The sequence below is a fragment of the Triticum urartu genome, chromosome 3 (genome assembly GCF_003073215.2).
Source record: "Triticum urartu cultivar G1812 chromosome 3, Tu2.1, whole genome shotgun sequence".
Classification (NCBI taxonomy): domain Eukaryota; kingdom Viridiplantae; phylum Streptophyta; class Magnoliopsida; order Poales; family Poaceae; genus Triticum; species Triticum urartu.
Window position 1 is genome coordinate 29,048,668 of NC_053024.1, and position 72,089 is coordinate 29,120,756.

Here is a 72,089-nt window from a genome sequence, read left to right on the forward strand (position 1 = left end):
TCTTTAGGGTATCCTATGAAGACGCATTTTTCCGACTTGGGTTCAAGCTTTTCAGGTTGAAGTTTCTTGACATAAGCATCGCATCCCCAAACTTTTAGAAATGACAGCTTAGGCTTCTTCCCAAACCATAATTCATACGGTGTCGTCTCAACGGATTTCGACGGAGCCCTATTTAAAGTGAATGCGGCAGTCTCTAAAGCATAGCCCCAAAATGACAGCGGTAAATCGGTAAGAGACATCATAGATCGCACCATATCCAATAGAGTGCGATTACGACGTTCGGACACACCATTACGCTGAGGTGTTCCAGGCGGCGTGAGTTGTGAAACTATTCCACATTTTCTTAAGTGTGTGCCAAATTCGTGACTCGAGTATTCTCCTCCACGGTCTAATCGCAAAAACTTGATTTTTCTGTCACGTTAATTCTGAACCTCACTCTGAAATTCCTTGAACTTTTCAAAGGTTTCAGACTTGTGTTTCATTAAGTAGATATACCCATATCTACTCAAGTCATCAGTGAGGGTGAAAACATAACGATAGCCACCACGAGCCTCAACACTCATTGGACCGCACACATCAGTATGTATGATTTCCAATAGGTTGGTTGCTCGCTCCATTGTTCCTGAGAACGGAGTCTTGGTCATCTTACCCATGAGGCATGGTTCGCACGTGTCAAATGATTCATAATCAAGAGACTCTAAAAGTCCATCTGCATGGAGCTTCTTCATGCGTTTGACAACTATGTGACCAAGGCGGCAGTGCCACAAGTATGTGGGACTATCATTATCAACCTTACATCTTTTGGTATTCACACTATGACTATGTGTAGCATTACGCTCGAGATTCATTATGAATAAACCATGCACCATAGGAGCATGACCATAAAACATAGGACAACCATTATTCTCAGATTTAAATGAGTAGCCATCTCGAGTTAAACGAGATCCTGATACAATGTTCATGCTCAAACTTGGCACTAAATAACAATTATTGAGGTTCAAAACTAATCCCGTAGGTAAATGTAGAGGTAGCGTGCCGACGGCGATTACATCGACCTTGGAACCATTCCCGACGCGCATCGTCACCTCGTCCTTCGCCAGTCTCCGTTTATTCCGCAGCTCCTGCTTTGAGTTACAAATGTGAGCAACTGCACCGGTATCAAATACCCAGGAGATACTACGAGTACTGGTAAGGTACACATCAATTACATGTATGCCACATATACCTTTCGTTTTGCCGGCCTTCTTGTCCGCTAAGTATTTGGGGCAGTTCCGCTTCCAATGACCACTTCCCTTGCAATAAAAACACTCAGTCTTGGGCTTGGGTCCATTCTTTGGCTTCTTCCCGGCAGCTTGCTTATCGGGCGCGGCAACTCCCTTGCCGTCCTTCTTGAAGTTCTTTTTACCCTTGCCTTTCTTGAACTTAGTGGTTTTATTCACCATCAACACTTGATGGTCCTTTTTGACTTCTACCTCTGCTGATTTCAGCATTGCAAATACTTCAGGAATGGTCTTTTCCATCCCCTGCATATTGAAGTTCATCACAAAGCTCTTGTAGCTCAGTGGAAGCGACTGAAGGATTCTGTCAATGACCGCGTCATCCGGGAGATTAACTCCCAGCTGAGTCAAGCGGTTATGTAACCCAGACATAGTGAGTATGTGCTCACTGACAGAACTGTTTTCCTCCATCTTACAGCTGAAGAACTTGTCGGAGACTTCATATCTCTCGACCCGGGCATGAGCTTGAAAAACTATTTTCAGCTCTTCGAACATCTCATGTGCTCCATGTCTCTCAAAACGCTTTTGGAGCCCCGGTTCTAAGCTGTAAAGCATGCCGCACTGAACGAGGGAGTAATCATCGGTACGTGTCTGCCAAGCGTTCATAACGTCTTGTTCTGCAGGGAGAACAGGTGCTTCACCTAGCGGTGCTTGTAGGACGTAATCTTTCTTGGTGCACGGGAATTCTATCGCAAACAAACAATAGCATACATAAGCACTCAAGCATAGATGCACCGGTAAAACTCAAATAAGAAGATCGAATCTGAAAACTCAACTAAAGAGATTCGATCTGCAAAAAGAATCAATCGAATCGGAGCTACGGAACTAAAACTATGGTCAACCTTGTTCAAGTTGATTAAACAGAAAGAGGGGCTTGAGACGAAGATTTTGGCGTTGGTTTCAATGAATTTGGACAAACGGTTGAGAAACGGCGAGGGTTTGAAGATCAGGGGTAATCTGCGATAATAATCGTGGATAGGTCCCTAGCCGAAAATAAAATAAAAAGAAAAGACTATCGAATGAACATTCGCTGGTCTGAACCGAACCGGTGAACAGCATTCGTTAAAACGAATGGATGGACGGACGTCCGCTAAACAAATAAACCAATGAAATGAACCAAACTGATGTAACTAAAAAAACCGGTCTAGGGTTTTAAAAAAACCGAGGTTTTTACCTACCGGCGGGCGAGATCCGAAAAATGGTGGCTCGATCCGGCGAACGGGCGGCTCCGGCGGGGCTGGCGATGGCGCGGTGCAGCGGCGGCGAGCGGCGGCACGGCGCGGGGCGGAGCGGCGGCGGCGGCGAGCGGCGGCGGTGCGGGCGGCGGCTCAGCTCGGCGGCGGGGCTGGCGATGGCAGGCGGCGGCGCGGGGGATGTGCGGCTCTAGGGGGCGGGTCTGCTTATAAAAGGGGGGGCGCGAGGTGGCGTGCGGGAGGGGGTGGCAAAGCGCGGCGGCGTCGGACTCCCTCGAGGAGTCCAACTCGGGGACGACGATGGCAGCGTCGCCGTAGTGGACCGGCTGGGCTTCCGAATTTTTTTAAAACGGATTCTGCCGAGAAAAATCCTAATATAATAAAAACAAAAATCTAAAAATGGCAAAACAAATTTTCACAGTCTAAATGAAATATTTAGAACATGATGAACATTTTCTTGGCCTAAAAATGCAATTTTTAAAAATGCATATTAATCTAATTCAAATAAAATAGCAATAAAAATCCAAATAGAATATTTATTTGATTTTAACATTTTTCCTCGAGTAATTCATTTATTTTGGAGAAGTCATATTATGTCCTCTCATATATTTTAATTAGAAATATTTTTGGAGAGAAAAATAATAAAATCAAAATGATCCTTGTTTCGATATTTGAGAAAATTCAAATACAAAAACGGTGAAATCCCCAACTCTCTCCGTGGGTCCTTGAGTTGCTTAGAATTTCGAGGATCGCAAAACAAAATGCAATAAAATATGATATGCATATGATGACCTCTGTATAACATTCCAAATTGAAAATTTGGGATGCTACAATATCATTGCAAATGGCAGACAAATCAACTACCATACCTATCGATGTCTATGAGGATATGCCCGTTGTGGTTGCAAATGTTACTATCTTAACATACTTTGTTATACTTGATATCCCGAGGATGACACCATGTCGATTATCCTTAGTAAACCCTTTTTGAATACTGCAGGGGCTATTATTGATTGCAACAAAATCAAGGTCACTTTTCATATCAATGGTAATGAGCATACGATGCACTTTCCGAAGAAACAATTTCAAGTGAATGGTATTAATGTTATTGAAAAGACTCCAACAATTGCTATTAGAAGTTTTCAACTCCCTCTTTCTACTGCCAAAAAGAAATATGAAATACTTATTGTAGGGCACATGTATATTACCGTAGAGGTAACCTAGTGTTATACAAAGATTCTGTGGTTTCATGTTAATCGAATGTAGTTTGTTAATAAGACTTGATCAACCTTATTAATAGATTCTTTTTTAGAGACATGTGATCGATGAATTTAGTAAGCACAACCTTCTGTTCTTATCTTTTGTTTTCTGTTATGTTTAGTTAAATACAATAAAATGCCATGATTATCCGGTTTTCTGAATTATACGTGCAGTAAAAATAGCCCAAAAATAAAACTGCTCAGAATGACATGAAATTTTAACACAATTTTTTCTAAACATTTGAGAATTTCTGGCACTGGTAATACCACAGGGGAGTGCCCCAGGTGCCCACTAGGACCTGGGGCGCTTCACACCCCCATGGTGTGCCCTGGTGGGTAATGGGACCCCATGAGGACGACCTCACTTGCTCTCTTAGCTCACATCGTCACTCACCTCTAGAAAGAAAATCCTGTAGCGCGCTCTCTCTCTCTCTCTCCATTTCCAAATCTGTTTTGGGGGATTTCTACTTGGTATGTGACTCCTCCATTTCTCCAATTAGTTTTTGCTTCAGTGGTTTATATTTTGAGTAATTAGCTACTCTTGGTGCTACTAAAAATGAGCTTGCATGTTGAATTCTTTCAGTTCCAAGTAGTTTGAATGCTTGATATAGCCTTTGGACACCCATTTGAGTAGTTTCTATAAGTTTTGGGAAGTTTCATTGATATTATTTTGTGGCCCAAAAATTTCAGAAATTTGTTCGTACAAAAATGAACTTCTTCAAGAGGAGTTCTTCGAGGAGAAGGTCCTCGGAGGCATCGTCGAGTGAGAGCTCGATACGACAAACTTATGTTGAACCAAGGGCAAGCTCGGTACGGGATACCGACAGCAAATCGTGCCTATGGCCATGTGACAAGTTCATGATAGGTGCAGGTATTAAAGAAGAATTTGATCAGTATGTTCATAACACTGAGTTCGCTCCCTTCATCGCAGATAAATGTATTCAGCATCACAATCTTACTCACTCGTTCGCCAAAAAGTTAAGTACCATTCTCTTGATTCTAGAGTCTCGTTTTGCCTTTATGATAGAGCCTATGGTATGCCTTTAGAAGAAATCTTTGGTGCATGCAAAATACCATATTGGAGTTCGCTAGATGAACCACCAAAATCTGATTATCAGATGTTCTTGGGCATCCTCTACTATGGTGAGGATAGAGGAGTTACAAAAGCTAGAATAAAAACTATACAATTTCCCTCTATCCGTTACTTTGCACTTTTTAATGGCAACTGCATCATGGGCAAACAAGATTGTAGTACACTCTATGCCCCGGAATTGAGCCTCTTACATATTGCCTTAATAGGCATTAAACAGTATAATCTTGGAGCAATTGTTGCACGGAGGCTGCAATGTAATGCTGACGGTGGTCATTTTTATGGAGGAATTTATGCTTTGCACGTAGCTGCAAGGCTAGGGGTTTCACCTTTGCCCAATGGTCCTATTTTACCTGAACAATATTTAGACTTTGATGCAATGCAGCATCTTAAGTTTATTAAGTATGGAGCTCAGAATTACAATTACAACTTGATGTTCGATAAAAACACCCTATTGTACCTGTTATTTTCCCTGCACCTACTCTCTTTCATTTCCATAGTACAGGAAGATACTATATTTATGAGAGAGAGGCACACGAGTACAACGCAACGGTAGAGGCTACCCATCTGGCTGAGGAGGCCGCACCTAGAGCCTCCACGAGTTATCACTTTGAGTATTACCCTAACCACGGATGGTGACTGCCAAGCTAGCTAAAGCCTAAGCTTGGGGGAGTACGTATTTCTCATTGACATTACAATTGGGGAACGCAGTAATTTCAAAAAAAATCCTACGCACACGCAAGATCATGGTGATGCATAGCAACGAGAGGGGAGAGTGTTGTCTACGTACCCTCGTAGACCATAAGCGGAAGCGTTATGACAACGCGGTTGATGTAGTCATACGTCTTCACGATCGACCGATCCTAGTATCGAAAGTATGGCACCTCCGCGATCTGCACACGTTCGGCTCGGTGACGTCCCACGAACTCACGATCCAGCAGAGTGTCGAGGGAGAGCTTCGTTAGCACGACGGCGTGATGATGGTGATGATGATGCTACTGGAACAGGGCTTCACCTAAGCACCACTACGATATGACCGAGATGGATTATGGTGGAGGGGGGCACCGCACACTGCTAAGAGATCAATGATCAACTTGTGTGTCTATGGGGTGCCCCCCTCCCCCATATATAAAGGAGTGGAGGAGGGGGAGGGCCGGCCCTCTATGGCGCGCCCTGGAGGAGTCCTACTCCCTTCGCACCCCTTCCCTAGTTGGACTAGGAGAGAAGGAAGGGGGAGAGAGGGCGGAACGAAAGTGGGGCGCCCCCTTCCTAGTCCAATTCGGACCAGAGGGGGAGGGCGTGCGCGGCCTGCCCTGGCTGCCTCTCTCTCTCTCTCCAGTAAAGCCCATTAGGGCCCATATACTTCCCGGGGGGTTCCGGTAACCCCCCCCCCCCGGTACTCCGGTATATGCCCGAACTCACTCGGAACCTTTCCGATGTCCAAACATAGGTGTCGGTTCTATATCCGACGTATCTCGTAGTAGGGGTCCTAAGCTAGGCGTCTTGGAGCGATGGTAACATGGACACATGATTTTAGCCAGGTTCGGGCTCTCTTGAAGAGATAATACCTTACGTCCTGCTTTTGATTGTATTGATATGAGGATAGTACATAGTACATTTATCTACCACGAGATTGATCTAATGAATATGAGATGCCTATTGACTAGCCTGGCCTCGGTTTATATAAGACACCGGAGGCCTAGGGTTTTATGAGAGTCCTTGTCTTGGGCGCCAAGTCTTGTGGAGTCTTCCTTGTATGCGGCATGGGCTGTCCGAACTGGCCCAATAATGAACCACCATGGGGGTCCTCGGCCCGATATAGCTGGTCGGGAGACGACATGGTGAGTCCCCCCTAGTCCAGGACACCGTCAGTAGCCCCCTGAAGCGGTCTTCAAGTTGGCGACGCTCCTCGGTTCTTCTGAACTGTTCTTCATCTTCGGTCGTCGGTCTTGAAAACTGGTTCAACAAATCTTTCCATCTTCGATTTTGAGGATCGCCAAAGTGAATTCGAGGAGCCCCTTTAAGTTTTGGCCTTTATCAATGCCTTGTTATTTTTATGCCACACGTCGGGTTTGAAGCCAGTCCCGAGGTGGCAAAGCGAAGAGCTCGACGCTCTGAAGTGGCGACACAGCACGTCCGATGCAGGCCGGCAATGTGACGCGGAAGTACCTGGCGTGAGTTAATGAAAAGATGACGAAGCCCCCGGTCCAGCCAAGGTGACAGCGCTACCAAATCCGAATCATTTACCTCTGCACAAAAGATAGTGCAAGCCGGAGATTATAGTAATAATAATAAAAATATTAATAAAAGTTGCATGATTAATAATTTATGCAAAGTGAGTAATAAAAGAAATATGGACCGTCGCCGAACATCCGATGAGGTAGAGCTCTCTCAATGATGTCGAAGTCCCCGAGGCAACTGAACGTGCCGGTATGGCCATTCGACCAACAAGGTGATCACGCCAGCCGATTTATGCCGATTGGGACGACGTCGGCTTGCCGAAGTGACCGCGTGACGCAGTCGAAGTCGATTACCTACACATGTAAAATAGTACAGTCCAAAAATAAAAAATCTTATACTTAATTGACATAAGTGAAGTACAAAATTGAATAAAAATGGCCTAGGCGACAAGGTCAGCCCGGCGGAGCAGCAATGCGGAAAAGTTGACACAGGGACACGCGTCAACGCAGGCGGGACGATGACAACGGCTTGCCGAGGTCTTAGCGCGGCCCAACCTAAATAGATTGCCTGCACGTACAAAGTAGTGCAACCAAGAAATAATAATAATAATGAAAAAATGTGCATAATTAATTTATGCGAAGTGAAAAAGTTTGGTAAATATGGCCTGAGCGCTGAGGCTAGCTCGATGGCATGACGGTGTTGTGGCGAGGCGATGTCGACACAGGTCGGCCAACCTCAGTGACGGCGAGACGCCGGCTAGACCGACGTCGTACACAAGTGTCGACAAAATATCCCTACAAAATAATGCATTGCAAAACAACAGAAAATATACTGTATGCAGTAATTTTAGTAGCTAACCGAATAGTTAGGAAAAATAAAACCTGTTTGACGGCGATGACCGGGACTGATTTGAATTACTAGAATTCGCTGACCAAAATCGAGGTGCCATACTGCAAAACTAGTGTAGCCAATTGGGTTATAGATTTATGCAATTTTCAGCAAAAAATAGCAGAAGACCAGCGACCAACTAGGAGTATGAAAAAAAAATCTCCCTGATGTGTGTTCGGAGGTCCTCATCTCCATGTGGTTGCTCGGGACGTGCTGCTGCTCCATGTATCCGGTGCTTTGCGTGCACCCCTAAGAAGCCGATCAAGCCGGAGCTAACGCCTTGCTAGTATATTCATGATTATGCTTTCACTTCGCTAGCTTGGTTATGGGACTTGCGCGAGGATCATCTCCTCATGTGACTTTAGGTTCAGATGCAGCCGTCATGTCGACGAACCGAATTTTAAATCGGTCGCTAAAGGTCTATACAGAAAAAATCATGCAAACCAGCAGAACAAAATCCAGTGCGTATTTAATATATACTATGCATGTAATTGAAAAATAGAACCTGTAATTAGTCTGCACGTCGTGGATCGAAGGGGAATTTTTTCTCCAAGGTCCTAGGTGACCTTCACGTGAATTAGCAAAGCAAAGCTAAGGCACACTATGCATAGATTAAATCTCAAAGATCGAGCTGCACTTAGACTAGTAATATCAATAAACAAATTGATTAACTTCCCTGATTTTCACGTGGAGTAGATTCTTCTCTACAGGAATAGTACTAGTAGGTTCTTCTCCACGGGACTAGTACTGGTAGTAGGGCATCGGCCAAGGGACTTGGCCTGGGACTTCGGCCGGCCGAGGAAAAAGGTGGCAGCGCACCGTCTTGGTTTTGACTAGTTGGACTAGTATTCGGCTGATGCTCTTATATGCTGCGCGGCCAACCAGCGAGGAAAGGTAGCGCGCGTCGCTCGTGGACACGGCCGCCTTAAACTTTCGATCTGCGAAGAATTAATGCAAAAAGGCAGCAGAGTTCTGAATAAATTATTCCTTGAAGAATGATCTAATCAGAAGAATATCACCTGGTTCATGCTGGCGCCGAAGTTTCTTTCGATCTGAGGTCAGTAACCGATGTAGATGAAAGCAATCCATCGAACCGCGACGAACACCTAGCAGGCTTTTACTGAAAGCACCAATGTCGGTTCTATATCCGGCGTATCTCGTAGTAGGGGTCCTAAACTAGGCATTTTGGAGCGATGGTAATATGGACACACGATTTTACCCAGGTTCGGGCTCTCTTGAAGAGATAATACCTTATGTCCTGCTTTTGATTTATTGATATGAGGATAGTATATAGTACATATATCTATCACGAGATTGATCTAATGAATATGAGATGCCTATTGACTAGCGTGGCCTCCGTTTATATAAGACACCGAAGGCCTAGGATTTTAGGAGAGTCCTTGTCTTGGGCGCCAAGTCTTGTGGAGTCTTCCTTGTATGCGGCATGGGCTGTCCGAACTGGCCCAATAATGAACCACCATGGGGGTCCTTGGCCCGATCTAGCTGGTCGGGAGACGACATGATGACTCCCTCTAGTCCAGGACACCGTCAATAGGCTTCCAATATATCGGTCTTTATGTCTCAACCATTTCGAGACTCCTCGTCATGCCCGTGATCACATCCGGGACTCCGAACAACCTTCGGTTCATCAAAATACATAAACTCATAATACCGATCGTCACCGAACGTTAAGCGTGCGGACCCTACGGGTTCGAGAACTATGTAGACATGATCGAGACACGTCTCCAGTCAATAACGAATAGCGGAATCTAGATGTTCATATTGGCTCCCGCATATTCTACGAAGATCTTTATCGGTCAAATCGCATAACGATATATGTTGTTCCCTTTGTCATCGGTATGTTACTTGCTCGAGATTCGATTGTCGGTATCTCAATACCTAGTTCAATCTCGTTACCGGCAAGTCTCTTTACTCGTTCCATAATGCATCATCCCACAACTAACTCGTTAGTCACATTGCTTGCAAGGCTTATATTGATGTGAATTACCGAGAGGGCCTAGAGATACCTCTCCGATAATCGGAGTGACAAATCCTAATCTCGATCTATGCCAACTCAACAAACACCATCGGAGACACCTGTAGAGCACCTTTATAATCACCCAGTTACGTTGTGACGTTTGGTAGCACACAAAGTGTTCCTCTGGTATTCGGGAGTTGCATGATCTCATAGTCATAGGAACATGTATAAGTTATGGAGAAAGGAATAGCAACAAACTAAACGATCATCGTGCTAAGCTAACGGAATGGGTCAAGTCAATCACATCATTCTCTAATGATGTGATCTCGTTAACCATCTTTGATTCAACGAGCTAGTCAAGTAGAGGCATACTAGTGACTCTCTGTTTGTCTATGCATTCACACATGTACTAAGTTTCCGGTTAATACAATTCTAACATGAATAATAAACATTTATCATGATATAAGGAAATATAAATAACAACTTTATTATTGCCTCTAGGGCATATTTCCTTCAGTCTCCCACTTGCACTAGAGTCCATAATCTAGATTACGCAGTAATGATTCTAACACCCATGGAGTCTTGGTGTTGATCATGTTTTGCTCGTGAGAGAGGCTTAGTCAACGGGTCTGCAAAATTCAGATCCGTATGTATCTTGAAAATCTCTATGTGTCCCGCCTTGACTTGATCGCGGATGGAATTGAAGCATCTCTTGATGTGCTCGATTCTCTTGTGAAATCTGGATTCCTTTGCCAAGGCAATTGCACCAGTATTGTCACAAAAGATTTTCATTGGACCCGATGCACTAGGTATAACACCTAGATCGGATATGAACTCATTCATCCAGACTCCTTCATTTGCTGCTTCCGAAGCAGCTATGTATTCCGCTTCACACGTAGATCCCGCCATGACGCTCTGCTTGGAACTGCACCAACTGACAGCTCCACCATTTAATAAAAACATGTATCCGGTTTGTGACTTAGAGTCATCCAGATTAGTGTCAAAGCTTGCATCGACGTAACATGTTTATGACGAGCTCTTTGTCACCTCCAGATACGAGAAACATATCCTTAGTCCTTTTCAGTTATTTCAAGATGTTCTTGACCGCCGCCCATTGATCCACTTCGTGATTACTTTGGTACCTCCCTGCTAGACTGATAGCAAGGCACACATCAAGTCTGGTACACAACATTTCATACATGATAGAGCCTATGGCTGAAGCATAGGGAACACCTTTCATTTTCTCTCTATCTTCTGAAGTGGTCGGGCATTAAGTTTGACTCAACTTCACACCTTATAACACAGGAAAGAACCCTTTCTTTGCTTGATCCATTTTGAACTTCTTCAAAACTTTATCAAGGTATGTGCTTTGTGAAAGTCCAATTAAGCGTCTTGATCTATCTCTATAGATCTTGATGCCCAATATATAAGCAGCTTCATTGAGGTCTTTCATTGAAAAATTCTTATTCAAGTATCCTTTTATGCTCTCCAGAAATTCAGTATCATTTCCGATCAGCAATATGTCATCCATATATAATATCAGAAATGCTACAGAGCTCCCACTCACTTTCTTGTAAATACAGACTTCTCCAAAAGTCTGTATAAAACCATATGCTTTGATCACACTATGAAAGCGTATATTCCAACTCCGAGAGGCTTCCACCAATCCATAAATGGATCGCTGGAGCTTGCACACTTTGTTAGCACCTTTTGGATTGACAAAACCTTCTGGTTGCATCATATACAACTCTTTTTTAAGATATCCAAGAATGCAGTTTTGACATCCATTTGCCAAATTTCATAATCATAAAATGCGGCAGTTTCTAACATGATTCGAACAGACTTAAGCATCGCTACGGGTGAGAAGGTCTCATCGTGGTCAACTCCTTGAACTTGTTGAAAACCTTTCGCAACAAGTCGAGCTTTATAGACAGTAACATTACCGGCAGCGTTAGTCTTATTCTTGAAGATCCATTTATTCTCTATGGTTTGTCGTTCATCGGGTAAGTCAACCAAAGTCCATACTTTGTTCTCATACATGGATCCCATCTCAGATTTCATGGCCTCAAGCCATTTTGCGGAATCTGGGCTCATCTTCGCTTCCTCATAGTTTGTAGGTTCGTCATGGTCAAGTAACATGACTTCCAGAACAGGATTACTGTACCACTCTGGTGCGAATCTTACTCTGGTTGACCTATGAGGTTCAGTAGTAACTTGATCAGAAGTTTCATGATCATCATCATTAGCTTCCTCACTTACTAGTGTAGGAATCACTGCAACTGATTTCAGTGATGAACTACTTTCCAATAAGGGAGAAGGTACAATTACCTCATCAAGTTCTACTTTCCTCCCACTCACTTCTTTCGAGAGAAACTATTTCTCTAGAAAGGATCCATTCTTAGCAACGAATATCTTGTCTTCGGATCTGTGATAGAAGGTGTACCCAACAGTCTCCTTTGGGTATCCTATGAAGACACATTTCTCCGATTTGGGTTGAGCTTATCAGGTTGAAGCTTCTTCACATAAGCATCGCAGCCACAAACTTTAAGAAATGACAACTTGTGTTTCTTGCTAAACCACAGTTCATAAGGTGTCATCTCAACGGATTTAGATGGTGCCCTATTTAACGTGAATGCAGCCGTCTCTAAAGCATAACGCCAAAACGATAGCGGTAAATCAGTAAGAGACATCATAGATTGCACCATATCTAGTAACGTATGATTACGACGTTCGGACACACCATTATGTTCTCGTGTTCCAGGTGGCGTGAGTTGCGAAACTATTCCGCATTGTTTCAAATGAAGACCAAATTCGTAACACAAATATTCCCCTCCACGATCAGATCATAGAAACTTTATTTTCTTGTTATGATGATTTTCCACTTCACTCTAAAATTCTTTGAACTTTTCAAATGTTTCAGACTTATGTTTCATTAAGTAGATATACCCATATCTGCTCAAATCATCTGTGAAGGTGAGAAAACAACGATATCTGCTGTGAGCCTCAATGTTCATTGGACCACATACATCAGTATGTATGATTTCCAATAACTCTGTTGCTCGCTCCATTATTCCGGAGAATGGAGTTTTTAGTCATCTTGCCCATGAGGCATGGTTTGCAAGTACCGAGTGATTCATAATCAAGTGATTCCAGAAGTCCATCAGAATGGAGTTTCTTCATGCACTTTACACCAATATGACCTAAACGGCAGTGCCACAAATAAGTTGCATTATCATTATCAACTCTGCATATTTTGGCTTCAATACTATGAACATGTGTATCACTACTATCAAGATTTAGTAAAAATAGACCACTCATCAAGGGTGCATGACCATAAAAGATATTACTCATATAAATAGAACAACCATTATTCTCTGATTTAAATAAATAACCCTCTCGCATCAAACAAGATCCAGATATAATGTTCATGCTCAACGCTGGCACCAAATAACAATTATTTAGGTCTAAAACTAATCCCGAAGGTAGATATAGAGGTAGCGTGCCGACGACGATCACATCGACTTTGGAACTATTTCTCACGCGCATCGTCACCTCGTCCTTAGCCAATCTTCGCTTAATCCGTAGCCCCCGTTTCAAGTTGCAAATGTTAGCAACTGAACCAGTATCAACTCCCAGGCACTACTGCGAGCATTAGTAAGGTACACATCAATAACATGTATATCAAATATACCTTTCACTTTGCCATCCTTCTTCTCCGCCAAATACTTGGGCCAGTTCCACTTCCAGTGACCAGTCCATTTGAAGTAGATGCACTCAGTCTCAGGCTTAGGTCCAGACTTGGGTTTCTTCACTTGAGCAGCAACTGGCTTGCTGTTCTTCTTGAAGTTCCCTTTCTTCCCTTTACCCTTTTTCTTAAAACTGGTGGTCTTGTTGACCATTAACAGTTGATCCTCCTTCTTGATTTCTACCTCCGCAGCCTTTAGCATTGCGAAGAGCTCAGGAATCGTCTTATCCATCCCTTGCATATTATAGTTCATCACGAAGCTCTTGTAGCTTGGCGGCAGTGATTGAAGAACTCTGTCAATGACACTATCATCAGGAAGATTAACTCCCAGTTGAGTCAAGTGGTTGTGGTACCCAGATATTCTGAGTATATGTTCACTAATAGAACTATTCTCCTCCATTTTGCAGCTGTAGAACTTATTGGAGACTTCATATCTCTCAATCCGGGCATTTGCTTGAAATATTAACTTCAACTCCTAGAACATCTCATATGCTCCATGACGTTCAAAACATCGTTGAAGTCCCGGTTCTAAGCCGTAAAGCATGGCACACTGAACTATCGAGTAGTCATGAACTTTGCTCTGCCAGGTGTTCACAACATCTGGCGTTGCTCCTGCAGCGGGTTTATCACCTAGCGGTATTTCCAGGACGTAATTCTTCTATGCAGCAATGAGGATAATCCTCAAGTTACGGACCCAGCCCGTGTAGTTGCTACCATCATCTTTCAACTTAGCTTTCTCTAGGAACGCATTAAAATTCAACGGAACAACAGCACGGGCCATCTATCTACAACAACATAGACATGCAAAATACTATCAGGTACTAAGTTCATGATAAATTAAGGTTCAATTAATCAAATTACTTAAGAACTCCCACTTAGATAGACATCTCTCTAATCATCTAAGTGATCACCTGATCCATATCAACTAAACCATGTCCGATCATCAAGTGATATGGAGTAGTTTTCAATGGTGAACATCACTATGTTGACCATATCTTCTATCACTATAGGAATCAGCTACTTTGCCATCTGCCATGGTAGACGACAAAGGCGGGAACGACGGACGGCAAAGGTCTCTGCCATCTGCCGCTGACGGCAAAAGACTCCGGCAAAGTAAGGATTGGCAAAGAGCTACTTTGTCGTCTGCTTTCGGCGGCTGGCGGCAAAGGGGCCTTTGCCATCAGCAGCTGACGGCAAAGAAAGCAGACGGCAATAATTACGCTGCTAGTTCATTAGGTGGCTAACGGCAGCCTTTGTCGTCCGCCGTTGACGGCAAAATTTGTTCGGCCTTTGTCGTTTGCCGAATGATGTCAGCTGGACGTCACTACACGGCAGGCCTTTTCCGTTAGCCACTGTAGGCAAAACCTTTACCGTCCGCCGCTGTAGGCAAACTGGCCAAATGGGTCAGTTCCCAGGAGGCACAGGTGGCCGCCATGTGGCTGCTTTACCGTCCGTGGCTGTCGGCAAAGGTGGCTTTGCCATTAGTGGCTGACGGCAAAGATCCTGCTTTGCCTCATTTTTTCTGTTTTTTTGAATGCAACAATTTTGACAGCAAATATATATGACATATATATATATATATATTTCACAGGGCTATTTAATAGCAAACATATGACATATCCAGCACATAAGTTTCATCGTACATACATATATAGTTCCATCCATTCATACATAGCAAGTTCCATCAAGTTGCACATACACATTGTTCCATCCATACATATTACAATGCAAAGTTTCATCAGGATAGCAAGTTCCATCATAGCAAGCTAGAAGAATACTTAAAGAGAATGAAAGAAAAAACAAGCACTCCATCATAGCAAGCTAGCTTCCGTGAAGTGAATGAAATGTGCAAAATGGCAAATAAGAAAGTTAGAAAAAGGTGACTAGAAGAAGAAGACTAGAACAAGAAGAAGACTAGAACAAGAAGTATATGTCATTTATGAGCTAACTAAGTTGAAATGGGTCGTTTATCAGCTAACTAAGGTGAAATGGATCATTTATGAGCTAACTTAGGTGAAATGGATCGTTTATGAGCTAACTTAGTTGAAATGGATCGTTTATGAGCTAACTTAGTTGAAATGGATCGTTTATGAGCTACCTAAGGTGAAATGGATCGTTTATGAGCTAACTTAGGTGAAATGGATCGTTTATGAGCTAACTAAGGTGAAATGGATCCTTTATGAGCTAACTTAGGTGAAATGGATCGTTTATGAGCTAACTTAGTTGAAATGGATCATTTATGAGCTAACTAAGGTGAAATGGATCGTTTATGAGCTAACTAAGGTGAAATGGATCGTTTATGAGCTAACTAAGGTGAAATGGATCGTCTTTGAGCTAACTTAGGTGAAATGGATCATTTATGAGCTAACGTAGGTAAAATGGATCCTTTAGGAGCTAATCTAGGTAAAATGGATCATTTAAGAGCTAATTTAGGAGAAATGGATCGTTTTTGAGCTAACTTAGGTGAAATGGATCGTTTATGAGCTAACTTAGTTGAAATGGATCGTTTATGAGCTAACTTAGTAAAAAGCATCATTTTAGAGCTAACCTAGGTGTGATGGGTCATTTTGGAGCTAACCTAGGTGAAATGGGTCATTTTAAAGCTAACATAGGTATAATGGATCATTTAGGAGCTAATCTAGCTAAAATGGGCAATTTTAGAGCTAACTTGGATAAAATGGATCATTTATAAGCTAACTAAGGTAAAATGGGTCATTTTAGAGCTAACTTAGGTAAAATGGATCGTTTATGAGCTAACTAAGCTAATTATGCAATTTTTGACATAAGTAAGCTAAGTACAGATCGTTTTAGAGCTAACTTAAGTAAAATGGATGGTTTTGGAGGTCAGTAAGCTTATTAAGTCATTTTGGAGGAAAAGAAGCTAACTCTAGGTCATTATGGTAAGCATATTGGAGGAAATAAATCTAAGTCTAGGTCTTTATGCATTTGTTAAGCAAAACACTAGAGAAACTTACCGTGATCATGGAGGTGTAGGAGCGAGCTGGCTCGTGCCGGTAGCTGGAGAAGGATCGTGCGATGCTTGTCTGGAGTTACACTGCACCAAAGATCATTTCCAATGTCTCGTTAGCATGATGACACTCAAATGTTAAGACTAGCAAGTAATGTCCATTCAAATTAAACTCACCGTGGTCCCAGGAGCAATCACTGGCATCGGCGGAGCGGTCTGACCGGACTTCTCACACACAGACTGCACATTTGGTTTTGACAACTCAGTCATACTAGTTAGTAATGAGACAAACACTAGATGAATGTTTTGGCTAATCTGCAGAAGAAACTTACCACAAGGAGCTCGTACATGGCCCTTGCCTGCATGTCATTCCATGCCCTCTCCTCCTCCAACATCTTTGTCGTCCTCTCCTCCAACTCTCGCTGCCTCTCCGCCGCCTCCGCTAGAAGTTTCTCCGTTCTATCTCTCTCACTCTGTATAGCAGCCTGCAACACCACTCACATGACCATTTGTAATCATTGATGGAAGCGCACACAATGTAATGGAGAAAGATAGCTGAGTACGTATAACTAACCTTGAAGGTGAGTTGGACTAGCCGTTCACGAGGCCTTATCTCAGGAGCGGAGCTCGACTGGCGCGCCTTGATCTCCGGGAGAGTGCTAGGACAACGGATAAGTCCATCTCCCATGGCTATGGAGCCATGGGACCTCCCGCGACCAGATATCATCAACAGCTCTGTATCAATGGGACCCTGGCTCGGGTTAAAGTCCTCCCCTTTCCTCGCCTTCCCCTCATCTCTATATTTCATGAGCTTGTCGTGGGAGGAGATGTTGGTGAAGTTCTTTGGATCATCGAGGTCAGACAGAGAGAATGCCTTGGCTTTCTTGTAAGAGGCAGTGTGGGCCATGGCATACAGGTCGTACACCTCTGGCACCTTATCCGCCTTATTGTAGCGTGCCTGAAAGAGAGAAACAAAGTAAATTAGTAATTAACGGGCTAAAGCTAGCATGATGAATGAATTGCATGAATCATGAAGCAAACCACATACCCAGTTCCGCCCGAACTGATATAAGTTGGAGCTGCCTTGATGGTGTGGCACACCTTCCATTTGGGCACGTTTGTCCTTGGCCTCGTTGTGGAGGGCTAGCCATTCTTTTGACCACCACTCATTGACCAACACCTCCCAACAATCCATCCGATCCACACACCATCCGATCCACTTGCCATCACACGAACACCAGAACATAGCAAATAATTAATGGGGGAGGAGGACATGTCATTTGTGCTCACCCACAAACGAAGGGGCAGAGCTCGTCAAACGCACAGCGAGGTCGTCGAACACCAAACCTCGCAGCGATGAAACAACTGCACATTTAAATCTACCCGATCAACACAATTATATATGATGTTTTTCATAACAAAATCGAAAAATATATGACCTAACTCATAATTCACAAATATATGACCCCGTCGGCCTTTGGAAGGCCAAAGAGTCCCTTTTCGGGAGGTGTCGGGGGTCGGGGTGTCGTGTCGGGGTGCCGTGTCATTGTCGGGGTGTCGTGTCAGGGTCGGGGTGCTGTTTCGGGGTCGGGGGTCGGAGTGTGGTGTCGGAGTCGGGGTGTCAGGGTCACGGGGTCAGGGGGCCGGGGTGTGGTGTCGGGGTCGGGGTATCGGGGTCAGGGGGTCAGGGGGCCGGGGTGTGGTGTCGAGGTCGGGGTGTCGGGGTGTGGTGTCGGGGTCGGGGTGTCGGGGTCAGGGGGGTCAGGGGGTCGGGGTGTGGTCTCGGGGTGTTTCCTTCTATCCTTCTTCTTTCTTTCTCTTCTTCTTCTTCTTCTTCTTTACTTTCTTCTTCTTCTTCTTTCATCTTTTTTCTACTTCTTTTACTTCTTTTCGTTTCTTCTTTTCTTCTTCTTCTACTTCTTTTCTTTTTCTTCTTTTTTCATCTTTTTTCTTCTTCTTTTTTTTTCATCTTTTTTCTACTTCTTTTCTTCCTTTCTTCTTGTTCTACTTATTTTCTTCTTCTTTTTCATCTTTTTTCTACTTCTTTTCTTTTCTTCTTCTTCTACTTCTTCTACTTCTACTTCTTCTACTTCTTCTTTTCTTCTACTTCTACTTCTTCTACTTCTAAATCTAACACTAACAACTAAACAGCAAAAAAATATGAAATAACAGGAAAAAAAGAAAAAAAACTCACCGGAGCAATGGGGCGGGTGGCCCGTCGACGTGGCGGCGCGCCGGGGCAGTGGGGCGGGTGGGCCAGCGACGGACGGCAGGGGCGGCTCCGGGCGGCGGGATGGTGGGGCGACGCCGGGGGCAGGGGCGGCGCCGGGGCGTCGGCCGGTGGGGTGGGGGCGGCGGGGTGGTGGGGCGACGGGGCGAGTGGCGGGGGCGGTGGTGGGTGGATCTGGTGGCGGCCGGGCGTCGGGGAGGAGAGAGGGAGAGAAGAGAGAGTAACGGGCGGGGGTGGGGCTCGATCGGCCGGGCGTTAGGTTAGTCAGGCCACTGAACCTTTGCCGTCCGCTTGCTTTTTATCTTTGTCGTCTGCTAGCGGACGGCAAAGAGGGGGGCGTTAAGTATTTCTAATCGGCTCGTTAGTGGGGCCCACCTCCCTCTTTGCCGTCAGCCCGCTGACGGCAAAGATTCTTTATCGTCAGCTGGCTGACGGCAAAGAACTGGCAGATGGCAAAGACCTTCTTTGCCGTCTGCCGGTTGTTTGCCGTCTGCTTTTTGGTAGCTGATGGCATAGACCTTCTTTGCCGTTAGCTAGCAGACGGCAAAGAACTGGCAGACGGCAAAATCCCTGATTCCAGTAGTGTATATGATTCACGCTCGACCTTTCGGTCTCAGTGTTCCGAGGCCATATCTGCATATGCTAGGCTCGTCAAGTTTAACTTGAGTATTCCGCGTGTGCAAAACTGGCTTGCACACGTTGTATGTGAACGTAGAGCTTATCACACCCGATCATCACATGGTGTCTCGGCATGACGAACTATAGAAACGGTGCATACTCAGGGAGAACACTTATACCTTGCAATTTAGTGAGAGATCGTCTTATAATGCTATAGCCGAACTAAGCAAAATAAGATGCATAAAGGATAAACATCACATGCAATCAATATAAGTGATATGATATGGCCATCATCATCTTGTGCCTTTGATCTCCATCTCCAAAGCACCGTCATGATCACCATCGTCACCGGCTTGACACCTTGATCTCCATCGAAGCATCGTTGTCGTCTCGCCAACTATTGCTTCTACGACTATCGCTACCGCTTAGTGGTAAAGTAAAGCAATTACATGGCGATTGCATTTCATACAATAAAGCGACAACCATATGGCTCCTGCCAGTTGCCGATAACTGTGTTACAAAACATGATCATCTCACACAATAATTATTTATCATGTCATGACCATATCACATCACAACATGCCCTGCAAAAACAAGTTAGACGTCCTCTACTTTGTTGTTGCAATTTTTACGTGGTTGCTACGGGCTGAGCAAGAACCGTTCTTACCTACGCATCAAAAACCACAACGTGGTATAGTGATTGCTTTTTGATCTTCAGAAAGAACCCTGTTCATTGAATCCGATTCAACTAAAGTTGGAGAAACTGACACCCACCAGCCACCTGTGTGCGAAGCACGTCGGTAGAACCAGTCAGCGTACGTGTAATGTCGGTGTGGGCCGCTTCATCCAACAATACCACCGAATCAAGAAACAACTATTGACGGCAAGAAATACGTATATACCCACCCCCACAACTCCTTTGTGTTCTACTCATGCATATAACATCTACACATATACCTAGCTCGGATGCCACTGTTGGGGAACGCGGTAATTTCAAAAAAAATCCTACGCACACGCAAGATCATGGTGATGCATAGCAACAAGAGGGGAGAGTGATGTCTACGTACCCTCGTAGACCGTAAGCGGAAGCGTTATGACAACACGGTTGATGTAGTCATACGTCTTCACGATCGACCGATCCTAGTACCAAAAGTACGACACCTCCGCAATCTGCACACGTTCAGCTCGGTGACGTCCCACGAACTCACGATCCAGCAGACTATCGAGGGAGAGCTTCATCAGCATGACGGCGTGATGACGGTGATGATGATGCTACCAGAACAGGGCTTCGCCTAAGCACCGCTACGATATGACCGAGGTGGATTATGGTGGAGGGGGCACCGCACACGGCTAAGAGATCAATGATCAACTTGTGTGTCTATGGGGTGCCCCCTCCCCCATATATAAAGGAGTGGAGGAGGGGGGAGGGCCGGCCCTCTATGGCTCGCCCTGGAGGAGTCTTACTCCCTCCGGGAGTAGGATTCCCCCCCTTCCCTAGTTGGACTAGGAGAGAAGGAAGGGGGAGAGAGGGAGGAAGGAAAGGGGGCGCCCCCCCCCTTTCCTAGTCCAATTGGACCAGAGGGGGAGGGGGCACACGGCCTGCCCTGGGTGCCTCTCTCTCTCCACTAAAGCTCATTAGGGCCCATATACTCCTCGGGGGGTTCCGGTAACCCCCCGGTACTCCGGTATATGCCCGAACTCACTCGGAACCTTTCCGATGTCCGAACATAGGCTTCCAGTATATCGATCTTTATGTCTCGACCATTTCGAGACTCCTCGTCATGCCGGTGATCACATCCAGGACTCCGAACAACCTTCGGTTCATCAAAACACATAAACTCATAATACTGATCGTCACCGAACATTAAGCGTGCGGACCCTACGTGTTCGAGAACTTGTAGACATGACCGAGACACGTCTCCGGTCAATTACCAATAGCGGAACCTGGATGCTCACGTTGGCTCTCACATATTCTACGAAGATCTTTATCGATCAAACTGCATAATGATATATGTTGTTCCCTTTGTCATCGGTATGTTACTTGCCCGAGATTCGATTGTCGGTATCTCAATACCTAGTTCAATCTTGTTACCAACAAGTCTCTTTACTCGTTCTGTAATGCATCATCACGCAACTAACTCATTAGTCACATTGCTTGCAAGGCTTATATTGATGTATATTACCGAGAGGGCCCAGAGATCCCTCTCCGATAATCGGAGTGAAAAATCCTAATCTCGATCTATGCCAACTCAACAAACACCATCGGAGACACCTATAGAGCACCTTTATAATCACCTAGTTACATTGTGACGTTTGGTAGCACACAAAGTGTTCCTCTGGTATTCGGGAGTTGCATGATCTCATAGTCATAGGAACATGTATAAGTTATGGAGAAAGCAATAGCAACAAACTTAACGATCATCGTGCTAAGCTGACGGAATGGGTCAAGTCAATCACATCATTCTCTAATGATGTGATCCCGTTAATCAAATGACAACTCATGCATATGGCTAGGAAACTTAACCATCTTTGATTCAACGAGCTAGTCAAGTAGAGGCATACTAGTGGCACTCTGTTTGTCTATGTATTCACACATGTACTAAGTTTCGGTTAATACAATTCTAGAATGAATAATAAACATTTATCATGATATAAGGAAATATAAATAAGAACTTTATTATTGCCTCTAGGGCATATTTCCTTCAATTAAATTCGTGTTCACACACTTCATTCTAGTCGCCGGTGTTCATACTTTTTCATGGAATAATCCATGTTAGTTTTATTTTCTCACTTTCTTATGTGTTTGAAAAACTTTGAAAAATCCAAAAACGTTTCTCACTTCTTTTTGGTTTTTCTTTCTAGTTTCAATTAGTTGTGGTATTAAAACAAACCCCAAAAAGATTTCTCATTCTTCTTTTGCTTGTTGGGAGCTTTCCCGTGTAAATAGTTTTTCTCGTTTTTATTTTCCTTTATTAATTTGGTTCCTTTAAGAAAACTAAAATCTCCAGAAATATTTCAGTGTGTTTCTCTGAAATTGTTTTCTTTTGTTGAGTCATACTAAGGAGAAGATCATGATGAAAATGTTGAGTGGCTCTCGTATGCATTATTGTTGACCTAACAAAGAGCCCATATTATTTAGTCTTCTCCTCTAAATATTTTTTTGCATATTCCAGCTTAGTCCATGACACGCTTGCACTATTATTATTTTCATACCATTTGGTCGTGCAAGTGAAAGGCAATAATGACAATATTTGATGAAATGACTGAGGCAAGCAAAGGCGGGTATGAACTCAACTTGTTTTTGTTTTTTGTAAATATGTTTAACTCAGTATCCATGATTCAGCATAGTATGATTAAACATGTTTATGATGGCATGCAATTAGAGATTATAGTTCCTCATGCCATGCTTAAGTAGCTAGGAGTGGATAATGATTTATTTTAGATGTCAACATGCATTAAAATGGTTGTGATGTAGTATGATGATATGGTATCCTCCTCTGAATGTTTTGAGTGGCTTGACTTAGCACATTTTCATGCATGTAGTTGATTCAAAACCAACATAGCCTACATGATATTTATGTTCATGCGTGTTTATATCCTACTCATGCTAGTATTCAATGTTAATTATTCATAATGCATGATTATGACCGTTTTCGCTCTCTAGCTGGTCGCTTCTCAACCTATTTGCTAACATTCGCCTATACTTAGCGGTAATACTGCTTGTGCATCCAAATCCTTAAACCAAAGTTGTTCCAGATGAGTCCACTATATCTACCTATATGCGGTATTACTCTGCCATTCCAAGTAAATTTGCATGTGCCACCTCTAAAAATTCAAATGAACATCTATTTTATTTGCTTGTACCGCTCATGGAGCGGCAGGGGGTGGTTAGTATCTTCCATGCTAACCAGGTGATTCTCATGATGAGTGTTTATTCACTTGTCCTTGCATGAGAGGGGCTGGTAATCGGGATGCCCAATCCCATGATCAAAATCACAATAATAATAAAACAAACTCCCCAGGACTGTTGTTGGTATGGAGCGCACCCGAGGATTCAGCTAGCCATGACTTGTGTTTATTGGTGGAGGGGGAGTAAACTTTACTTTTACCGCTTGGGAACCGATGCTAATTTCTTTAGCATGGAAGATATTGAAAACCCTTGGTCGTAACATTGACAGGAAAGGTATACCTCCCAAAATTATATTTATCTCTAACTTAAACTTCGATCTCCGACACCTCTGCAAATCCTTGCTTCCCTCTATGAAGGGCATATCTATTTACTTTTATGTCATTTCACTTTTATTGTTGAGTCATCACCTTCTCAAACAAGCACCAGTCCTAAGAGCACTATTGGTATTCTCATGCATTGTGTATAGTTAATGTTGCGTGCATCATGATACGTCTCCAACGTATCTATAATTTTTGATTGCTCCATGCTACATTATCTACTGTTTTGGACATTATTGGGCTTTATTATCCACTTTTATATTATTTTTGGGACTAACCTATTTACCGGAGGCCCAACCCAGAATTTTTGTTTTTTTTTTGCCTATTTTAGGGTTTCGAAGAAAAGGAATATCCAACGGAGTCCAAATGGAATGAAACCTTCGGGAACATGATTTTCTCACCGAACATGATCCAGGAGACTTGGACCCTACGTTAAGAAACAAAGGAGGAGGCCACGAGGTAGGGGACGTGCCTACCCCCCCTAGGCACGCCCTCCACCCTCGTGGGCCCCCTGTTGCTCCACCGACGTAATCCTTCCTCCTATATATACCTACGTACCCCCAAACGATCAGATACGGAGCCAAAACCCTAATTCCACCACCGCAACTTTCTGTATCCATGAGATCCCATCTTGGGGCCTGTTCCGGAGCTCCGCCGGAGGGGGTATCCATCACGGAGGGCTTCTACATCATCACCATAACCCTTCCGATGAAGTGTGATTAGTTTACCTCAGACCTATGGGTCCATAGTTATTAGCAAGATGGCTTCTTCTCTCTTTTTGGATCTCAATACAATGTTCTCCCCCTCTCTTGTGGAGATCTATTCGATGTAATATTCTTTTTGCAGTGTGTTTGTTGAGACCGATGAATTGTGGGTTTATGATCAAGTCTATCTATGAACAATATTTGAATCTTCTCTGAATTCTTTTATGTATGATTGGTTATCTTTGCAAGTCTCTTCGAATTATCAGTTTGGTTTGGCCTACTAGATTGATCTTTCTTGCAATGGGAGAAGTGCTTAGCTTTGGGTTCAATCTTGCGGTGTCCTTTCCCAGTGACAGTAGGGGCAGCAAGGCACGTATTGTATTGTTGCCATCGAGGATAACAAGATTGGGTTTTCATCATATTGCATGAGATTATCCCTCTACATCATGTCATCTTGCTTAAGGCGTTACTCTGTTTTCATTAACTTAATACTCTAGATGTATGCTGGATAGCGGTCGATGAGTGGAGTAATAGTAGTAGATGTAGGCAGGAGTCGGTCTACTTGTCTCGGACGTGATGCCTATATACATGATCATACCTAGATATTCTCATAACTATGCTCAATTCTATCAATTGCTCAACAGTAATTTGTTCACCCACCCTAAAATACCAAATCATATATTTGAATTATATCATGCCATCATGTTTACATAGTACATACACATCATCTATCTGAATTATGGCATGGCAACCCATTTAATAAAGACATCATATAGTTATATCATCTCATCCTATTTAGTGTTTACAGTCATCATATTTTGAATTATGGCATTCTATCCATGAATGTATGTGAATTATGGCATGCCAACCTATTTAATAAACACATTATATAGTTATGTCATGTCATCCTGTTTACATAGTCTCATATTTTGAACTGTGTCTTTCCATCTTTTTTAGTTAGCCATCATAATGTGAAATTGTGTCATGATGTCCTATTTAGTTAGCCATCATATATGTGAAATTGTGTCATGCTATCCTCTTTGGTTAGACAACATAAATATGAATTATTTCATGCCCTCTTTTATTCCCCACTATCCATTGCACCTGTCTATCATACAATGTCTATACTTTCAATTACTTTTCTTGTTTATTAGCCATTTGAATTGGAGAGTGTGATGGCAGTATCTAAGGGAGTAACAACACGGTCTTCAGAAAAGATAGTGCTACCAGTTGATGTAGATAGAACCACGGTTGTACTTGCCCAAGGACCAGATCCACCACACATAACCCAGACTCTCGCAGATTGTACCCCTACCCAGTTGGACAGAGAACCAGCTACACCCCTTCTAACCCCAACCCCGGTAGATAGTAACCCAGTTCCAGTTGACACAGCACCGTCTCTACCACAGAGCACCCAAACACGAGCAGTTAGTAAGGGAACTGCAGTGCCCAAAGCACGAGGACCACCACTTCGAATCCCAACTCAATGCTTAAAGGAGAAGAAGATTTGTTCTCAGGTCAGGTTCTGTAGCTATGGTTCATACTCATTTGCTCTTGCATGACTTTATTTACTCATACCAACTATTTTCAAATTTGAAGGATGGAATTGAAACTCCAATGGCGCAAAAGGTATGTTTTAAACCTGTTTCTTTAACTGGTTTGCTGTTGTAACCTTCTCTATATTGATTTCAGTTTCAATTGAATAAACAGTTATGTTCTCATGGCATGCACATTACAAGTGTTGTTATTGCTCTATAGTTACCCACACTTATATTCTTTCTATTCTGCTTTGTCTTGAACAAATATTATTTGAACTCTGTCTCTATCTTGATTTGGCAACAAAAACTAGAATGATATAGACCATAAAGTGACCATGGTACATAGATATATGTTTGTTTCATGTTGTTATCATGTCCACTTTACTACTGAACTCATTTACCAAAATGAGTTTCATATACAACATGGTAAACATGTGATGTGTCTGCTTGTTTCTCTTTTAGAATGCGGACAAAATATTGGAGAACAGTACCGCGTTATCCAATGGTAAAGGAAGTAATGTAGATAAGGTTCAAGATAGTGAGACATCCCTGTTGGTCTCCAAGAAAGCTGATAAAAACTATCTTGACGATAGTGAGGGAACCCAAAAGTCATGTCTTGATGTAGTGTTCGAGTTACTGGCCACTACTGCTGGCACAAACTCTTCGAACTCGCTGCCTGAATCAGTTCGTCTTCTTGAGTCTCAACTTCAAGTTGAAAGACATCGATCAGATGTGCTGCGACAGGAAGCTGAAGGACTGAGGAAGTCCCTGCAGAATTCAGATGCATATTTTCTGGTGCAACAGCAAGCGCTGGAGGATTTAAGCGCCAAACAAGAGAAAGTTAATAAGCTTGCTAAGCATCTTGCCAGCATTATGGGTACCTAGGATATTGTTTCTTGAGATCTTCTGAAGTGGTTTTAGTTCTGGATTTGTTTTGCTGCGGCGTTTATTTGCGCTGGTCGCCAACTTTGACAACCAGTGTATATGATATGTTGCTTTGTTCCCTATATTTACACTGGTGGCGAACTTTGATGCCCAGTGGATGTAATATGTGTAATAGCCGTGATAGCCTAGCATTAGTTGCTTGCTTATTTATTTTCTTGTTGTCTTGTTTATTTGTTTGCTTGTAGTCATTGCAGTTCTTTTTCCGCGGTTAGCTAGTGGCTGCAATAACCTATTTTTTAAAACTAGGCCACAATAACCATGGGCTAATATTTACTGTAGTGACACTGGGCCTCCTACTGGCCATAGAAACAGTGGGCCTTCTACGGTCCGTAGAAAAAATGGGCCTTCTACGGGCCATAGAAACAATGGGCCTTCTGCGGGCCATATTATCAATGGGCCTTATACGGGCCGTATAATCGATTGGCCAAACATGGGCCAAACAGACCGCATTATGGCTGTAAACGGGCTAGAGTTGGAATCGTCCGTTCATGGGCCGACCATAACAGGCCATCGTTAATAGGCCGTATTTGATGACGCTATGAAATCAGCCCAACATATTAACGGACCACAAATGTGCCGACTGTAACCACGGGCTGAATTTGACCCACAAGCAGAAAATGACAGTAACGGGCCGTAAGTAAACGAATGTTGGAAATGAGCCCAAGAATAAATGGGCTCTGAGAAGGCCGAAAGATAACATGGGCTGGAAACGGCCCAACGGAATAACGGGCCGTTAATGGGTATAAAGTGATACACTGTTCATTACGGGCCAGTTTCACCACGGGCCGTTAATGGATGTAAAGTGATACACTGTTCATTACGGGCCAGTTTCACCATGGGCCGTTAGTAGGCCAAGAGTTACATAGGGCCTCATATGGGCTGAAAGACGTCATGGGCCATACATGGGCCAGAAGTGAAAATGGGCTGGAATCATATTGGATGGCCCAGATGACGCTACTGGGCCTAATTCGGATAGGGCGTAACGGGCCTTGGGTTAGCGGGCTGTAAATGGGCTATATTCAAACAGGCCGTTAACAGGCTTTCCATGGGCCGGCCCGCCAGCTTTTGACCAAGTCAAACGGGCCGGCCTTTTCACAGGAATGGGCCTCTATTGGGCCGTGCCATGTGTCAACGTATCATAGGCGCCTTCCGTCCAATGAGTGGTTGACATCTGTCCCAACGATGAGCTGACACATGTTTCCTCGAGCCAATGATGATTTTACACGTGGAAAATCCCCATTGGTCGGGGCTGTTAACGGGTTATCGGATCCAAAACCCGACCCGATAGCTCGGTGTTCCATTATGGTGGATGCCACGTGTCGGTCACCCTTGACGAAAGCACTTCTGTGACGCGCGATTTATCGTCATGGAAGTGGATACTTTCATGATGATAATTTTGGTAATGTCATGGAACACTTGTACGACAGCACAGGTATGACTATCTTGATTCTATCATAAATTTGTCATGGATGTACATGCATGACAGAAAATGCGACCTACTGTGACAAACATGTATCATCACGGAAGTGTATTTTTTTGTAGTGTATATTGCCATGCAACTTTCCACGTTCCGTTTATTATGACACACTCCATCATTGTCATATTGCTTAGCATGATCATGTAGTTGGCATCGTATTTGTGGCAAAGCCACCATTCATAATTCTTTCATACATGTCAATCTTGATACATTGCATATCCCAGTACACCGCCGGAGGCGTTCATATAGAGTCATATTTTGCTCTAAGTATTGAGTTGTAATTATTGAGTAGTAAGAAAATAAAAGTGTGATGATCATCATTATTAGAGCATTGTCCCAGTGTGGAAAGGATGATGGAGACTATGATTCCCGGACAAGTCGGGATGAGACTCCGGACGAAAAATAAAAAAAGAAAGAAGAAAGAAAAGATGCCATAAAAAAGTGAAAAGGCCCAAATAAAAAAATGAGAGAAAAAGAGAGAAGGGACAATGTTACTATCCTTTTACCACACTTGTGCTTCAAAGTAGCACCATGATATTCATGATAGAGAGTCTCCTATGTTATCACTTTCATATACTAGTGGGAATTTTTCAACTTGGCTTGTATATTCCAATGATGGGCTTCCTCAAAATGCCCTAGGTCTTCATGAGAAAGCAAGTTGGATGCACACCCACTTAGTTTCTTTTGTTGAGCTTTCATATACTTATAGCTCTAGTGCATCCGTTGCATGGCAATCCCTACTCACTCACATTGATATCTATTGATGGGCATCTCCATAGCCTGTTGATACGCCTAGTTGATGTGAGACTATCTTCTCCCTTTTTGTCTTCTCCACAACCGCCATTCTATTCCACTTATAGTGCTATATCATGGCTCACGCTCATGTATTGCGTGAAGTTTGAAAAAGTTTGAGAATGTCAAAAGTATGAAACAATTGCTTGGCTTGTCATCAGGGTTGTGCATGATTTAAATACTTTGTGTGATGAAGATAGAGCATAGCCAGACTATATGATTTTGTAGGGATAACTTTCTTTGGCCATGTTATTTTGAGAAGACATGATTGCTTTGTTAGTATGCTTGAAGTATTATTATTTTTATGTCAATATTAAACTTTTATCTTGAATCTTTCGGATCTGAATATTCATACCACAATTAAGAAGAATTACATTAAAATTATGCCAAGTAGAACTCCGCATCAAAAGTTCTGTTTTTATCATTTTCCTACTCGAGGACGAGTGGGAATTAAGCTTGGTGATGCTTGATACGTATCCAACGTATCTATAATTTTTTATTGCTCCATGCTATATTATATACTGTTTTGGACATTATTGGGCTTTATTATCCACTTTTATATTATTTTTGGGACTAACCTATTAACCGGAGGCCCAGCCCAGAATAGCTGTTTTTGCCTATTTTAGGGTTTCAAAAAAAGGAACATCAAACGGAGTCCAAACGGAATGAAACCTTCGAGAACGTGATTTTCTCACCGAACATGATCCAGGAAACTTGGACCCTACGTCAAGAAACAAAGGAGAAGGCCACGAGGTAGGGGGCGTGCCTACCCCCCCCCCCCAGGCGCGCCCTCCACCCTCATGGGCCCCCTGTTGCTCCACCGACGTACTCCTTCCTCCTATATATACCTACGTACCCCCAAACGATCAGATACGGAGCCAAAACCCTAATTCCACCGCCGAAACTTTCTGTATCCACGAGATCCCATGGGGCCTGTTCCAGAGCTCTGCCGGAGGGGGTATCTGCTACCTCTTGAGCACTGCGTTGGTTTTTCCCCGAAGAGGAAGGGATGATGCAGCAGAGTAGCATAAGTATTTCCCTCAGTTTTTGAGAACCAAGGTATCAATCCAGTAGGAGGCTATGCGCGAGTCTCTCGTACCTGCACAAAACAAATAAATCCATGCAACCAACACGATAAGGAGTTGTCAATCCCTACACGGCCACTTACGAGAGTGAGATCTGATAGATATGATAAGATAATATTTTTGGTATTTTTATGATAAAGATGCAAAGTAAAATAAAAGGCACGTAAAAAGCAAAGGAAATAACTAAGTATTGGAAGATTAATACGATGAAGATAGACCCGGGGCCATAGGTTTCACTAGTGGCTTCTCTCAAGAGCATAAGTATCCTACGGTGGGTTAACGAATTATTGTTGAGAAATTGACAGAATTGAGCATAGTTATGAGAATATCTAGGTATGATCATGTATATAGGCATCACGTCCGAGACAAGAAGACCGACTCCTGCCTACATCTACTACTATTACTCCACTCATCGACCGCTATCCAGCGTGCATCTAGAGTATTAAGTTAATGAAAACAGAGTAACGCCTTAGGCAATATGACATGATGTAGAGGGATAAACTCATGCAATATGATGAAAACCCCATCTTGTTATCCTCGATGGCAACAATACAATACGTGCCTTGCTGCCCCTACTATCACTGGGAAAGGACACCGCAAGATTGAACCCAAAGATAAGCACTTCTCCCATTGCAAGAAAGATCAATCTAGTAGGCCAAACCAAACTGATAATTCGAAGAGACTTGCAAAGATAACCAATCATACATAAAAGAATTCAGAGAAGATTCAAATATTGTTCATAGATAGACTTGATCATAAACCCACAATTCATCGGTCTCAACAAACACACCGCAAAAAGAAGATTACATCGAATAGATCAAAACAAGAGAGGGGGAGAACATTATATAGAGATCCAAAAAGAGAGAAGAAGCCATCTAGCTAATAACTATGGACCCGTAGGTCTGAGGTGAACTACTCACACTTCATTGGAGGGGCTATGGTGATGATGTAGAAGCCCTCCATGATCGATGCCCCCTCTGGCGGAGCTCCGAAATAGGCCCCAAGATGGGATCTCGTGGATACAGAAAGTTGCGGCAGTGGAATTAGGGTTTTGGCTCCGTACTGATCGTTTGGGGGTACATAGGTATATATAGGAGGAAGGAGTACGTCGGTGGAGCAACAGAGGGCCCACGAGGGTGGAGGGCGCGCCTGGGGGGTAGGCGCGCCCCCCCTACCTCGTGGCCTCCTCTCTTGTTTCTTGACGTAGGGTCCAAGTCTCCTGGGTCTTGTTCATTGAGAAAATCACGTTCCCGAAGGTTTCATTCCGTTTGGACTCCGTTTGATATTCCTTTTCTTCGAAACCCTGAAATAGGCAAAAAAACACAGCAATTCTGGGCTGGGCCTCCGGTTAATAGGTTAGTCCCAAAAATAATATAAAAGTGGATAATAAAGCCCAATAATGTCCAAAACAGTAGATAATATAGCATGGAGCAATCAAAAATTATAGATACGTTGGAGACGTATCAGTATCCATCACGGAGGGCTTCTACATCATCACCATTGCCCCTCCGATGAAGTGTGAGTAGTTTAGCTCAGACCTACGGGTCCATAGTTATTAGCTAGATGGCTTCTTCTCTCTTTTTGGATCTCTATACAATGTTCTCCCCCTCTCTTGTGGAGATCTATTCGATGTAATCTTCTTTTTGCGGTGTGTTTGTTGAGACCGATGAATTGTGGGTTTATGATCAAGTCTATCTATGAACAATATTTGAATCTTCTCTGAATTCTTTTATGTATGATTGGTTATCTTCACAAGTCTCTTCAAATTATCAGTTTGGTTTGGCCTACTAGATTGATCTTTCTTGCAATGGGAGAAGTGCTTAGCTTTGGGTTCAATCTTGCGGTGTCCTTTCCCAGTGACAGTAGGGGAAGGAAGGCACGTATTGTATTGTTGCCATCGAGGATAACAAGATGGGGTTTTCATCATATTGCATGAGTTTATCCCTCTACATCATGTCATCTTGCTTAAGGCGTTGCTCTGTTTCATTAACTTTGTACTCTAGATGCATGCTGGATAGTGGTCGATGAGTGGACTAATAGTAGTAGATGCAAGCAGGAGTCGGTCTACTTGTCTCGGACGTGATGCCTATATACATGATCATACCTAGATATTCTCATAACTATGCTCAATTTTGCCAATTCCTCAATAGTAATTTGTTCACCCACAGTAAAATACCTATGCTCTTGAGAGAAGCCACTAGTGAAACCTATGGCCCCCGGGTCTATCTTCATCATATTAATCTTCCAATACTTAGTTATTTCCTTTGCTTTTATTTTACTTTGCATCTTTATCATACAAATACCAAAAATATTATCTTATCATCTCTATCAGATCTCACTCTCGTAAGTGGCCGTGTAGGGATTGACAACCCCTTATCGCGTTGGTTGCGAGGATTTATTTGTTTTGTGCAGGTGCGAGGGATTCGCGCATAGCCTCCTACTAGATTGATACCTTGGTTCTCAAAAACTAAGGGAAATACTTACGCTACTTTGCTGCATCATCCCTTCCTCTTCGGGGAAAACCAACGCAGTGCTCAAGAGGTAGCACATCACGACTAGATCTCTTCTACCATGAATTACAATGTCTAGTCGCTACTTGAACTTTGGAGGTGCTCTACTTTTATGTTTTGCGGTCTCAGAAAGGGCTAGCGAGATACTATGTTGTCATATTATATCATGATTGTGTTCACTAAGTGTTGGCACTTGAGATATCTTATTATTGCTCACTAGTTGATTATGCCATTGATATGAGTGAATATAATTTCTAAGAGTTATCATTTGGATGGTTAGTGATGATCTTTGCCGAAAACCTGGGTATTATTTAAGCATATTTATGGACACAATAACAAAAGAGTTCATAAAATTTTTTTTGACACTTTCAGTTTGTCGACTGAATTGCTTGAGGACAAGCAATGAGTTAAGCTTGGGGGGTTGTTATATGTATCCGTCGTATCTACTTTTCCAAACACTTTTGCTCTTGTTTTGGACTCTAATTTGCATGATTTGAATGAAACTAATCCGGACTAACGTTGTTTTCAACAGAACTACCATGGTGTTATTTTTATGCAGAAATAGAACTTCTCAGAATTGGACAAAACTTTTTGGAGATTTATTTTGGAATAGAAGAAAAATACTAGAGCAAAGACCCACTGGAGGGGGCCCCTTGCTTCCCACTAGGCACCAGGGCACGCCACCCCCCTCTGGTGTGCCTGGGTGTGTAGTAGGCCCCACGAGGCTCCGCTGACCCTAATTCTGACGCTATAAATTCAGATTTCCCGAGAAAAAAATAGGAGAGGAAGTTTCATCATGTTTTACGATTTGCAGCCGCCGCCACCTGTTGTTCTTCATCGGGAGGCTAGATCTGGAGTCTGTTCAGGGGTCTAGAGAGGGGGATCTTCCGTCTTCATCATCATCAACCATCCTCCACCACCAATTTCATGATGCTCACCTCAGGAGTGAGTAATTCCTTCGTAGGCTTGCTGGACGGTGATGGGTGGGATGAGATTCATCATGTAATCGAGTTAGTTTTGTTAGGGCTTGATCCCTAGTATCCACTATGTTCTGAGATTGATGTTGCTAGGAATTTGCTATGCTTAACGATTGTCACTAGGGCCCGAGTGCCATGATTTCATATATGAATCGTTTATGTTTTTGCTAATATATTTGTGTTCTTGATTCTACCATGCAAGTTGTATGAACCTATTACGTGTTATGATCTGCATTCCCCCAGGTGAGAATAATTGGGATTATTTCTGGTGATTGCGGTAGTTTGAGGAGTTCATGTATTAACTATGTGTTAATGCTTTGTTCCAGTTCTCTATTAAAAGAAGGTCTTAATATCCCTTAGTTCCCTTATGGACCCTGCTCATACGTCTCCAACGTATCTATAATTTATGAAGTATCCATGCCATGTTTACAACAATTTTATATGAACTTGGTATGATTTGATTAGAACTAACCCAGACTAACACTTTTTTCAGCAGAACTACTGTGGTGTCGTATTTTGTGCAGAAATAAAAGTTCTCGGAATGGGCTAAAAATTTACAATGATTTTTGATGGACCAAAAGAGACCCTCGAGGCATCGGAGTTGGGCCAGAAGAGTCCCGAGGCGATGGCAAGGTAGGGGTGCGCCCCACCCCCCCCCCCCCCCCCCCGGAGGGTGCTCCTATCTTGCTGCTGCCTGATGGACCCCCTTGACGTGAGACCGACGCCAAAAATTCCTATAAATACCAAAACCACTAGAAAGAAACCTAGACCAAAATTTCCGCCGCCGCAAGCCTCTGTAGCCATGAAAAAACAATATAGGCCTTCTCGGGCACCCTCCCGGAGGGGGGCATCATCACCGGAGGCCATAGAGGAGGAACCCGGAGGGGGCCATCATCACCATGGAGGCTAAGGACTAGAGGGAGAACCTCTCCCCATCTAGGGGGGAGGCCATGGAGGAGGAAGCACAAGGGGGAGACTCTCTCCCCCTCTCTCTCGGTGGTGCCAGAGTGCTGTCGGGGGAACCATCGCCGCAGTGATTGTCTTCATCAACATCACCATCTTCATCACCGTCCTCATCTCTTTTACGCGGTCCACTCTCCGCACCCTGCTGTATCCCCTACTTGAACATGGTGCTTTATGCCACATATTATGATCCAATTATGTGTTGCCATCCTATGATTTTTTGAGTAGATTTCTTTTGTCTTTTGGGTTGATTGATGATCTAGGTTGGTTTGAGTTGTATGTTTTATTTTGGTGCTGTCCTATGGTGCCTTCTGTGCCGTGCACATGTGAAGGATTCCCACTGTAGGGTGTTGCAATACGTTCATGATTCGCTTATAGTGGGTTGCTGGAGTGAAAGAAGCTTAAACCCGAGTAAGGGGGTTGTTGCGTGATGTCTACTACACAACCTTCTTCTTGAAGACGTTGTTGGGCCTCCAAGTGCGGTGGTTTGTAGGACAATAGCAAATTTCCTCAAGTGGATGACCTAAGGTTTATCAATCCGTGGGAGGTGTAGGATGAAGATGGTCTCTCTCAAACAACCCTGCAACCTAATAGCAAAGAGTCTGTTGTGTCCCAAACACACCCAATACAATGGTAAATTGCATAGGTGCACTAGTTCGGCGAAGAGATGGTGATACAAGTGCAATATGGATGGTAGATATAGGTTTTTGTAATCTGAAAATATAAAAACAGCAAGGTAACTAATGATAAAAATGAGCAAAAACGGTATTGCCATGCGTTGAAACAAGGCCTAGGGTTCATACTTTCACTAGTGCAAGTTCTCTCAACAATAATAACATAATTGGATCATATAACTATCCCTCAACATGCAACAAAGAGTCACTCCAAAGTCACTAATAGCGGAGAACAAACGAAGAGATTATTGTAGGGTATGAAACCACCTCAAAGTTATCCTTTCTGATCGATCTATTCAAGAGTCCGTAGTAAAATAACATCAAGCAATTATATCCGTTCAATCTATCCTAGAGTTTTTACTAGAATAACACCTTAAGACACAAATCAACCAAAACCCTAATGTCACCTAGATACTCCAATGTCACCTCAAGTATCCGTGGGTATGATTATACGATATGCAGCACACAATCTCAGATTCATCTATTCAACCAACACAAATAACTTCAAAGAGTGCCCCAAAGTTTCTACCGGAGAGTCAAGACGAAAACGTGTGCCAACCCCTATGCATAATTTCACGAGGTCACGAAAATCGCAAGTTGATCACCAAGACATACATCAAGTGGATCACGTGAATATCCCATTGTCACCACAGATAAGCACATGCAAGACATACATCGAGTGTTCTCAAATCCTTAAAGACTCAATCCGATAAGATAACTTCAAAGAGAAAACTCAATCCATTACAAGAGAGTAGAGGGGGAGAAACATCATAAGATCCAACTATGATAGCAAAGCTCGCGATACATCAAGATCGTGCCGAATCAAGAACACGAGAGAGAGAGAGAGAGAGAGAGAGAGAGAGAAAGGAGAGAGAGAGAGATCAAACACATAGCTACTGGTACATACCCTCAGCCCCGAGGGTGAACTACTCCCTCCTCGTCATGGAGAGCGCCGGGATGATGAAGATGGCCACTGGAGAGGGATTCCCCCCTCCAACAGGGTGGCAGAACGGGTCTAGATTGGTTTTCAGTGGCTATAGAGGCTTGCGGCGGCGGAACTCCCGATCTAGGTTATTTTCTGGAAGTTTGGGGATATATAAGAGGCGTTGGCATCGGGAACAAGTCAGGGGGGTCTTCGAGGCGGCCACGAGATAGGGGGCGCGCCCCCCACCCTCGTGGTGGCCTTGGGACTCTTCTGGTCCATCCCCGATGCTCTGTGGGCTTCTTCTGGTCCAAAAATGATCTCCGTAAATTTTCAGGTTAGTTGGATTCCGTTTGATATTCCTTTTCTGCGATACTCAAAAACAAGGAAAAAACAGAAACTGGCACTGGGCACTAGGTTAATAGGTTAGTCCCAAAAATCATATAAAATAGCATATAATTGCATATAAAATATCCAAGATTAATAATATAATAGCATGGAACAATCAAAAATTATAGATACATTGGATAAGAATCATTGCGTATGGGATAAAGGGGACGTGATACTTTAATGCTATGGTTGGGTTCTGCCTTAATGATCTTTAGTAGTTGCGGATGCTTGCTAGAGTTCCAATCATAAGTGCATATGATCCAAGTAGAGAAAGTATGCTAGCTTATGCCTCTCCCTCATATGAAATTGCAATAATGATTACCCATCTTGTTAACAATTGCCTAGGACATTGGGCTCTGGGTTAATAGGTTAGTCCCAAAAATGATATAGAAGTGTATAATAAAGCCCATGAACATTCAAAACAGTAGATAATATAGCATGGAGCAATCAAAAATTATAGATACGTTGGAGATGTATCAGAAGCTTAATTCCGGCTCGTCCTCGAGTAGGTAAATGATAAAAATAGAATTTTTGATGCGGAGTGCTACTTGGCATAATTTCAATGTAATTCTTCTTAATTGTGGCATGAATATTCAGATCCATAAGATTCAAGACAAAAGTTCATATTGACACAAAAATGATAATACTTCAAGCATACTAACTAAGCAATTATGTCTTCTCAAAATAACATGGCCAAAGAAAGCTATCCCTACAAAATCATATAGTCTGGCTATGCTCTATCTTCACCACACAAAATATTTAAATCATGCACAACCCCGATGACAAGCCAAGCAATTGTTTCATACTTTTGACATTCTCAAAACTTTTTCAATCTTCACGCAATACATGAGCGTGAGCCATGGATATAGCACTATAGATGGAATAGAATGGTGGTTGTGGAGAAGACAAAAAGGAGAAGATAGTCTCACATCAACTAGGCGTATCAACGGGCTATGGAGATGCCCATCAATAGATATCAATGTGAGTGAGTAGGGATTGCCATGCAACGGATGCACTAGAGCTATAGGTGTATGAAAGCTCAACAAAAGAAACTAAGTGGGTGTGCATCCAACGTGCTTGCTCACGAAGACCTAGGGCAATTTGAGGAAGACCATCATTGGAATATACAAGCCAAGTTCTACAATGTAAAATTCCCACTAGTTCATGAGAGTGACAACATAAGAGACTCTCTATCATGAAGATCATGGTGCTACTTTGAAGCACAACTGTGGAAAAAGGATAGTAACATTGTCCCTTCTCTCTTTTTCTCTCATTTCATTTTTTCCTTTTTATTTTTTATTTGGGCCTTCTTCTTTTTTTGGCCTCTTTTCTTTTTTTATTTTTCATCCGGAGTCTCATCCTGACTTGTGGGGGAATCATAGTCTCCATCATCCTTTCCTCACTGGGACAATGCTCTAATAATGATGATCATCACACTTCTTTTTACTTACAACTCAAGAATTACAACTCAATACTTAGAAAAAAAATATGACTCTATGTGAATGCCTCTGGCGGTGTACCGGGATATGCAATGAATCAAGAGTGACATGTATGAAAAAATTATGAATGGTGGCTTTGCCACAAATACGATGTCAACTACATGATCATGCAAATCAATATGACAATGATGAAGCGTGTCATAGCAAACGGAACGGTGGAAAGTTGCATGGCCATATATCTTGGAATGGCTATGGAAATGCCATAATAGGTAGGTATGGTGGCTGTTTTGAGGAAGGTATATGGTGGGTTTATGGTACCGGCGAAAGTTGTGCGGTACTAGAGAGGCTAGCAATTGTGGAAAGCTGAGGGTGCATATAATCCATGGACTCAACATTAGTCATAAAGAACTCACGCATACTTATTGCAAAAATCTACTAGTTATCGAAGCAAAGTACTACGCGCATGCTCCTAGGGGGGATAGATTGGTAGGAAAAGACCATCGCTCGTCCCCGACCGCCACATATAAGGAAAGCAATCAATAAATAAAGCATGCTCCGACTTCATCACATAACGGTTCACCATACGTGCATGCTACTGGAATCACAAACTTCAACACAAGTATTTCTCAAATTCACAACTACTCAACTAGCATGACTCTAATATCACCATCTCCATTCTCAAAACAATCATCAAGTATCAAACTTCTCTTAGTATTCAATGCACTTATATGAAAGTTTTTATTATTGCCATGTTGTTCTAAAGGACTCTCAAAATAATTTTAAGTGAATCATGATATATCAATTATTTCTATAAAATGAAACCAACGTCGTGCTCTAAAAGATATAAGTGAAGCACTAGAGCAAAAACTATAAAGCTCAAAAGATATAAGTGAAGCACATGGAGTATTCTAATAAATTCCAATTCATGTGTGTCTCTCTCAAAAGGTGTGTACAGAAAGGATGACTGTGGTAAACTAAAAAGCAAATACTCAAATCACACAAGACGCTCCAAGCAAAACACATATCATGTGGCGAATAAAAATATAGCTCCAAGTAAAGTTACCGATGAACGAAGACAAAAGAGGGGATGCCTTCCGGGGCATCCCCAAGCTTAGGCTTTTTGGTGTCCTTGTATTTTACCTTGGGGTGCCATGGGCATCCCCAATCTTAGGCTCTTGCCACTCCTTGTTCAATAATCCATCAAATCTTTACCCAAAACTTGAAAACTTCACAACACAAAACTTAACAAGAGAATCTCAAGAGCTCCGTTAGCGAAAGAAAACAAAACACCACTTCAAGGTACTGTAATGAACTCATTATTTATTTATATTGGTGTTAAACCTACTGTATTCCAACTTCTCTATGGTTCATAAACTCTTTTACTAGCCATAGATTCATTAAAACAAGCAAACAACACACGAAAAATAGAATCTGTCAAAAACAGAACAGTATGTAGTAATCTGTAACTAAGGCAAACTTCTGGAACCCCAAAAATTCTAAAATAAATTGCTGGACGTGAGTAATTTATCTATTAATCATCTTCAAAAATAATTAACTAAATATCACTCTCCAATAAAAAATGGCAGCAATTCTCGTGAGCACAAAAGTTTCTGTTTTTTACAGCAGGATCAAAAAGACTTTCCCAAGTCTTCCCAACGGTTCTACTTGGCACAAACACTAATTAAACACAAAAAACACAACCAAAACAGAGGCTAGATAAATTATTTATTACTAAACAGGATCAAGAAGCAAGGAATAAAAATAAAATTGGGTTGCCTCCCAACAGGCGCTATCGTTTGACGCCCCTAGCTAGGCATAAAAGCAAAGATAGACCTAGGTATTGCCATGATAATGATAAGATAAATCGCGAAAGCTCATCTCATACTCCCTACGTTCAGTAGCAAGCTTCCTTTGCGACAAGCAAAAATAATCAAAAGGGCTAAATTTAATGGGACAAAAGTCCCCAAGATCAAGATCGGGAGGTATTAGTTCCTCCTTTGGCCCCTCATAGTGCACGATCAATTCATCATTATAAGCATTCTTTTGGCAAAAGGTCATGAGCCTTTGCTCATGGGAAAAACCTAGCCCATTATTCTGGATGGCAAAATTATCATTAAGTTCAGAGGTCCTATTAAGAAGAGCATCCGTAGGAACTTTTTTTCTAAGGTTTTCATTAAAAGCAACATGATCTAAAGATCGTAAACGCATAATATCTTCTTGATAGAAAAGAATTGCTTCTATGGGAGGACGGCCGGCATCCACCCTATAATGCGCAAAAATTTCATTGGCCTCTTTTATTATAAATCTGAATTCATGAGTTAAAAAGATGGTCGTTGCTCGCTTAACAAAAGAATGCTCAATATTAGAAAATTCTAGGAAAATCCTTTGTATGGAAGGATGCATATGTAAAAATTGTCTCTCGAGTTCAACTATGAGCAAGGATATAGCATCTGCGAGACTAGTAGTTTTATGAAGGATAGATCCACTCATAGTGGGCAAAGCACCGGCACAAGTAAAGAAATCGTGAATAACTCCCTTCCCAATAATATTACTGCTACCAATGCGAAACTTTTTAGTGTGCAAAATAATAGGATTTTCAAGAGGATCATCAATAGCATCAAAGTTTTCCATATTATTATCCTTATCAATGATAACCTCCCCAGTTTCAGACATAATGGCAACAAATTGCAAAAAGAATGAGCAGACGGAAGGCAGGAAGGAAAAAGAGGCGAATGGAAAGAGAGGGCGAATAAAACGGCAAGGGTGAAGTGGGGGAGAGGAAAACGAGAGGCAAATGGAAAATAATGTAATGCGAAGGATAAGAGTTGTGATGGGTACTTGGTATGTCTTGACTTGGCATAGATCTCCCCGGCAACGGCGCCAGAAATCCTTCTTGCTACCTCTTGAGCACTGCGTTGGTTTTCCCTTGAAGAGGAAAGGGTGGTGCAGTAATGTAGCGCAAGTATTTCCCTCAGCTTTTGAGAACCAAGCTATCAATCCAGTAGGAAACCACGCGTGCGTCACCTCGTACCTACACAAACAAATAAGAACCTCGCGACCAACGTGTTAAAGGGGTTGTTAATCCCTTCACAGCCACTTGCAAGAGTGAGATCTGATAGAGATGATAATAATAAGATAAATATTTTTGATATTTTTATGATATAGATTGAAAGTAAAAGATAGCAAAATAAAGTAGATTGGAAACTTATATGATGGAGAATAGACCCGGGGCCATAGGTTTCACTAGTGGCTTCTCTCAAGATAGCATAAGTATTACGGTGGGTGAACAAATTACTATCGAGCAATTGATAGAAAAGCGAATAATTATGAGAATATCTAGGTATGATCATGTATATAGGCATCACGTCCGACACAACTAGACTGAAACGATTCTGCATCTACTACTATTACTCCACACATAGACCACTATCCAGCATGCATCTAGAGTATTAAGTTCATAAGAACAAAGTGACGCCTTAAGCAAGATGACACGATGTAGAGGGATAAACTCATGCAATATGATATAAACCCATCTTTTTATCCTCGATGGCAACAATACAATACGTGTCGGTTTCCTTTCTGTCACTGGGATCGAGCACCGCAAGATTGAACCCAAAGCTTGTAGCGACCCGACCTCAGACGGTCAAGCCTCTGTGTATCTGTGCCATCCCTGGATCAGTATGCTGGCACACACAGTACATCAATGTATATATCAAAGTGCAATCACATGTATGAATAACGTAAAACTGATATATATATATATATATATACCTCATAAGTCTCAGCGGAAACAAACAAATCAGGTGTGGAGTCCCATCAACGCCATTGGCAAGTTGAGTGTAGACCGTAACCCTGTACCGTACTCTTACTCGTCAGAAGTAAAATATCTGCAACAGATCGGACGGAGGGGAATGGCTCACCGTGGTGGGGCGAGCTCCGGCGAGGTCGTCGGCGGCGGTGGCGGCTCGGGGACGATGCAGGTGAGGCCTCCGGTGGTCCTCGACGACGGTGAAGACGCCCAGGCGATGCGGAAGACAACGGCGATGCCGATGGTGGTCGGCGGTGAGCTCGGGGACGTCAGAGGAGGACGGCGGGTGAGGTTGAGGCGGCGTTGGCGTTCGGGCGTCGGCCGATGACGGGGCTCCGGGGGGGTTTGGGGCCGGGGGGAGGAGCCGGGGGGGGCGGGGCGGGCGGCGGGGAGGAAGGTGATCGCGCGAGACGCGCGAGCGGTCGGTGGGTCCCATGGGCAGAGAGAGGAGGGAAAGGAAAGAGGGATCGGGCCGGCCCGTCTGGTGGGCCACAGGAGAGAGAGAGGAGGTAGCGGGCGACTGGGGCGAAGGGGTTTCTGGCGCGGGTGAGTTGCTGGGCCAGCCTGGCGCGTAGGTGGGCCGAGGGAGAGAGAGAGAGTCGGGCGTCGGTGGCTTCGGCCGTTTTTTTAAAAAGGTTTTTTCCTATTCTTTTTAAACACAGAACAAAAAGAAAGAAATAAACAAACTAAATAATAAATGTATATAGGCAAATAATATATCAAAGTGACCGCAAAAATATATCCTACAACATGTACATTTTTAAAAAGTGAAATAAAATACACAAAAATTCTAATAAATAAAAAAGTACTTCTGATGCAATTAAAATTCAAAATAAAACTACTTTAAAATACCAAAATTATTTCAAACTTAATTTTCTCCATTTTTCTAATGTAGGGAATCATTTTACCCTATTTTCTATATATTTTAATTTTGGAGAAAATAATTTGAAATAAGACCAAATAACTCCAAATGGTTTTGAATTTAACAAAAAAATTCAAACCATCTTCAAAACTTTATTCATACTTCCAACTCATATTTCATATGTTTTGAAGAAGTCATTTTATCTTCTCTCATGAAAATCATTGAGTTGCATAAAGTTTATAAATTTGAAATACCTTCAAAATGAAATTAAAAAATCTTTCGAAACCCTTTTTGTTTCTGGAAGAAGTCATGTTTTCTTCACTCTAGGGTTGTGGTGATGAAATAAATTTGAATTTCATTGAGATCAAATGCAAGGATGAAAGTTTGGGAAGTCATTACATTCCCTCTCATTCAACTTTCAAAAAGTTTCTAATTTCACTCAATTTCACACAATCAATCACTCACAATCAAACAAATAATCAAAGTGATTTATTTAATATAACATTCCAAAATTTAGAATTTTGGGATGTTACAAACCTACCACACTTAAAATGAATCTCGTCCTCGAGATTCAAAGAGGCTAGCAAGAAAAGGTTAGGGGTTGGGGGTCTTCTAGCAAATATTTTGGTCAGAAGGGTCTAGTGTGCTACCACACTTAAAAGCATGGGTATGGTTCAGACAAAACTCATGTACTCCATCCTTTTGGGTTGCTGGTGTCGGTGTTCTCATATTCTCCGTAATAGCTCTTTCACGGGTGTTGTTCCGGTCGGGGCATAACCTTTTCCTCAAACATGTGTCCTTTCATCCTGGTGACGTTCTTCCGAGTCTGGATCTTCTTAGCTGACTGGTCTGTCGCCAATACTAAATAACTATCGAAATTCTCATGGTGGTCAACCATGTATGGTTTCTCCTGCAGAAAAATGGGTTTGGTTGAATCTCACCGTCTATCCTACGATTGGCAACGGGTGCCTGGTACATGGATCAATCATCCAACCATTCTATGGTTTTATGGCTTGACGCGTCGGCACTCTTCTAAGGTTTTCAAGGCTCTCTGATTTTCCATCAACATATGATAGCTCATGATAGAAGTCTCCGGTATGGGGGCCAATCCATCCCGTACTTGAACCATTACTACATATGCAGACATCGAATCACGTATTCTAACACTTGGGCATACTCACAAGCATTGCAGAATTTCTCTTGTCGACGAACTGAGTTCGAATAAATCCATTGTTTCTACAAGCTGAACAAGACATCTAACGGTTCTTCACATCTCTCGGGTTTTCGTATCCTCCTAAAAATGTCGGTTGATTAACTCAGAGTTTTCTTCCAAAATATCTTCCTTCAGCAAGAGTGTGCTTGCTTCTTATTAACTCAGGGGCCTGTGGGTTATGGCCCACTTCAACTCTTGTAAAATTTAACTCATCCTTTCGAGGATTAGCATTCCATATTCCAACATTACATCTCCTTTAAATCCAATAGTACTTCTTCCTTCATACCCTTGTGGTGACGATCATACAAAACTCCAACTTATTTGGTCCCGCTCCCTTCTATGGACTGTCATGAATAACACATTTCTTTCTTATTGATCTTGTGGCTTTGCGGAGTACTACCACACCAAAAAAATGCACTAGTTTATCCATAAATCATATTATTTTCATATCAAATCTTTTATTACATCCTTAACCATTTTTAGTAAATCCAAATTCCAAAAAGCACTTTGTTACAAATGCTGCCACCCACATGGTTTGGTATGGTCAGGCATTACTTCCTACTTTATTCATTTTTCCTCCTTGAGGATTCTTCAGTCCCACTGGAATTGTGCGACATGCGCCTTGAAATCTTCAATCTTCTGTTTCATCGTGGTGGCCTTGAGCTTCATTTCCATCATCTCTGCATGCACTTCTCTTAGGTATTCCTGAGTATAACGGTGTCTTGCTTCAAGTATTTCTCCAATCTGGCGTATGGTTTCCATGGCTGCTTCACGAATAGCGTCGAAGAAAGTTGCTTGTGGTACACGTGAGATGAAAAAGTACTACCCCATCATCTTTGGGAAAACTCCTTTCATACAGTGGAGGTGTACCTCCACATACCAAAGTTCCACTCCCTTTTGCATGAAGAGGTAGCCTTTGTAGACTGCATCTCCTTCAAGGTGAATATGCTTCATCATGTCCTTCAGGATCTTCGGGTAATCATGATCACTTGTCAGGGTCATGATCGTTTCCGGACCTTTAAGGAAAGACTCATAAAGGGTCGTCATCTGCAGTTGTAAAACAAAAATGGTGCTCAGAATAAGGTACATATCTCCTTGGGTACACATTCATATCATCCAAACAGAACTTCAAACTCAATTTCCAACATCCAATTTATGCATCACAACTCATTTTCTTCCATGTTCACCCAGAATATTAATTTCCATGATAAAACATAACAACTCCTTAAAGCCTTTCAGCATATGACATATCAATTATATTGAGTCATGAATTTTTACAATATCTGAGTAATCTATTACATAACTCAACCCCGCATTCTCATGAAAAAGTGTTTTCCTTACTACCCTTATTACTGATATCAACATCTCCACTACTCAACTCCAGCTTTCTCATGATTCGTACAATCCCTAGCAAAATGTCCTGCTTCCTTGCAACAAAAACAAATAACTTCCGGCATGTATCGAGGCTTCTTGGTGATGGTGCCTGCTCCTTGAGTTCCTTGCTTCCTTTCGAGACAATCATTGGCATAATGCCCGACGTTCTTACATTCAAAACAGGTAATATGACTGTTGTCCCTCTTTGCAGAAATTGGGTTGTTCTGAGGGTGTCTTTGTTTTCTCTTCCTGGTTTTCTTCATTCTGATCAAACATTCTATTCCCCATGGATCAAACTCCACTGTTGTTGTCGGGAAGTATCCCAGATACTCTTTTCTTTCCTTGGTGCAATACTGTGAAAAATGTCCTTCTTCTCCACATGAATAACAGGCATTGGAGTAAAATCTGTTGAGGCTTTCTCCATCAGGGTCTTCAACACTTTCCTTAATCACAGGTTCTTTCATAACTTCTCGGAGGGCTTCTGTCATTCCTTCTTCCTGCTTCTGAATAATTTGTTGCGCCGTGGGGTAAATGTGACACTGAGCTGGGTAGTGGGTGGTTCCTTCACACAAGAAACAAGTCACCAAACTAGTTGGGCATTCCTCAGCTGGGTGTTTCTCCTCACAATGAGGGCATCCATCCTTATGTTTCCCCTGGGTGTGTCCTATTTCTCCGCAAATCTTGCAGGCACAAGTTTTATTTCTTGAGGTATCATGGTGCTTCCAGATAAGACAAGATCTTGTCAGAGTATTCTTGAATTCTTCCCAAGTCCTTGCTCCATCCCATCCCTGTATAGCTTGATGCATATGCCACCATGTTGCAGCACTTCCTTCAAAGTACTGAAGAGCATACGATACTTCATTCTTCCTTGAAACCAAATTGCTCCCGAAGTGATTCTCCATGTTCTGAATCCATAGCTCTGCCTCCGGCTGGGTTTTCGGTCCAGAGAATACCAGTCCAACTTCATTCATCATCTACTGGGTCCAAGGGTTTTAGGGTGAGATAAGAGAGAGGTGGGGAGGGATATACACAATACAAACAATAGTTTTGAAGAAATGAGTTTTATTTTGTGGCTGTCGGAAAAACATCAAACAAATGACAGCTCACAAATCGCCGCATCTAACGTAAGTAAATAACATAGGTTTGGTCTTCTAAAGGTCAAATAATTCGTCAGATTCTTCAAGTCTTCGGAGTCTTCAACTACTGTAGCTTTATCTCTTCTAATGCATGGTGAAATCCTCTTTACTCCGAAATGGTCATCGGTTGTCCGATATCTTGTCCTTCTTGGAGCGGCTTTAGTATATTCTAACTATTTGAAGTAAGAGAGGTTATTTGATAAAATCAGAAAAGATGAGAAGTAATAGATTCTTTTGAAAATAAAGTTTTAGAGATTTCCTGTCCTAGGGCTTTCTGATTTCTAGGGTCACGTCCTACAGTCAACATGTTCTCTGATACCATGTCTGTAGCGACCCGACCTCAGACGGTCAAGCCTCTGTGTATCTGTGCCATCCTTGGATCAGTATGCTGGCACACACAGTACATCAATGTATATATCAAAGTGCAATCACATGTATGAATAACGTAAAACTGATATATATACCTCATAAGTCTCAGCGGAAACAAACAAATCAGGTGTGGAGTCCCATCAACGCCATCGGCAAGTTGAGTGTAGACCGTAACCCTGTAGCGTACTCTTACTCGTCAGAAGTAAAATATCTGTAACATGAGACGTTGCAGCCGTGTAGGTCAGTACATTGAATGTACCGGCAAGATCACAATAAGAGAAAGCAGGTGATAAAACTATTCTATATGCAATATGGCTTTGTGGCTCTGGGTCTGAGTTTTGTTTGCGTAAAAGCTGGTTTTATTTTCCCTATAACAAAGAAATGTCAGAGGCTGTACTACGGAGTTTTCTATCATGACATGGTTCCGCCAACCGATGTCTCATAGCCCAAATCATCATAAGTTGCCCACAATTAAGTTATCAGTCCGGTGTTGAGAGTTCCGAGATAGATCCAAGTCCAGAGGCTCAAATTGTCCGTAACCGGGGACACGGCTAATCGATTAGGTTTTAACCCTCTGCAGAGGTTTGTACACTTTACCCGCAAGATTCGATCCCTCTCTTTACATTCTCGCACTTCAGGGTGTTTGAGAATAAGATGACCGAAACATGGTCTTCCGAAGAGTTCCTCTGACCACTGTCCGGTGCTCATCCAATCCTACCGTAGTTCTCCATCTGCTAGCACCGTCCCAGCCAGAGTCACCACTAAGGTCAACCAAGCCAGAGCCCATAGTGACTTGCGGTTGCACAGGTAAGCTTCCGAGCATGAAGTATTCTTCCGTCTCTTTGAGTCTGGGTGAAGCTTTCCGCAAGATGTCATGGCGCTTCTCCATGCATCCCGGCCAACCACTGGTTTCTCTAGGGTGCCCGTCAACCGTTCTTCACCCAGTAGTGTGTATTGAATTCTTGTCTCGAGTCTCAAAATCTTGAAGAGTACTGAAGATGCAGTCCTTGCCGGTGCCATCATGAAGTTGTCGCCATTGACGTAGAGTCCTTCTTCAGACCACTCTCATGCACTCATACCAAACCCCGTCTACTATAGCGTAGCATTAAAACTATGTAACGTCCCGGGTTTAGTAACAGGGGGATGGGTTTCTACCTCATGCATTCTACTCAACTACAAGATTCAGTAACACTACTTGAGGGATTGTTGAAAGGGTGCTACTACATGCAAATAAAACATAGGTATGAAAAACATAGTCAAAGTGAACTTGCCTGGTATGTTGATGAAGATAATAGCGTTCTCGAAATATAACTTGATATTATTCGTCACTCCGATGAAAATCTATATTAACATTCATAGCATTCATATAAGGAAACAATTCTAGCACTCAAAAAAATAACAACTAAGTCAACAAGTAAAACGCAATAACAAACTCAAATGAACTCCAAAGAAACTTCAAGTAAAACCACAAAGAAAACTCTACGATTTTACTACAAACACCTAACCTAGATTTGCCATAAGTAAAAACTTAATAGCAATAAAACGTTAAACTAATAAGTTAACAGAAAATAAAATGTAATACAATTAAGTTAATAGAAAGTATTTTTCATAAAATTTTATTTGCAAAAAGAAACAAATAAAAAGGTTTTATGAAACACTAACTATGACCAAAACAAGTTTTCATACAAAACTAAATAAAATAATATTTTTTTAAATAATAAAAAAAATCTTTGGTTGACTAACAGAAAAAAACTAAATTTGTCAAAAGTGACAAAAAGAAATAATTTAAAACTAATAAAAACAATAAAGAAAAGACTAAAACAAAACTATAACTAAAACAGTACTGTTTTGCTAAAAAACTTAATTTAAATTAAACTAAAATAAATCACTATATGATTCTGGATAGACAAAACAATAACAAAACCGAAGCAAAAAGAATCAATCAAAAATATTTAATAAAACTCAAGATACGGCCAAAATAGTGATTTGAACAAGTTTCATCAAACTCAAATTTTAAACTACTCAAAATTGATAACTAAAGACAGAAACAGAAACTTCAAGAAATTTTGAATCTAGTGCAAAAAGAATCACTCAAATTGGATCTAAAACATAAAAGATATAAGCAATCTAAAATTGAAACTATCTCTATTTTTAAAATAGAAACGAAAAAAAAACATCGGGCACTAGCTACGTGGCCTACTGCTATCGGGCCAGGGAGGTGGGCGATCTGAACTATCTAGTGCTCGGTCGTAAAATAATAGAAACGTGTACGGGCTAAAACAGAAAGACCGATCGGGTAAACCGACTCGATCTGAACTGATCTAAACCGAATAAAACTGAAACGAACCGGAACTAAACCGGTCTATAAACAGAAAAACCTAACCGTTCGTTAGATCTAATCTAGCGCGTCAATAACAGATCGGACGGAGGGGAATGGCTCACCGTGGTGGGGCGAGCTCCGGCGAGGTCGTCGGCGGCGGTGGCGGCTCGGGGACGATGCAGGTGAGGCCTCCGGTGGTCCTCGACGACGGTGAAGACGCCCAGGCGATGCGGAAGACAACGGCGATGCCGATGGTGGTCGGCGGTGAGCTCGGGGACGTCAGAGGAGGACGGCGGCAAGCTCGGGCGGCGGTGACGTTCGGGTGGTCGGCGGTGGTGGTGTTCCAAGGGCGCAGGAGCTCGGGCGAGTCCTCGGGGAGGTGCGGTGGACGGGGTCGAGGCGATTGGTGGAGGTGGTGGGGCTCGGGGAAGACGGAGGGAGTGGCTAGGGCGACAATGGCGCGGTGGCGGAGGCGGAGCTCCAGCGAGCAATAGGCGGCGAGGGAGAGGGGTTCAGGGGTCAGGAAGGGGCGGAACGGGGTGAGGGAAAGGGTATATATAGGGGGCGACCGACTTGGAGGAGGGGGCAGATCGGGGAGGACATCCTGAACGATCCAGGATTCCGGCGGCGGCGCGACTTGGCATGGGGAAGAAGAAGGTGGGCGCCAGGTTTCGGGCGGACAGGTGAGGCCCGCAAGTCAGCGTCGGTGACAGAGAGAGGAGGTAGCGGGCGACTGGGGCGAAGGGGTTTCTGGCGCGGGTGAGTTGCTGGGCCAGCCTGGCGCGTAGGTGGGCCGAGGGAGAGAGAGAGAGTCGGGCGTCGGTGGCTTCGGCCGTTTTTTTAAAAAGGTTTTTTCCTATTCTTTTTAAACACAGAACAAAAAGAAAGAAATAAACAAACTAAATAATAAATGTATATAGGCAAATAATATATCAAAGTGACCGCAAAAATATATCCTACAACATGTACATTTTTAAAAAGTGAAATAAAATACACAAAAATTCTAATAAATAAAAAAGTACTTCTGATGCAATTAAAATTCAAAATAAAACTACTTTAAAATACCAAAATTATTTCAAACTTAATTTTCTCCATTTTTCTAATGTAGGGAATCATTTTACCCTATTTTCCATATATTTTAATTTTGGAGAAAATAATTTGAAATAAGACCAAATAACTCCAAATGGTTTTGAATTTAACAAAAAAATTCAAACCATCTTCAAACCTTTATTCATACTTCCAACTCATATTTCATATGTTTTGAAGAAGTCATTTTATCTTCTCTCATGAAAATCATTGAGTTGCGTAAAGTTTATAAATTTGAAATACCTTCAAAATGAAATTCAAAAATCTTTCGAAACCCTTTTTGTTTCCGGAAGAAGTCATGTTTTCTTCACTCTAGGGTTGTGGTGATGAAATAAATTTGAATTTCATTGAGATCAAATGCAAGGATGAAAGTTTGGGAAGTCATTTCATTCCCTCTCATTCAACCTTCAAAAAGTTTCCAATTTCACTCAATTTCACACAATCAATCACTCACAATCAAACAAATAATCAAAGTGATTTATTTAATATAACATTCCAAAATTTAGAATTTTGGGATGTTACAAAGCTAAGCACTTCTCCCATTGCAAGAAAGATCAATCTAGTAGGCCAAACCAAACTGATAATTTGAAGAGACTTGCAAAGATAAACCAATCATACATAAAAGAATTTTGAGAAGATTCAAATATTGTTCATAGATAAACTTGGTCATAAACCCATAATTCATCGGATCTCAACAAACACACCGCAAAAGAAGATTACATCGAATAGATCTCCAAGAGAATCGAGGAGAACTTTGTATTGAGATCCAAAGAGAGAAGAAGCCATCTAGCTACTAGCTATGGACCCGAAGGTCTGAAGTAAACTACTCACACATCACCGGAGGGGCCATGGAGTTGATGTAGAGGCCCTCTGTGAGCAATGCCCCCTCCGGTGGAGCTCCGAAAAAGGCCCCAAGATGGGATCTCTTGGGTACAGAAGGTTGTGGCGGTGGAATTAGGTTTTCGTGGTGCTCCTGGATGTTTGCGGGGTATATGGATATATATAGGAGGAAGAAGTAGGTCGGTGGAGCAACGAGGGGCCCACGAGGGTGGAGGGCGCGCCCCCTGCCTCGTGGCCTCCTCGATTGTTTCTTGACGTCCACTCCAAGTCTCTTAGATCACGTTTGTTCCAAAAATAACGCTCCCGAAGGTTTCATTCCGTTTGGACTCTGTTTGATATTCCTTTTCGTCGTAACTCTAGGCAAAAAACAACAATTTGGGCCGGGCCTCCGGTTAATAGGCTAGTCCCAAAAATATAATAAAAGTGTAAAAATAAGCCCATTAACATCCAAAATAGATAATATAATAGCATGGAGCAATCAAAAATTATAGATACGTTGGAGACGTATCATTACCCCTATTGTTTTTGTGTGTTATCATGATTATGCTACTATATTAAACATTGTTTTATAGCTTTTGTTTCAATAAAGTGCCAAGTAAGACCTTTGGGATGATCTATGGTGGTAGTTGATTTGATCTTGTTGAAAAACAGAAACTTTTGCGCTCATTGCCAGAATTTTAAAAAATCACAGAAGCATGATTTTTATCTGAACTTTTTACACAAGATTGATATACAAATTGCCTAGGTTTTCGTAAGTTTTCAGAATTTTTGGAGTAACAGAAGTATGGTTGTTATTCAGATCATTACAAACTATTCTGTTTTTGACAGATTCTATTTTCAATGCATAGTTTGCTTGTTTTCTAGTTTCTATGGCTTCTATTGCTCAATATAAAATAGAATGATATGGTACAGTAGGCATTCTGTGAGAGCAATTATAAATCTTATCTTGACAGTACCAAAGTGAATGATTTTCTCTTTATCATACTAACCCATCTCACGAAGTTCCGTTAAGTTTTGTGTGATTGAAGTTTTCAAGTTTTGGCTAAGATATCAATATGAGGAGAATAAGGAGTGGAAACCCCATGGTAATATTAAAGGAAGACTCAAGCGCCTAAGCTTGGGGATGCACTGGAAGGCATCCCCTCTTTCGTCTTCAAAACTATCGGTATACCTTACTCAGAGCTATATTTTTATTCATCACATGATATGTGTTCTGCTTGGAGCATATTTCCATTTTACTTGTTGTTTGAATAAAATCATTGGATCTGAAATCTTGAATGAGAGAGACTCCTCCCATGGCTAGTTAATTATTTTACTACTCATTGATCTTCACTTATATCCTTTTGAAGTAGTTTGTCATTTACTCTCGTGCTTCACTTATATTCTATGAGTAAATGGTTGAATGAATTGAATATGATCAATCTGAAATTATATATGTCTCATATGCTTATCCCAAGGGGAGTAATGACTTCACATATAAGAAGTATAGGTGGTAAAATTTATTGAAAGTTAGCAAACACAACATTGGTCACTTGAATAATTCATGAAAGAATATTGAAGGTGTTGGGGAATGTAGCATGCAATATCAAAAAAAATCCTAAGCTCACACACGATCTATCTAGGAGATGCATAGCAACGAGAGGGGGAGAGTGTGTCTACGTACCCTCATAGACCGAAAGAGGAAGCGTTTGACAACGCAGTTGATGTAGTCGAATTTCTTCTCGTTTTGACTGATCAAGCACCGAACGTACGGCACCTCCAAGTTCTGCACACGTTCAGCTCGATGACGTCCCTCGAACTCTTGATCCAGCAAAGTGTCAAGGGAGAGTTCCGTCAGCACGACAGCATGGTGACAGTGATGGTGAAGTGATCCGCACAGGGCTTCGCCTAAGCACTACGACAATATGACCGGAGGCGTAAACTGTGGAGGGGGCGCCGCGCACGGCTAGGAATCAATGTTGTGTGTTCTAGCGGTGCCCCCCCCCACATATATATATAGGTGGGAGAGGGAGAGGGGCTGCAAGGGGAGCCCCAAGTAGGAGTAATCCTACTTGGGCGCCTCCTCCAAGTTGGCCTCCCCCCTTCCATATCCATCGGAGGGGGAAGGAAAGAGAGGGAGGAGGGGAAGGAAAGGGGGAGGCCGAATGCTCTAGGACACTTCTAGTGTCCGAATACTATCATCCTATATAAGAATCTTTACCTCTCGACCATTTCGAGACTCCTCTTCATGTCCGTGATCTCATCCGGGACTCCGAACAACATTCATTCACCAAATCACATAACTCATATAATACAAAATCGTCAACAAATGTTAAGCATGCGGACCCTACGGGTTCGAGAACTATGTAGACATGACCGAGACACCTCTCCAGTCAATAACCAACAGTGGAACCTGGATGCTTATATTGGTTCCCACATATTCTACGAAGATCTGTATCGATCATACCGTAATGACAACATATGTTATTCCCTTTGTCATCGGTATGTTACTTGCCCGAGATTCGATCGTTGATATCTTCATACCTAGTTCAACCTCGTTACCGGCGAGTCTCTTTACTCGTTCCGTAATGCATCATCCCGCAACTAAATCATTAGTCACATTGCTTGCAAGGCTTATTATGATGTGCATTACCGAGAGGGCCCAGAGATACCTCTCCGATACTCGGAGTGACAAATCCTAATCTCGATCTATGCCAACCCAACAAACACCTTCAGACATACCTGTAGAGCATCTTTATAATCACCCAGTTATGTTGTGACGTTTGATAGCACATAAGGTATTCCTCCGGTATTCGGGAGTTGCATAATCTCATAGTCAAAGGAATATGTATAAATCATGAAGAAAGCAATGGCAATAAAACATAACGATCATTATGCTAAGCTAACGGATGGGTCTTGTCCATCACATCATTCTCCTAATGATGTGATCCCGTTCATCAAATGACAACACATGTCTATGGTTAGGAAACTTAACCATCTTTGATTAACGAGCTAGTCTAGTAGAGGCTTACTAGGGACACTGCATTTTGTCTATGTATCCACACATGTATCAAGTTTCCAGTTAATATAATTCTAGCATGAATAATAAACATTTATCATGATATAAGGAAATATAAATAACAACTTTATTATTGCCTCTAGGGCATATTTCCTTCAGTCTCCCACTTGCACTAGAGTCAATAATCTAGTTCACATCGTCATGTGATTTCACACCAATAGTTCACATCTTTATGTGATTAGTTCACATCTCCATGTGACTAACACCCAAAGGGTTTACTAGAGTCAATAACCTAGTTCACATCGCTATGTGATTAACACCCAAAGAGTACTAAGGTGTGATCATGTTTTGCTTGTGAGAGAAGTTTAGTCAACGGGTCTGCCATATTCAGAGCCGTATGTATTTTGCAAATTTTCTATGTCTACAATGCTCTGCATGGAGCTACTCTAGCTAATTGCTCCCACTTTCAATATGTATCCAGATTGAGACTCAAAGTCTTCCGGGTCAGTGTAAAAGCTTGCATCGACGTAACTCTTTACGATGAACTCTTTATCACCTCCACAACCGAGAAATATTTCCTTAGTCATCTTAAGTAACTAAGGATAACTTTGACTCTTTATCACTATCGTACCCCTTTGTGAAACTCATGGAAAGGTACACAATAGGTCTGGTACACAGTATATCATACTTTATAGAACCTATGGCTGAGGCATAGGGAATGACTTTCATTCTCTTCCTATTTTCTGCTGTGGTCGGGTTTTCAGTCTTACTCAACTTCACACCTTACAAAACAGGCAATAACTCCTTTTTGACCGATCCATTTTGAACTTCTTTAAAATCTTGTCAAGGTATGTTCTTTGTGAAAGTCCTATTAAGCATCTCGATCTATCCCTATAGATCTTGATGCCCAATATATAAGTAGCTTCACCGAGGTCTTTCATTGAAAAACTCTTATTCAAGTATCCTTTTATGCTATATAGAAATTCTATATCATTTCCAATCAACAATATGTCATCCACATATAATATTAGAAATGCTACAGAGCTCCCACTCACTTTCTTGTAAATACAGGCTTCACCATAAGTCTGTATAAAACCATATGCTTTGATCACCTTATCAAAGCATATATTCCAACTCTGAAATGCTTGCACCAGTCCATAGATGGATCGCTGGAGTATGAACACTTTGTTAGCACCTTTAGGATCGACAAAACCTTTTGGTTACATCATATACAACTCTTCTTTAAGAAATCCATTAAGGAATGCAGTTTTGATATCCATTTGCCAGGTTTCATAAAATGTGGCAATTTCTAACATGATTCGGATACACTTAAGCATCACTACGAGTGAGAAAATCTCATCGTAGTCAACACCTTGGACTTAGAAAACCTTTTGCGTCAAGTCGAGCTTTGTAGATAGTAACACTACCATCAGTGTCTGTCTTCCTCTTGAAGATCCTTTCATTCTCAGTGGCTTGCCGATCATTGGGCAAGTCCACCAAAGTCCATACTTTGTTCTCATGCATGGATCCTATCTCAGATTTCATGGCCTCACGCCATCTGTCGGAATATGGGCTCATCATAGCTTCTTCATACTTCGTACGTTCGCCATGGTCTAATAACATGACTTCCAGGACAGGATTACCATACCACTCTGGTGCGGAACGTGCTCTGTTCGACCTACGAGGTCCAGTAGTAACTTGATCTAAAGTTTCATGATCAATATCATTAGCTTCCTCTCTAGTTGGTGTAGGCATCACGGGAACGGATTTCACTGATGTGATACTTTCCAATTCGAGAGAAGGTGCAATTACCTCATCAAGTTCTACTTTCCTCCCATTCACTTCTTTCGAGAGAAACTCCTTCTCTAGAAAGGATCCATTCTTAGCAAGAAAGATCTTGCCTTTGGATCTGTGCTAGAAGGTGTACCCAACAGTTTCTTTTTGGGTATCCTATGAAGACACACATCTCCGATTTGGGTTCGAGCTTTATCAGGCTAAAACTCTTTCACATAAGCATCGCAACCCCAAACTTTAAGAAATGACAGCTTAGGTTTCTTACCAAACCACAGTTCATACGGTGTCGTCTCAACGGATTTAGATGGTGCCCTATTTAACGTGAATGCAGCTGTCTCTAATGCATAACCCCAAAACGATAGTGGTAAATCGGTAAGAGACACCATAGATCGCACCATATCCAATAAAGTACGGTTACGATGTTTTGACACACCATTACGCTGTGGTGTTCCAGGTGGCGTGAGTTGTGAAACTATTCCACATTGTTTTAAATGAAGGCCGAACTCATAAGTCAAATATTCGCCTCCGCGATCAGATCGTAGAAACTTTATTTTCTTGTTACGATGATTCTCCACTTCACTCTGAAATTCTTTGAACTTTTCAAATGTTTCAGACTTGTGTTTCAATAAGTAGATATACCCATATATATTCAAATCATCTGTGAAGGTTAGAAAATAATGATACCCGCCGCGAGCCTCAACACTCATCGGACCGCATACATCGGTATGTATTATTTCCACTAAGTCAGTGGCTCGCTCCATTGTTCCAGAGAACAGAGTATTAGTATTCTTGCCCATGAGGCTTGGTTCGCAAGTATCAAATGATTCATAATCAAGTGGTTCCAAAAATCCATCCACGTGGAGTTTCTTTACCCGCTTTACACCAATATGACCTAAACAGCAGTGCCACAAATATGTTGCACTATCATTATCAGCTTTGCATCTTATGGCATCAATATTATGAATATGTGTATCACTACGATCGAGATTCAATAAATGATTCACCTCGGGTGTATGACCATAGAAGATTTTATTCATGTAAACAGAACAACAATTATTCTCTGACTTCAATGAATAATCGTATTGAAATAAACATGATCTTATCATATTCATGCTCAACGCAAACACCAAATAACATTTATTTCAGGTTCAACACTAATCCCGAAGGTAGAGGGAGTGTGCGATGGTGATCGTATCAACCTTGGAATCACTTTCAACACACATCGTCACTTCGCTCTTAACTAATCTCTGTTCATTCTGCAACTCCTGTTTTGAGTTACTAATCATAGCAACTAAACCGGTATCAAATACCCAGGGGCTACTATGAATACTAGTAAAGTACATATAAATAACCTGTATATCAAATATACCTTTGTTCACTATGACATCCTTCTTATCTGCCAAGTATTTGGGGTAGTTCCGTTTCCAGTGACCATTCCCTTTGCAGTAGAAGCACTTAGTTTCAGTCTTAGGTCTAGCTTTGGGTTTCTTCATGGGAGTGGCAACTTGCTTGCCATTCCTTTTTGAAGTTCCCCTTCTTTCCCTTGCCCTTTTTGTTGAAACTAGTGGTCTTGTTAACCATCAACACTTGATGCTATTTCTTGATTTCTACCTTCGCTGATTTCAACATCGCGAAGAGCTTGGGAGTCGTTTTCGTCATCCCTTGCATATTATAGTTCATCATGAAGTTCTAGTAACTTGGTGATAGTGACTAGAGAACTCTGTCAATCACTATCTTATCTGGAAGATTAACTCCCACTTGATTCAAGCGATTGTAGTACCCAGACATTCTAAGCACATGCTCACTAGCTGAGCTATTCTCCTCCATCTTCTAGGCAAAGTACTTGTCAGAGGTCTTATACCTCTTAACACGGGCATGAGTTTGAAATATCATTTTCAGCGCTAGAAACATCTCATATGCTCCATGGCATTCAAAACATTTTTAAGTCCCCGTTCTAAGCCGTAGAGCATGGTGCACTAAACTATCAAGTAGTCATCATACCGAGCTTGTCAAACGTTCATAACATCCGCATCTGTGATACGTCCATTTTCCATCATGCTTTTATATCAATATTTATTGCATTATGGGCTGTTATTACACATTATGTCACAATACTTATGCCTATTCTCTCTTATTTTACAAGGTTTACATAAAGAGGGAGAATGCCGGCAGCTGGGATTCTAGACTGGAAAAGGAGCAAATATTAGAGACCTATTCTGCACAACTCCAAAAGTCTTGAAACTTCACGGAAGATGTTTTCCAGATATATAAAAAATACCGAGAGCAAGAACTTCACCAGGGGGCCACACCCTTCCCACGAGGGTGGGGGCGCGCCCTACCCCCTAGGGCGCGCCCCCCTACCTCGTGGGCCCCCTGGTGGCCCTCCGGTGACCATCTTCTGCTATATGGAGTCTTTCGATGGGAAAAATCATAAGCCATCTTCTCAAACAAAACTCCGCCGCCACGAGGCGGAACCAATCTAGGGCTCTGGCGGAGCTGTTCTGCCGGGGAAACTTCCCTCCCGGAGGGGGAAATCATCGCCATCATCATCACCAACACTCCTCTCATCGGGAGAGGGCAATCTCCATCAACATCTTCATCAGCACCATCTCATCTCAAAACCCTAGTTCATCTCTTGTATCCAATTCTTGTCTCCAAGTCCGGGATTGGTGCTAGTAGGTTGCTAGTAGTGTTAAGTACTCCTTGTAGTTGATGCTAGTTGGTTTAATTGGTGGAAGATCATATGTTCAGATCCTATATGCATATTAATACCCCTCTGATTATGAACATGTTTATGCTTTGTGAGTAGTTACTTTTGTTCCTGAGGACATGGGAGAAGTCTTGCTATTAGTAGTCATGTGAATTTGGTATTCGTTTGATATTTTGATGAGATGTATGTTGTCTCTCCTCTAGTGGTGTTATGTGAACGTCGACTACATGAAACTTCACCATTATTTGGGCCTAGAGGAAGGAATTGGGGAGTAATAAGTAGATGATGGGTTGCTAGAGTGACAGAAGCTTAAGCCCTAGTTTATGCGTTGCTTCGTAAGGGGCTGATTTGGATCCATATGTTTCATGCTATGGTTAGGTTTACCTTAATACTTTTGTTGTATTTGTGGATGCTTGCAATAGAGGTTAATCATAAGTGGGATGCTTGTCCAAGTAAGGGCAGCACCCAAGCACCGGTCCACCCACATACCAAATTATCAAAGTACCGAACGCGAATCATATGAACATGATGAAAACTAGCTTGACGATATTCCCATGTGTCCTCGGGAGCTCTTTACATCTTATAAGAGTTTGTCCAGGCTTGTCCTTTGCTACAAAAAGGATTGAGCCACCTTGCTGCACCTTATTTACTTTTGTTACTTGTTGCTCGTTACAAATTATCTTATCACAAAACTATCTGTTACCACTTATTTCAGTACCTGCAGAGAATACCTCGCTGGAAACCGCTTATCATTTCCTTCTACTCCTCGTTGGGTTTGACACTCTTACTTATCGAAATGACTATGATAGATCCCCTATACTTGTGGGTCATCAAGACTCTTTTCGGGCGCCGTTGCCGGGGAGTGAAGCGCCTTTGGTAGGTGGAATTTGGTAAGGAAAAATTTATATAGTGTGCTGAAATTTACTGTCACTTATTACCATGGAAGGTAATCCTCTGAAGGGCTTGTTCGGGGTATCTTCACCCCGACCAGTAGAGCAAAGAGTTGCTCCTCAACCTACTGAACCTACTGAAAATGAAAATGCTTGCTTTGAAGTTCCTTCGGGTATGATAGAAAAACTGCTAGCTAATCCTTTTCTAGGAGATGGAACAAAGCATCCTGATGAACATTTGATATATGTGGATCAAGTTTGTGGATTATTTAAGCTTGCAGGTGTACCCGGAGATGTTGTTAAGAAGAAGGTCTTCCCCTTATCTTTGAGGGGAGATGCATCAACATGGTATAGGCTATGTGATGATATGAGGTCTTGGAACTACAAATGATTGAAATTGGAATTTCATCAGAAGTTTTATCCTATGCATCTTGTTTATCGTGATCGCAATTATATATATAATTTTTGGCCTCGCGAAGGAGAAAGCATTGCTTAAGCTTGGGGGAGGCTTAAATCAATGTTATATTCATGCCCCAATCATGAGCTCTCAAGAGAAATGATTATTCAAAAAAATTATGCTCGGCTTTTGGTAACAATCGCACCATGCTTGATACTTCTTGTGTTGGCTCTTTTATGATGAAGACTATTGAATTCAAATGGGATTTATTGGAAAGAATTAAACGCAACTCTAAAGATTGGGACCTCGACAATGGTAAGGAGTCAGGTATGACACCTAGTTTTGATTGTGTTAAATCTTTTATGGATACCGATATTTTTCGTAAATTTAGCACTAAATATGGACTTGAGTCTGAGATAGTAGTTTCTTTCTGTGAATCTTTTGCTACTTATGTTGATCTCCCCAAGGAGAAGTGGTTTAAATATCATCCTCCCATAGAAGTAAAAGTAGTTGCACCTATTAAAGTTGAAGAAAAGACTATCACTTATAATGATCCTATTGTTCCTACTTCTTTTGTTGAGAAACCACCTTTCCCTGTTAGGATAAAGGATCATGCTAAAGCTTCAACTGTGGTTCGTAAAAGCAATATTAAAACATATACCCCTCCTGAGCAAGTTAAAGTTGAACCTAATATTGCTATTGTTAAAGATCTCTTGTCTGATAATATAGATGGGCATGTTGTTTATTTCTGTAATGAAACTGCTAGAATTGCTAAACCCCGTGATAAAGATAAACCTAGACCTATAGTAGGCATGCCTGTTATTTCTGTTAAAATAGGAGATCATTGTTATCATGTCTTATGTGATATGGGTGCTAGTGCTAGTGCAATACCTTATTCATTATACAAAGAAGTTATGCATGATATTGCACCTGCTGAGATGGAAGATATTGATGTCACAATTAAACTTGCCAATAGAGATACTATTTCACCAATGGGAATTGTAAGAGATGTTGAAGTCTTGTGTGGGAAAACTAAATATCCTGCTGATTTTCTTGTTCTTGGTTCCCCACAAGATAGCTTTTGTCCCATTATATTTGGTAGACCCTTCTTAAATACTATTAATGCTACCATAGATTGCAAAAGGGATGTTGTTACTATCGGTTTAGATGATATGACTCATGAATTTAATTTTTCTAAATTTAGTAGACAACACCGTGAAGAAGAATTATCTAGTAAGGATGAAAGAAGGGAATTAGATGAAGTATTCTTTAAACAGGAACCTATTCTGAAAAACAATTTACCTGTTGAAATCCTAGGGGATCCTCCTCCACCCAAGGGTGATCCCGTGTTTGAGCTTAAACCGTTACCTGATACCCTTAAATATGCTTATCTTGATGAGAAAAAGATATATCCTGTTATTATTAGTGTTAACCTTTTAGAGCATGAAGAAGAAAGATTATTGAAAACTCTGAAGAAGCACCTTGCTGCTATTGGGTATACTCTTGATGATCTTAAGGGCATTAGTCCCACTCTATGTCAACATAAAATTAAGTTGGAAGAAGATGCTAAACCAGTTTGTGATCATCAACGCCGGCTGAATCCTAAAATGAAAGAAGTGGTAAGAAAGGAGATTCTAAAGCTCCTTGAGGCAGGTATAATTTATCCCGTTGCTGATAGTCAGTGGGTAAGCCCTGTCCATTGTGTCCCTAAGAAAGGAGGTATTACTGTTGTTCCTAATGATAAAGATGAATTGATTCCTCAAAGAATTATTACAGGTTATAGGATGGTAATTGATTTCCGCAAATTAAATAAGGCTACTAAAAAGATCATTACCCCTTACCTTTTATCGATCAAATGCTAGAAAGATTATCTAAACATACACATTTTTGCTTTCTAGATGGTTATTCTGGTTTCTCTCAAATACCTGTGTCAGCTAAAGATCAATCAAAGACTACTTTTACATGCCCTTTTGGTACTTTTGCTTATAGACGTATGCTTTTTGGTTTATGTAATGCACCTACTACCTTTCAAAGATGCATGATGGATATATTCTCTGACTTTTGTGAAAAGATTTGTGACATTTTCATGGACGACTTTTCCGTCTATGGATCTTCTTTTGATGATTGCTTGAGCAATCTTGATCGATTTTTTCAGAGATGTGAAGAAACTAATCTTGTCTTGAATTGGGAAAAGTGCCACTTTATGGTTAATGAAGGTATTGTATTGGGGCATAAAGTTTCTGAAAGAGGTATTGAAGTTGATAAAGCCAAAGTTGATGCTATTGAAAAGATGCCATGTCCCAAGGACATCAAAGGTATAAAAAGTTTCCTTGGTCATGCCGGCTTTTATAGGAGGTTCATTAAGGACTTCTCAAAAATTTCTCGGCCTCTGACTAATTTATTACAAAAAGATATACCATTTGTTTTTCATGATGACTGTGTAGAAGCATTTGAAATACTTAAGAAAGCATTAATCTCTACACCTATTGTTCAGCCACCTGATTGGAATTTACCCTTTGAAATTATATGTGATGCTAGTGATCATGCTGTAGGTGTTGTTCTAGGATAAACAGTTGATAAGAAACTAAATGTTATTCAATATGCTAGTAAAACTTTAGACAATGCTCAAAGAAATTACGATACTACTGAAAAAGAATTCTTAGCAGTTGTATTTGCTTGTGATAAGTTTAGACCTTATATTGTTGATTCTAAAGTAACTATTCACATTGATCATGCTGCTATTAAATATCTTATGGAAAAGAAAGATGTTAAACCTAGACTTATTAGATGGGTTCTCTTACTACAAGAATTTGATTTGCATATTGTTGATAGAAAAGGAGCTGAGAACCCCGTTGCAGACAACTTGTCTATGTTAGAAAATGTGCTTGATGACCCACTACATTGATGATAGCTTTCTTGATGAGCAATTAAATGTCATAAATGCTTCTCATACTGCTCCATGGTATGCTGATTATGCTAATTACATTGTTGCTAAGTTTATACCACCTAGTTTCACATACCAGCAAAAGAAAAAGTTCTTCTATGACTTGAGGCATTACTTTTGGGATGACCCACATCTTTATAAAGAAGGAGTAGATGGTGTTATTAGACGTTGTGTACCTGAGCATGAACAGGAACAGATCCTACGCAAGTGTCACTCTGAAGCTTATGGTGGACACCATGCTGGAGATAGAACTGCACATAAGGTACTGCAATCTGGTTTTTATTGGCCTACTCTCTTCAAGGATGCTCGTAAGTTTGTCTTATCTTGTGATGAATGTCAAAGAATTGGTAATATTAGTAGACGTCAAGAAATGCCTATGAATTATTCACTTGTTATTGAACTATTTGATGTTTGGGGCTTTGACTATATGGGACCTTTTCCTTCCTCTAATGGTTATACACATATTTTAGTTGTTGTTGATTACGTTACTAAGTGGGTAGAATCTATTCCAACTAGTAGTGCTAATCATAAAACCTCTATTAAGATGCTTAAAGAAGTTATTTTTCCAAGATTTGGAGTCCCTAGATATTTAATGACTGATGGTGGTTCACATTTTATTCATGGTGCTTTCCGTAAAATGCTTGCTAAATATGATGTTAATCATAGAATTGCATCTCCTTATCACCCTCAGTCTAGTGGTCAAGTAGAATTGAGTAATAGAGAACTCAAATTAATTTTGCAAAAGACTGTTAATAGGTCTAGAAATAATTGGTCCAAGAAACTTGATGCATTATGGGCCTATAGAACTGCATATAAAAATCCTATGGGTATGTCTCCGTATAAAATGGTCTATGGAAAAGCATGTCACTTGCCTCTCGAACTAGAACACAAGGCTTATTGGGCTATTAAAGAACTTAACTATGATTTTAAACTCGCCGGTGAGAAGAGGTTATTTTATATTAGCTCACTTGATGAATGGAGAACCCAAGCCTACGAAAATGCCAAGTTGTTTAAAGAAAAAGTTAAAAGATGGCATGACAAAAGGATACAAAAGCGTGAGTTTAATTTAGGTGATTATGTATTGCTATACAACTCTCGTTTAAGATTTTTTGCAGGAAAACTTCTCTCTAAATGGGAAGGCCCTTACGTTATCGGGGAGGTCTACCATTCCGGTGCCATAAAAATCAACAACTTCGAAGGCACCAACCCGAAGGTGGTGAGCAGTCAAAGAATCAAACACTGTATCTCAGGTAATCCCATAAATGTTGAAACCAATGTTATCGAAACCGTAACACCGGAGGAATACATAAAGGACACTTTCCGGAACGTTTCAGACTATGAAAAGGAATAGGTATGTGGTACGTAAGTAAAGCGACTCCAAAACAGTTTTTAGGCAATATTTCTCCGTTTTGGGATATTTAGAAAAATAGAAAAATAAGTAGCAGTCCGGGAAGGACACGAGGGCTCCATGAGGGTGGAGGGCGTGCCCTACCCTATTGGGCGCCCCCCTACCTCGTGGGCACCTCGTGTGCTCTTCGAACTCCGTTTTCATACACGACACGTATTTTGGTCGGTAAAAATTCACTATATAATCTCCCGGGGGTTTTGACTCCCGTATCACGCAAAAATCTCATGTCTTTGTTTCGAGCTGTTTTCTGTTAGGGCTGTCAAGGCCAGGCACTATGTCGTCTCCCTCCTCCTCCAACCATGAGGGCAATGATGCTTGGCGAATGAAGATAGATCTGAAGAGAGAAGAACCTATGGAGATCAACAAGGATGAAGGGATCAAGAAGGCCATGGAGGACCAAGTTCCACCAACAGAAGACACCCTTCAACTGGATCACAATCTTCTTACCCCAACAGAAATCGAAGTTTTCAAGATGATTGAGTTGGCTCGTATACAAAATAAGTATCTCACACATGAAAATATTTTGTTGAAGGAGCATATCATCGCACTCAAGGGCATTATCCGCAAGTTAGAAGACCTCCTACGCTCGATGTGCGACTATCCATCAACAACCCCACCTTCTTCACCAACAAAGGAGACATAATCACATGGGTATGGGCACTCCACTTGGCATCTGCCAAGCTTGGGGGAGTGCCCCGGTATCGTATCACCATCACTTTTATCTGTACCATTTTTCTTAGTTCGATCCTTTTGATAATATCTTGATCTAGTAGAATAAAAGTTCTTAGTATGATTTAGTTGTGAGTTTTGCTTTATTATCCTTCTATGTAATCGAGTCCGTGAGCTATATAATAAAGATTAGTGTTGAGTCAAGGGCTTGATTATTTTGCCATGATCCTAAGGGAATAAAAGAAAATAGAAAGAAATAAAAAGAAACAAAGAGATCATATGAGTCTTATGGAGAGTAATGAGCTCACATAGAAAGAGTATGATGAATAAAAGTTGTTGAGAGTTGACAAACACAGTTTTGGTCATCGTTGCAATTAATAGGAAGTAATAAACAAAGAGAGGTCTTCACATATAAATATACTATCTTGGACATCTTTTATGATTGTGAGCACTCATTAAAATATGACATGCTAAAGAGTTGACATTGGACAAGGAAGACAATGTAATGGGTTATGTTTTCTTACATCTGAGATAAATTATATTGTCTTGGATCTTCCAACATGATGAGCTTGCCTTCCCCCCTCATGCTAGCCAAATTCATTGCACCAAGTAGAGATACTACTTGTGCTTCCAAATAACCTTAAACCAATCTTGCCATAAGAGTCCACCATATCTACCTATGGATTGAGTAAGATCCATCAAGTAAGTTGTCATCGGTGCAAGCAATAAAAATTGCTCTCTAAATATGTATGATTGATTGGTGTGGAGGAAATAAGCTTTATACAAGCGTGTGATATGGAAGTAATAAAAGCGACAGACTACATAATAAAGGTCCATATCACAAGTGACAATATAAAGTGATGTTCTTTCGCATTAAGATTTTGTGCATCCAAACCATAAAAGCGCATGGCAACCTCTTCTTCCCTCTGCGAAGGGCCTATCTTTTACTTTTATCTCCTACATTGCATAAGAGTCATGGTGATCCTCACCCTTCCTTTTTACATTTTATCCTTTGGCAAGCACAATATGTTGGAAAGATCCTGGTATATATGGCTAATTGGATATGAGTTTTCATGAACTATTACTATTGACATTACCCTTGAGGTAAAATGTTGGGAGGCAAAACTATAAGCCCCTATCTTTCTCTGTGTCCGATTAAAACTCCATACCCATAAGTATTGTGTGAGTGTCAGCAATTGTGAAAGATTATATGATAGTTGAGTATGTGGACTTGCTGAAAAGCTCTTATACATTGACTCTTTCCTATGTTATGATAAATTGCAATTGCTTCAATGACTGAGATTGTAGTTTGTTAGTTTTCAATGAAGTTTACGATTCATACTTGATATTGTGATTGAATTATTACTCTAGCATTAGATATTATATGACAAAGAATTATGTAAGTTGATGTTCTAAGAATGATCATGGTGCCCTCATGTACGTATTTTATTTTTATCGACACCTCTATCTCTAAACATGTGGACATATTTTTTGATTTCGGCTTTTCGCTTGAGGACAAGCGAGGTCTAAGCTTGGGGGAGTTGATACGTCCATTTTGCATCATGCTTTTATATCAATATTTATTGCATTATGGGCTATTATTACACATTATGTCACAATACTTATGCCTATTCTCTCTTATTTCACAAGGTTTACATAAAGAGGGAGAATGCTGGCAGCTGGGATTCTGGGCTGGAAAAGGAGCAAATATTAGAGACCTATTCTGCACAACTCCAAAAGTCCTGAAACTTCACCGAAGATGTTTTCCAAATATATAAAAAAATACTGAGAGTAAGAACTTCACCAGGGGGGCCACACCCTTCCCATGAGGGTGGGGGGCGCGCCCCCCTACCTCGTGGGCCCCCTAGTGGCCCTCCAGTGACCATCTTCTGCTATATGGAGTCTATCGATGGGAAAAAAATCATAAGCCATCTTCTCGGACGAAACTCCGCCGCCACGAGGCGGAACCTCGGCGGAGCTGTTCTGCCGGGGAAACTTCCCTCCCGAAGGGAGAAATCATCGCCATCGTCATCACCAATGCTCCTCTCATCGGGACAGGGCAATCTCCATCAACATCTTCATCAACACCATCTCATCTCAAAACCCTAGTTCATCTCTTGTATCCAGTTCTTGTCTCCAAGTCCGGGATTGGTGGAAGATCATATGTTCAGATCCTATATGCATATTAATACCCCTCTGATTATGAACATGTTTATGCTTTGTGAGTAGTTACTTTTGTTCCTGAGGACATGGGAGAAGTCTTGCTATTAGTAGTCATGTGAATTTGGTATTCGTTCGATATTTTGATAAGATGTATGTTGTCTCTCCTCTAGTGGTGTTATGTGAACGTCGACTACATGACACTTCACCATTATTTGAGCCTAGAGGAAGGCATTGGGGAGTAATAAGTAGATGATGGGTTGCTAGAGTGACAGAAGCTTAAACCCTAGTTTATGCGTTGCTTCGTAAGGGGTTGATTTGGATCCATATGTTTCATGCTATGGTTAGGTTTACCTTAATACTTTTGTTGTATTTGCGGATGCTTGCAATAGAGGTTAATCATAAGTGGGATGCTTGTCCAAGTAAGGGCAGCACCCAAGCACCGGTCCACCCACATACCAAACTATCAAAGTACCGAACGTGAATCATATGAACGTGATGAAAACTAGCTTGACGATATTCCCGTGTATCCTCGGGAGCGCTTTACATATTATAAGAGTTTGTCTAGGCTTGTCCTTTGCTACAAAAAGGATTGGGCCACCTTGCTGCACCTTATTTACTTTTGTTACTTGTTGCTCGTTACAAATTATCTTATCACAAAACTATCTGTTACCACTTATTTCAGTACTTGCAGAGAATACCTTGCTGGAAACAGCTTATTATTTCCTTCTGCTCCTCGTTGGGTTCGACACTCTTACGTATCGAAAGGACTACGATAGATCCCCTATACTTGTGGGTCATCAATCTGCTCCTGCAATAGGTCTGTCACCTAGCGGTGCATCAAGGACATAATTCTTATGTGAAGCAATGAGGATAATCCTCATATCACGGATGAAGACCGCATCATTGCTACTATCATCTTTCAACATAGTTTTTCTCTAGGAACATATCAAAAATAAAACAGGGGAGCTATACGCGAGCTATTGATCTACAACATAGATATGCAAATACTATCAGGACTAAGTTCATGATAAATTAAGTTCAATTAATCAAATTACTTAAGAACTCCCACTTAGATAGACATCCCTCGAGTCATCTAAATGATATGTGATCCAAATCAACTAAACCATGTCCGGTCATCACGTGAGATGGAGTAGTCATCAATGGTGAACATCTCTATGTTGATCATATCTACTATATGTTTCACGTTCGACCTTTCGGTCTCGAGTGTTCCTAGGCCATGTCCGTACATGCTAGGCTCGTCAAGTTTAACTGTTTAACCCAAGTATTCCGCATGTGCAAAACTGTCTTGCACTCGTTGTATGTGAACATAGAGCTTATCACACCCAATCATCACGTGGTGTCTCAGCACGACGAACTGTCACAACGGTGCATACTCAGGGAGAACACTCATACCTTGAAATTTTAGTGAGGGATCATCTTATAATGCTACGGCCGTACTAAGCAAAATAAGATGCATAAAAGATAAACATCACATGCAATCAAAATATGTGACATGATATGGCCATCATCATCTTGTGCCTTTGATCTCCATATCCAAAGCACCGTCATGATCTCCATCGTCACCGGCTTGACACCCTGATCTCCATCGTAGCGTCTTGGTCATCTCGCCAACTATTGCTTCTACAACTATCGCTAATGCATAGTGATAAAGTAAAGCAATTACATGGCATTTGCATTTCATACAATAAAGCGACAACCATAAGGCTCCTGCCAGTTGCCGATAACTTTTACAAAACATGATCATCTAATACAATAACATATATCACATCATGTCTTGACCATATCATATCACAACATGCCCTGCAAAAACAAGTTAGACGTCCTCTACTTTGTTGTTGCAACTTTTACGTGGCTGCTACGGGCTTCTAGCAAGAACCGTTCTTACCTATGCATCAAAACCACAACGGTGATTTATCAAGGTTGTTGTTTTAACCTTCAACATGGACTAGCCGCAGTCAAATTCGATTCAACTAAAGTTGGAGAAACAGACACCCTCCAGCCACCTTTATGCAAAACTAGTTGCATTTCTGTCGGTGGAACCGGTCTCATGAACGTGGTCATGTAAGGTTGATCCGGGCTGCTTCATCCAACAATACCGCCGAATCAAAATGAGACATTGGTGGTAAGCAGTATGACGATCACCGCCCACAACTCTTTGTGTTCTACTCGTGCATATCATCTACGCATAGACCTGGCTCAGATGCCACTGTTGGGGAACGTAGCATGCAATTTCAAAAAAATCCTACGCTCGCGCAATATCTATCTAGGAGATGCATAGCAAAGAGAGGGGGAGAGTTTGTCTACGTACCCTCGTAGACCGAAAGCGGAAGCGTTTCACAACGCGGTTGATGTAGTCAAACTTCTTCTTGTTCCGACCGATCAAGCACCGAACGTACAACACCTCCGAGATCTGCACACGTTCAGATCGATGACGTCCCTCGAACTCTTGATCCAGCAAAGTGTTAAGGGAGAGTGTTATCATCACGATGACATGGTGACGGTGATGGTGAAGTGATCCGCGCAGGGCTTCGCCTAAGCACTACGACAATATGACCAGAGGCGTAAACTATGGAGGGCGACGCCGCACACGGCTAGGAATCAATGTTGTGTGTTCTAGCGGTGCCCCCCCCCCACATATATATAGGTGGGAGAAGGAGAGGGGCTGCAAGGGAGCCCCAAGTAGGAGTAATCCTACTTGGGCGCCTCCTCCAAGTCGGCCTCCCCCCCTTCCATATCCAACGGAGGGGGAAGGAAAGAGAGGGAGGAAAGGGGGAGGCTGAATCCTCCCCTTTCCTTCTCCCCTCCCTTCCTTTCCTTCTCCTCCTATTCAGCCTATAGGGGGTGCACTAGCCCCTTTTGGGGCTGGTCTACCCAACTCTTGGCCCATTAGGCCCATATAGCTTGCCGGGGGTTACCTGGAACCCCTACTGGTGACCCGATACGTACCCGGTACCCCCAGGACACTTCCGGTGTCCGAATACTATCGTCCTATATATGAATCTTTACCTCTCGACCATGTCAAGACTCCTCATGATGTACGTGATCTCATCCGGGACTCCGAACAACATTCGGTCACCAAATCACATAACTCATATAATACAAAATCACCATCGAACGTTAAGCGTGCGGACCCTACGGGTTTGAGAACTATGTAGACATGACCGAGACACCTCTCCGGTCAATAACCAACAACGGAACCTGGATGCTCATATTGGTTCCCACATATTCTACGAAGATCTTTATCGGTCGTACCGTAATGACAACATATGTTATTCCCTTTGTCATTGGTATGTTACCTACCCGAGATTCGATCGTCGGTATCTTCATACCTAGTTCAATCTTGTTACCAGCAAGTCCCTTTACTCGTTCTGTAATGCATCATCCCGCAACTAACTCATTAGTCACATTGCTTGCAAGGCTTATTATGATGTGCATTACCGAGAGGGCCCAGAGATACCTCTCCAATACTCAGAGTGACAAATCCTAATCTCGATCTATGCCAACCCAACAAACACCTTCGGAGATACCTGTAGAGCATCTTTATAATCACCCAGTTACGTTGTGACGTTTGATAGCACACAAGGTATTCCTCCGGTATTCAGGAGTTGCATAATCTCGTTGTCAAAGGAATATGTATAAGTCATGAAGAAAGCAATAGCAATAAAACTTAACGATCATTATGCTAAGCTAACGGATGGGTCTTGTCCATCACATCATTCTCCTAATGATGTGATCTCGTTCATCAAATGACAACACATGTCTATGTTTAGGAAACTTAACCATCTTTGATTAACAAGCTAGCTAGTCTAGTAGAGGCTTACTAGGGACACTGTGTTTTGTCTATGTATCCACACATGTATCAAGTTTCCGTTAATACAATTCTAGCATGAATAATAAACATTTATCATGATATAAGGAAATGTAAATAACAACTTTATTATTGCCTCTAGGGCATATTTCCTTCACAAGGAAGAGAGATTTAACATATAAATATACTATCTTGAACATCTTCTATGATTGTGAGCCCCATTAATTATTTTCAAACTTGAGCAAATTAGTTGAAGTTGGACAAGGAAGACAATGTAATGAGTTATGTTGGGTATATTTGCATAGAAGTAATATTGTTATGGATCCTCTAACATGTGGTGCTTGCTTAGGATCTTTTGCTAGCCAAAATTTTGTACTAAGTAGAGATACTACTTGTGCATCCAAAACCCTTAAACCCTGTTTCATGCCATGACTGTCCACCATATCTACCTATGGATTGAATAAGATCCTTCAAGTAAGTTGTCATCGGTGCAAAAGCAATAAAAAATTGCTCCTAAATATGTGTGATCTTTTATTGTAAGGGAAAATAAGCGTTGTACGAACTTGTGTTGGTAAAGAAATAAAAGCGACGGACTGCATAATAAAGGTTGCTATAAAAAAGGGCAATATGACGTGATGTTCCTTTGCATTAAGGGTTTGCACATCCAAAATTAAAAGGCGCATGACAACCTCTGCTTCCCTCTGCGAAGGGCCTATCTTTTACTTTCATGTATTTACTTTTATGCAAGAGTCGGTAGTATTCCTGCTTATTTCAACGTCAATTATTCTTTAGTTGGCAAGCATCATGTGGTGGGGAAAGATCCAAGCATATATGGTCATTCAAATATATTTGATCATGAATTATTATTGTTGACGACTATCTATATGATAAATAAGTTGGGAAGCGAAACATTAAGCCCCTGTCTTTCTTTGTGGTTGACAGATGCTATTTGTTCCAAAAATAAGCTTTGAGTGTCAGCAATCATGGAAGACTATATGATAGTTGAGTATGTGGAATTTGCTAAATCAAAGCTCTTACATAGACCCTTCCTGAAAATAAGATGAATTGCAATTGTTTGGTGATTGAAAGCATAGTTTGTTAGTTTTCAAGAAACTTTATGGTCTATACTCTAACATGTGGATAGATTGTTACTTGATCATGAGAAGTCTTATGATATGAGCTACTGTTTATGATATATAATGATGCTAG